Source organism: Balaenoptera physalus (assembly GCF_965194825.1).
Source record: "Balaenoptera physalus genome assembly, chromosome: 5".
Classification (NCBI taxonomy): domain Eukaryota; kingdom Metazoa; phylum Chordata; class Mammalia; order Artiodactyla; family Balaenopteridae; genus Balaenoptera; species Balaenoptera physalus.
Genome location: NC_138884.1, coordinates 31,308,023 through 31,380,111, shown reverse-complemented (window position 1 = coordinate 31,380,111; position 72,089 = coordinate 31,308,023). Strand labels below are relative to the sequence as shown.

Here is a 72,089-nt window from a genome sequence, read left to right as displayed (position 1 = left end):
CTTAACCACTGCGCCACCAGGGAAGTCCCAATGGACACATTTCTACAGAGAGACAGTCAACAGACCAATGTCCACTAGTGGTGAGCAAATTTATCCAGTGGGCTTGTACTGACAATCTGATCCTTGGCTTCGCGTTTTAATTCCCTTCATTAGAAGTTTCTAGCACAAAGTTGATCATCCAAAAATTAGACATGGACATTGAAAAGAAGCACAAAGGGAAGTTATCCTCTGGCCAAATTAAATAATTCTACTCTGACATACTGTCACCTCTTAATGAAGAGTGTAGTCATCAGTTAAATTAAAATGACCGTTTGAGGAAAGTGAAAAAGGCAACATGGGCGAGGTCCATTAGTAAGTCATCATTAGGAATACAACATTTATGTCCTTTCTACCTTTCTTCTACCAATACTTTACCATAAAGACAGGAGAGGAGATATAGGAAAACAAAGCAATAATTATGGTACAGTGGTAAGTAATTTAATTTCCCCTACCCTAGCTCAGACTTGTCTCCGAGCTATGTAGTGTGTTTCAGTTTCATGTTTATTACTGCAAACGGGGAAAGAAAGTCTTTCCTGACTTTAACAATAGCACAGATGGTTAGCTGTCCTGCCTCTTGCCTCAACAAACCATAGAGGGACACGTAAAACCCATTTCAAATGCACTATTCCCATAAAGTTCAATTTTATTAGGAAAGCCAACAGAATAGTGATGGTCCATTATTTAGGAGAACGCCATGAGGCTGCAGGATGGTCCTGACACCATCCACCCTCCTCCCACAACACATGGGTACATATTGAACAACAAATACAACAAAAAGTATTAACAGAATATTTTATAAGGTGCTTTAAAAATCCTAATTTGAGATAATCTTTAGTCTTATTAAACCTTCAAAGATTGAACCCTGAGAGGTGGAAATTATATGAGAAAAACCTATTGTGTTTCTTCCCCCAAAATCAAAGTGTGTGGCAGGAGGGCCAGCTGTCCCCTTCCACAGGGTGCAGTTGTTACTGGGAAGAGTCTACCCAGCCCAGGAATCTAAACTCTCTGGCATGTAGGTGGGGCCTTGTGACCGCTTCTCCCACTGGAATGTGAGCATATGAGATGCGAGTCATGTCCAGGCTGAAATGGTGAAAAAGCAGGGGTGCCTTCCCTACCCTTTATCCCCTCCCGCCAGATGGAGAGAAAGGACTCTGGGGCCCCAGGGGATGTGGAACCCCAAGATGAAGGAAGTCTGTGTCCTTAGATCATCCTGTGGAATGTCTGTCTGCAAAACACCCTCCTGGGCCTTTAGATGAAGAAAAAAACTGTGTTTTAATGTGTTAAGCAACTGGAATGTGGAGGTTTATCTATTATAGCAGCTAGTGTTATCCTGATTTAACTAAAACGGGGTGGAGGTGGGTTTGGATTAGTAAATGGAGTTTCCTAGCTGGTGGTTTATAATGGTTTGGTTTTTCTTCCCAGTTCTTTGATGTACCCAGTAAAGCTCAGATTCCGTTACCTAGAGCTCCAAGCTCTGGCAAAAGGTACATTCTGGACTAACATGGAGGAGGAAGTTTTTTTGCCCTGGAATAACTGTTATTTTTAAGAGCGACAGATCCAGAGTGGAACATGCTCATTTGCTTGCTAGAGACGCCTTGCCTTTAGTAGGCAAATGAAAACCATCTGGATGACAATCAAGAACATAAAAGTTATCAAGACAGCAAACTTGGCCAAAGGGCTGTGCTCAGAACTGATCACGTTGCACTTAGTTTTAACATCTGTGGTCTCTTGGAGACCAGCCCTGCGGGCAAAGCAGTTTGGCAATGACATCCTAAAGAGAGCAAGTACAAGTTATAAGCTTATGGGTTTATAAGTCACAGACTATGGACTTAACAGGGCTTTTCACTCACCCTTTCATTTGATTTCTTAAACTTCGATGCTTCTTCTCTTCCTCTCTTTCCATTCTCCCAACCGTAAAATCTCATTAAATCAACCCAAGTTGGACTTTCTCATTGTCTTTAGTAATTTGTTTGGTCCCTGATTTGTCATAAAAGGGTAAAATGTTCAACTTTTGTACATGAAAATCTCAAACATTAAGTTCAAAATTGTTTTCACAGGATTTCTGAGACCTTCGCTAGAGAGTTGTTTTCAAAATAAGATAAGTGCTATGAATGGAATAGGAAATATTACGGTAATTATGTTGGTTTCCCAGGAAAACTTAGTAGCAATGGGGTAACTTGGGGATTCACAGATGCTGTGTCTATCTTTCAAAACATATCTGTAGTTCAGTTTCCCTGAATCCAGATGTGACACTCGTTTTAGTCAAGCAGTTGGCTTGGCGGGAAGCACAGTCATCAATTTCTAGAGGGCAACACATGGTGGCCATTGTTTTAGGGCCTCTGATTGGGGGGAGGAGGGTCTCCGAGCTCCGGGGACCTGGAATGTGTGTGTGAGGTAAGGATAGAGGGGAATTATCTCAGCCTAAAGAGTCCTAAAATGCTCCTGGACATGTATTCAGCCCACAGACTAGCCCTAATAACTCCTGAGATGACAGCTGGTGGCCCACCCTGTATCCTTCTTCTCATAACCTACAGCAGCAATTGAATCACTAGAGGGTATTAATTTTTAAATGTACATTTCTAAGCCCAACCCCAGTAATTATTTTTCCAATAGGTTTGGGGCAGAAGGTCTGAGGCAGGTAATCAGTGGGCCAGTTTCCTGACTTCTATGGGAATCATTTCTTTGCTTCTCCTTATATTTTTTTATTACCCAGGCAGATATACCCAACACTATAGTTTGGCTTAGACTGTTTTTTTTTTTTAATTTTACGTAAATGGAATAATACAATATGTATTGCCTCTGGCTCAAAATGCTCAATATAATGTTTGTGTCATTACAAGGTGTAACCATAGTTTGTTCATTTACACTGGCATTGTATGATCACAGCACTGTCTGTGCATTCTGATGCATTCTATGCATTCTGATGAATAGTACATATTGTACATTTGGATTGTTGTCAGTTTTTTGGCTATTATGAAAAATGCTGCTATGAACATACTTGTACATGTCTCTTGGTGCACGTGTGACAATGCATTTCAGCTGGGTATATACTTAGAACTGCTAAGTACTAGGAAATTTATAGCATCAACTTTAGAAAACAAGACCAAACTGTTTTTCTAAAGAAAACAATTCAATGCACATTCCCACCAGATGTACATGAGAGACCTCATTGTTCTACACCCTCACCAGCACTTAGTATTAATGGTGTTTTTAATTTTAACCTTTCTGGAAGATGACATGAGTAAGCTCATTGTGGTTTTAATTTACATTTCCTGATTACTAATGTGGTTAAGGACCTTTTGATAAGTTTATTGGTCACTTGGATATCTTGGTTTATGAACTTCATTTCAAAGTCTCTGTTCCATTTTTCTAGTGGATTGTCTTTTTCCTACTAATTTGTAGGAGTTTTTTATATGTATCATAGTTATGAGCCTTTGGTCAGTCGCTGAATTGAAAATCTTTTCTTCCTCTCTGTAGCTCGCCTTTTCATACTTGTAAGGGTGTGTTTTGTTAAAGAGAACTACTTAATTTTAAGATAGTCCCATTTACTTCACTTTTTCTTTGTGGTTAGTGCTTTTTGTGTCCGTTTAAGAAATCTTTGCCAACCTCAAGATCAACAAGCTATTCTCTATGTCGTCATCTAATGGATTTGCTGTTTTGCCTTTCACACTTAGGCCTCTAATTCATCTGGAATTAATCTACCTGGGATTGCAAACACGACTTTTCTCTACTGTTCTGCTACCTTTCTCATAAATAAGTGCCCATATATGCATGGTTCTGTTTCTGGGCTCTTTATTCTGTTCCATTGGTCTATTTGTTATCTTTGTGCCACAATGCCATCCTGCCTTAATTACTGAGGCTTTATAGTAAATTTTGTTGTCTGTAGAACAAACCCTCTTACTTTGTTCTTTTTTGAGAGTCTCCTGTCTATTCCCTGGCCTTGAATCATCTTGTCAAGTTCCACAAAAACACCTATTGGGATTGCATAAATTAATTTGGGGAGAAATAATATTTTTATAATATTTAGTCTTCTAATCCATGAACATGGTTTATCTCTCCATTGACTTAGATCTTTATTTTCTCTCACTAATGTCTTATAGTTTTCTGTGTGGAGATCTTACACATCTTTGATTATCTTTATTCTTAAAAACTTGACATATTTTAGCAAAGTGGCATTTTTTTAAAATTTCATTTTAAAAATTGCATCTGGCTCAAATTAATTAATCTACCTGGGATTGCAAACACGACCTTTCTCCACTGTTCTGAGTGTTTTCACTGGTAAGTGAAAATTTGGTCTGGTAAGTACTAATTTTCTTTTATATTTCCTGTTTTTAAACATTCATGAAAATTTTGTATCATGCTCCTTCCTTTATTATAAAAATTTTTACTTTCCTTTATTATAAAAATGTTTCTGCTCTCTATTCTAACTGTGTTATAGGCATACCTACTTTTATTGGACGTGGCTTTATTGTGCTTTGCAGGTACTGTGTGTTTTACAAATTGAAGGTTTGTGGCAACCCTGTGTTCTCAGATGATGGTTAGCATTGTTTTTGGCAACCAAATATTTTTAAATTAAGGCATGAACATTGTTTTTTAGACATAATGCTATTGCCCACTTAACAATATAGTGTATACATAACTTTTATATGTACTGGGAAACCAAAAAATTTGTGTGACTTGCTTTATTGGGTTATTCACTTTATTAGACCAAACTGCTATATCTCCGAGATCCGCCTGTACTTTTCTATTGCTGCTGTAACAAACTAATGCTCCCTATTTGTCCCGTGGCCTTTTAGTAAGCCCTGGCACAGCGCCTCTTCATTTCAGAAGCATGATCCAACATGCTGCTGCTTTTTCATTCAGGGATTTGTTCTATAAGTACCAATGCAGAAGGGAAAATCATTGCTTTTCAAAGAATTTGGGACTCTTCTGAAAGGCCCAGTCAGAACTCTACCAGTTTTCATATTTTCTGGGTTTGTATACCTCAGAGAGTCCAAGGTTGAGATAGGGAAGCAAGCATTGCCTTTAAGATTCCCCTGCTGGCCTAGAGGTGCCTCAAAATTCACAGAATTAGCAAAGGGACTTCCAAAGTTAACTGAGGTGTCAACATACTCGAGAGCTATTAAAAATGCAGCGACTGTGTAGTTCACTGGAATACACCAGACGAGGCATCCAATTGCAAAGTACTTCTGAGACATTTTGGCTTTAAGCATTGTTGTGATAATTTGGAAAGCCCTGGAAGGCAAAATAACTAGTATTTGTTAGGGTATTATTTGAATTATTCCTCACATCTCAAGTTGGAGCCAATAATCCAATTGATTTTCAAATAGATTTCCAGAATTTGGACAAGATATTTGACAACCTACAGAGGGAAATATTGCATTACGAATCCTCATCTTTTCCACATCCTCACTTAATGCTTTCTGTCTCAAACTCACTTAGTTGCTCACAGCTCTCAGATAACACCTGGGATTAAGTGCTCGCTGCCTTTGTGCACTCTCTCCTCCAGGCAGCCCTCCCTTCTCTCCCCACCTCCTAAACCAGCTCAGAGGAAAGCTGCTTTACAGAGCTCTTTCCAGAAACACAATACCCCTCCCCCCCACCACAGACACTGATAAAATCTCCTTCCCCTGTGCTGGTTACTTATTTCTGTGGTTTCAGTTACCATATGAAACTGAAAGTAATGTTTTCTGTGGGCCTGCCATAGGGCTTGGTTTATAGTAAACACTCAGAATATGTCTTTCGGGCCCCCAACACTTGAATTCATCCAGAGACAATTCATGGTGGAGGGCAGAGGAGGATTTAGTCAACGTTCCTCCTGCTCCGAGGGAATTTTTCAATTCCCCAAAGTGGAAAAACTAGACAAGAAACAAAGTGAAGTTCTCAGAAGCACCTCTTTGCTGAGCAGAGAAGACAAAATATCTACATCTTAACCGAATACTCATATTTTAACTTTTCGAGAGTAAAGGTAGTTGCGCATAATTTTAGGAGTACTAAATAGAGAATACAAACATAATTTCAGCTGGTGACTGACATTTAGCTCTTCCTCCCCCTGACATTTACCCAGGAAAATATACAGCGCGGAAGTCTACAAAGTGTCTCAGGGTTGACAATACCCTCCTCCTTCTAACAGCATTCTCATCCAGTTACAGTGACATCGCTGTAACTTGTGAATCACAAAGGAATCTTACTGGTTACACTCAGGCCAGTGCTGTCCTGCTTTAAGTCGGCGGCACGTGGAATCATCCAGCTGCTTTTTCCGGTAACTGCCCGCATATGTTGTTACAGACGAATCTGACCACCTTGTTTCATTCTGCCAAGATGCTCCAGCCTTCAGTCGGATCAGATCAAACTCTTGAGAAGTAAGAGGGCTAAAGGGCAGAAGAATTTGTGGAGTCAAGTAGAAGAAGTGTGACATGGCCTGCTCGGAAGGACGACTTTTCAAGCCCTCTACGTAAGGAAGAATTAATTTCCTTTTTGTAGCAAGAACTAATTGACTCGCCTCACCAAACTCTTGTGACTCTGACAGTTCACAGAATGCAGAAGCTGAACTCTCTTAAAGTTGCCAAGCAACAGGTCACACAATTCCACAAATACCACCTTCCATCCCCCCAAATTTCAACTAGCAAATTTAGAAGTTATATAACTTTCTGGCTTTTGCTCTAAGCGATATACTGCTACAAATTATGGCAAGAAAGCAGGTGGCCACTGCTTTTATAAATAAAAGAGTGAGTCCTAATCACGGTGGTTTAAGACGTGGAACAAGAGGACAGTGCCAAGCATTCGTTTCCTCTAAAGACTGGCCTCCAAGGGTCTGGAGGCAAACGTGCCCCTCTTGTGATGTCAACGATAGCAGGTGACTCAAACGGCTTCTTGCGTGTCATACAGCAATGATGCTGAAACTGGCAGCATGCAGAAGTCGCCCCAAGAGCTGGGAAAATCAGCACCCCAGCCCGTAGATTCTGATTTACTTGGCCTGGAGTAGGGCCCAGGCTTTGGTAATTTTCAAAAGCTTATTTCTGGAAGGTTCTAAAGAGCAGCCAGGGTTAAGAATTAAGGTCACTGAAACACCACTGTGAACCTTTTTTAGGATCTTCTGTTCACCTGATTTCCTCTATCCTTCACTAATAATTACTCTAAACCTGGTTAATACGCTTGCCTCTCCTCCACACAATTGTTATTCATTGGCAAATCGAAACAGATCTTTCTATTTTTGTCCTTTCTCTGATCAATTCTTTTTTATTTTAATTAATTTTTATTGGGGTATAGTTGCTTTACAATGTTGGGCAGAAGTTCTCAACCCTCTGTGTTCATTCATGTAACCTGTGGGATTCTTTATAGAAACACATGTCCTGCCGCACCTTGATCGGCAACTCCGTGAGTGGATCCATCATCAGCATTAAAAAAAGAGTCTCCAGGACTTCCCTGCCGGTCCAGTGGTTAAGACTCCGCGCTTCCAATGCAGGGGGCGTGGGTTTGATCCCTGGTTGGGGAACTAAGATCCCACATGCCGCGTGGTGTGGCCAAAAAATTTAAAAAAAAAAGATTCTCCATAGGTGGCTGTATCAGCACCCATGGGGCACCTTAAACATGCAGAGGACTTGTCCTCCCTTCACAGACTACAGGCCTGAGGAAAAGCCCCAGAATCAACATATTTCTATGGTTACATGAGGCAGTCTATCTTCCAATGCTGGGAATACAAGCTGAATTTAAACAGTCTTTTATTTTATTTTATTTTTGAGATTATATTCTTTTTTTTAATTAATTAATTTATTCTTGGCCGCATTGGGTCTTCATTGCTGTGCGTGGGCTTTCACCAGTTGCGGCGAGTGGGGCTACTCTTCATTGCGGTGCGTGGGCTTCTCACTGCGGTGGCTTCTCTTGTTGCAGAGCACAGGCTCTAGGCGCAAGGCCTTCAGTAGTTACGGCATGTGGGCTTCAGTAGTTGTGGCTCACGGGCTCTAGAGCACAGACTAAGTAGTTGTGGTGCACAGGCTTAGTTGCTCCGCGGCATGTGGGATCTTCCCGGACCAGGGCTCGAACCCGTGTCCCCTGCATTGGCAGGCGGATTCTCAACCACTGCGCCACCAGGGAAGTCCCTAAACAGTCCTTTAAAGTGAGGCTGACACACTACAGGGTACGCTTCTTTGAGAGTAAAATTACTTGCTAATACTTGTTAGTATTTAGAAGTAGAAGTATCTTTCCTTAAAAGTTTGAAATTTGGGACATAAGCACATTTGCCCTAGAAGGATTAGGCCGATGTTAGCAGAGCTGGCTGCTTTTTCTCAGGGAGTTGGAGGTTCCTTCGAGAAACCCAGATGAGAGAAGAAGATGGAGATAAAGAGTGAAGGAGGGGAACGGAAACAAGGCTGCCCAACTCTTTTCAACGCACCCAGTGTCAGGTGGCAACTGCTTCGATGCTTAAACCTTTAGCCATTCCAGCAAAAATGGTGGTTTAAAAATCTCTGCTGGCAATAAATATGGTTTCGAGGCAAGAAAATAAATAGAACAGATTGTGAAAGATTATTTGTAGAAAACATTTTAAAATTTTCTTCTTAGATTGTGTGGCTGTCTATAGGCAATTGTGTAATGAAATAAACTCTAAAAAATAAATTAGGGTGTAAATATACCTTATTATCGCATTCCTGTCCTTTAGTTTTATTTATTTCTTTTCTTCTCCCAAAATCAAGTACGATATCATTTTAACAATTATAACCTCAAGAACCAAGAGTAGTGAAACTTAACAATTTGAGTGAAAATGTCTAATATGGGTTTAGATGAGATTATAGCTTAGTTCATCAGTCTATTAGATGTTGAACAAGTCTGTTAAGAATAAGTTGGACTTCAAATTAGAAAATAAGTAGAACAGACTAACTGAATTTATTATCCTAAGTATTTAGTCTAAAAAAAGTTATTATAAAATAGTTATAGTTATTATAAAATATTGGCTATATTCCCCATGTTGTACAATATATCCTTGTAGCTTATTTTATAGCTAATAGTTTGTACCTTTTAATCCCCACCCCTATCTTGCCCATCCCCCTTCCGTCTCCCCACTGGTAACCACTAGTTTGTTTTCTGTAGCTGTGAGTCTGTTTCTGTTTTGCTATATTCACTAGTTTGTTGTATTTTTTAGATATAAGTGATATCTTATTCCACATATAAGTGATAACTCAGTATTTGTCTTTCTCTGTCTGACTTATTTCACTTAGCATAATAATATACTCCAAGTCCCTACATGTTGTTGCAAATGGCAAAATTTCATTCTTTTTTCTGGCTGAGTAGTATTCCATTCTAGATATATACCACATCTTCTTTATCCATTCATCTGTTGATGGACACTTAGGTCTGACAACCCAGTTTTAAATATATGAGTGAAGGACTTGAAAAAGCACTTTTAGAAAAGTTACCTAAATGGCCAATAAACAGGAAAAGGGGCTCAGCACCGTCAGTCACCAGGGACAGGCCAGAGTGAGATGGCACCAGGCCCCCCCCACCCCCCCCACACCCCGCCGAATGGCTAAAAATTACAGGCTGTGGCGAGATGGCACTCCTGCTGATGAGTAAAATCTACAATCACTTTGGAAAATTGTTTGCCGGTGTCTATTGAAGCTAAACATGCAAACATCCTATGACCCAGGGTGCCCCTCCTGGTATACACCCAACAGAAACGAGGGGCTATGCACACCAAAAAGTTGTACGAGAATATTCATAATGATCTAAACGGAAACCTACCATTGTCTGTCCATAGTGGGATGGACAAACTGCATGTCATACAACAGAGTACTGCACAGCGGTGCAAAATGGCAAGCTACTGACCGCTCAATACGGGTCAGTCTCTCAGGATACAATGTGGAGCGCAAGAGGCCAGACCCTGAAGCACGCACCCCAGGCTTCCATTTATGTATTCGGGTAATACTGGTGATGAGGCAGAACTAGTCTGTGTCATAGAGATCAGGGCAGTAATTACCTTCAGGGCTTGGCATGAAGTGGAAGGGGCCCAAGGAGCCACCAGGTCACCGGAACTATTTCACACCTTGATCTGGGGGGTGGCTCCACAGATGTGGCGGGTTGTATTGTACAAAGACGGCCGCGTCAATTTCTCCCTTCCCACAAGGTTTTCACAACGTGGACTTGAGGCTCCTATTGAGGTGCGAGGGGGATAATCCCTCCCTTTGAACGAGAGCAGACATTTGTGATCCCTCGATCAATAGAGAGAGGACCACGGAAAGACTCTGTGCGCGCTTCCGCCTGGACCCTCCAGCGGGGAACCCAGCCGCCGTGCCCTGACGAAGCCCAAGCCACCCCAAGGAGGGACCACGTGGAGAGGCCACGTGGAGGGATTCCGGCCGCGCTCAGCGGAGGCCCAGCCAGCATCAGCCGAGAGACCTGAGGACGGCTGCTCCAGGGGAGCGCATCCAAGCCTTCGGTGCATCGCAGCCCCCGCCCACCCGCCCGGTTCCTGACCCGCAGAGCCCTCACACCGCGAAGGGGCTTCGTCCACTGCTTCTGGCGGCTGGTGAGGCAGCGCTGGTGACGGGACCGAGTGCACACACAGAGAGTAAGTGAAATGTGCACTCGGGGTCTGTGCACTTAGCTCTGTGTAGGCTACAGCTCAACTTTTTAAAAAGAACCATCCAAACCCTCCTGAAGAAGAAAAAGAAGGCAGTGGGGCTTACCCACCAGTTGAAAGGCTATTTGTAAAACTACAATCAAGGGTGAAGTGTGGTGACTTCCCTGGCAGTCCAGTGGTTAGGACTCGGCACTTGCACTGCAAGGGGCATGGCTTCCATCCCTGGGCGGAGAACTAAGATCCCGCATGCTGCGCAGTGCAGCCAAAAAGAAAGGGAGGGGGTGGGATGAAGTGTGGTGTCAGCCCAGGAGGTGACGAACTGGACAATTGAACAGGATACAGAACCCAGAAGGATACACACCCATAGATGGGCTTTTTTTTTTTTTTTTAATTTATTTTTGGCTGTTGGGTCTTCGTTTCGTGCGAGGGCTTTCTTTAGTTGCGGCAAGCGGCCACTCTTCATCGCGGTGCGCGGGCCTTTCACTATCGCGGCCTCTCTTGTTGCGGAGCACAGGCTCCAGACGCGCAGGCTCAGTAGTTGTGGCTCACGGGTCTAGTTGCTCCGTGGCATGTGGGATCCTCCTAGACCAGGGCTCGAACCCGTGTGCCCTGCATTGGCAGGCGGGTTCTTAACCACTGCACCACCAGGGAAGCCCCATAGATGGGCTTTGATAAATAAGAAAAGTGGCGTGATGGGTCCTTGGAGAAAGACATGCAATAAAGGAGGCAGGAAAACCCCAGGACAAAAAAATTAGATCCTTTATTACACTCAAAAAGCATCTCCAAATGGATTAAGAAACAAAATGTCAAAAGCAAAAGTTTAAAACTTTAGAAGAAGATACACGTGAATATCTATGTGACCTCGGGATAGAAAAGAATTTCTTAATCAACACACTCACAAACCTTAACCATATAAAAGAAAAGATTGATACATTTGACTACATTACAATTAAGGACTTTCACACAATAAAATATAACTTAATGAAGGTGAAAGGACACGCTGCAAACTGGGAGATAATTCTCACTGCACCCAAAACCAACCAAAGACAAGTGTCAGAATTTACTAAGAATTCCTAGGGGTCAGGAAGCAAAAGCGAACAACCCAACAGCAAAATGGGCAAAAGGCAGGAGCAGGTGCTTCCAGGAGAGTAGAGGGGCCAACAGATGTGGAGAGAGGCCCTCTGTTCTCACTGTCATCAAGGGACATGTTTCACGGTGAGATGGAATTTTGCACACATTTGATTGACCAAAAAAAAAAATGTGTTGATAATTGCAAATGTCAGAGAAGACGTGCATCCCCAGAACTCTTACACTTTGCCGGTGGAGCACAGATTGATGCAACCGCTTTGCAGAACAGTTAGGCATTACCTTGCCAAGTTAAAATTTTGCGTTCCCGTGATCCAGATTCCATTCTCAGCTCTCCTCCCGGGAGGGTCCCCTGAGTGTGCGCACAGGAGGCCTGTTCGTCAGAGCGAACGTGGGAACAGCCCAAAGGCCCTACATACAACAAGAGAAGAGAACGGATAACGTATGATGTAATCACACAATGAAAAATTCTACCATGGAGACATTCAATATCTACAGCTGCTCGCAGAATATAAACAAAGCTCAGGAATGTAATGTTGAATAGGGAAAATCAAGTCCCAGAAATAAAAACAGAATGAACACCAAGTGCAGAATCATGTTTACCTCGGATGGAGGAGGAAGCGGTTGAGGTACTGACTCTTCCAGTGCTCGGACTGGCTGGTGGTGCGGAGTGTTCCTTGTATTTTCACTATAATCTGAAAGGAGAAGAGCATCCAGCAGGGACCAACGCAGAGAGTGTGTGGCGAAGCACAGATTTCAATAAATGCAGCCTGTGCACGTGAGGTCTGGAAGCTACTAAAATATTTGTTACAAAGAGAGGGGGAAGGCTGCGGAGGCAGAGTACAGAGGGTTTTTAGGGCCATGAAACCACTCTGTATGATACACATCATCACACATTTGCCCAAACCCCAAAGTGTGCAACACCAAGAGTGACCCTAATATAAACTATGGACTTCGGGGTTCAATGATGCATCAATGCAGGTTCATCACTTGTGACAAATGCACCGCTCTGGCGGGGATGTTGATGGTGGGGGAGATTTGCATGTGTGAGGACAGGGGGTGTATGGGAAATCTCTGTACTTCTGCTCCATCTCGTTGTGAACCTAAAACTTGCTCTAAAAAATAGTCTAATAAAAAAATTTTTAAGAGAGAGGGCTGGGACAATTTAGAGTAGCCAGGTCATGGAAGCAACCTAAATGCCCATTGACAGATGAATGGATAAAGAAGATGTGGTACATGTATACAATGGAATATTAACTCAGCCATAAAAAGAAACGAAATTGGGTCATTTGTAGAGAAGTGGATGGACCTAGAGACTGTCATACAGAGTGAAGTAAGTCAGAAAGAGAAAAACAAATATCGCATATTAATGCATATATGTGGAATCTAGGAAAATGGTACAGATGAACTGGTTTGCAAGGCAGAAATAGAGACACAGATGTAGAGAACAAACATATGGACACCAAGGGGGGAAAGTGGGTGGAGGTGGTGGTGTGATGAATTGGGAGATTGCGATTGACATGTATACATGATGGGTATAAAATGGATGACTAATAAGGACCTACTGTATAAAAAATAATTAAATAAAATAAATGTTTTTAAAAAAAGAGAGAGAGAGAGGGCTGGGGAGAGAATTGAGGAGGAAGAAGAGTTGCTATTAAATATTTTACATTGTTTTTGGCTTGACCAGCCAGCGTATCCTCCTCTCTAAATCACAAGTGCTGTCTGTGTCAGAGGACCCAGCCATGTCAGGACCCAGCCCACCCACTCCAGGGAAGGGCACCTGTGAGACACGCCCAGCTGGTCCTCAGCACCAGGTGAGGTAGAACGTGGACCTGAGTGCCCTGAAGAGCCAGCCCAGAGCACATCCCATGTCACACTGGTCCTCACGGCACCCACACAGCAGCTGTCACCATCCTATGCCTCAGCTGAACAGGAGAGCTGCCTCTGCGCCTGCCCTCACACCAGAGGGAGGCACTTCAAGCTTGGTCACTTCACTCTCAATGAGCCAGAGTCCTGGAGGGACAACTAGCACCTTGGTTTAACTCCCAGAGCATCCACCCTCCAGCTTTGCAATCAGGGCTTCCCTGGAAGTGGGAATGCAGGAGAGAAGGCCTCTGCTCAGCCCACCTCCCCTCCCCATATGGGCCACTGTCACTGGGACATAAGGCCTTGCTGGAATTCCCTGGGATGGTCTGGCTGCGGCTGAAAGATTCTGCCCTGGCTGGAGGCTGCAGGCGACAGGGGCCAAGACAGCCCAGTGTCCAGAGCTGCCCCCTGCACCTGGCTGCACTTCAGCTGCCCCTGACAAGGGGCGAGGTCCAGGGGGTGGGTATTAATGGGCAGGTCTTGACCAGGCTTTTGTCTAAACACGGGCTGATTATTCTAATGAGGTATTAATAGGTATTAATTAAAAGAATTTTATGGTTAAGTAAGTTTAGGACAAGTTGGGATAAACATGTTTCTTTGCTGTAGGACTTTAGGGCCTTTAACATTTCAATGTGCATCGTGAATCTTTCCAAGGGGGCAGCATTTCCTAAACTTAGTTGACCACAGAACTCCTTTTATGGGGTGGGGAGCATCTCTGGGTGTTGCTGTTTTGTGGAACAGTCCAGGAAGTAAAAAGGCTAGATGTCTCTATAGCTAAGACAATGGCTGGTCTATAAGTCTCTGGAATTTACTAGATCTTGACTAGATCTCCAGCCTAAACCAATGACAGCCTGGCAAGAGGGTGACTCAAGCAGTATTTTTTTTTTAGTTGAGACGTAACATCAAACAGTAAAGTACACAAATATACTCGACATATGTGTACATCTATGTAACTACCACCCAGATGCACCACTCTGTCTCTTTCCAGTTAAAACAGCACATACACACACACACACACACACACACACACACACACACACGTAACTACTATTTCGATTTTTATCACCAGAGACTAGATATGTCAGTCAGAAACTTACTGATGCCATTCCAAGACAAAACCCAGGGAGAAACCAAGTAATAGAAAGGCCAAAAACAAGCAGAATTCTCTTGAGAAAAAAGATCCCGTTTGAAGCTTAAGCTTCCATCTCAACAAGAATCTGTCTCCTGCCCACAAGGTGCCAAATTCCGGTATTTGGATAAGTGTGGCCAGCAGCTGACGTACGTAATGTGTTATAGTTAATAACTCTTTGTCAGTTATAATAATATTAATTCTCAGTCCTTGATCTTGCAATAATTTCTTCATGCTTATCAAGTGTAGCATTTGGAAATTTTAGTAACTTGTCAAAAACTGTGGTCTACAGTCTACATGGTCTACAAGACACAGAAAACAAGGAGTCAGCTGCAACCAGAACTGGATGGAAATAAATGAAGGGTAAAGTGCAAAGGAACAGGAAAAAGAAATTGATAAAATTAGGGAAGAGGAGCCTAAAGGGAAGGATCATTTTTCTCTCCTTTCCTGAAATTCATTTTTGGTTGTGTTTACTATATGAAAACTGAAACTGATTATAAAGCGCAAACACTGTGACCCAAATTTTGTTGAATAAAAAGTATATGTATGTGTATGTATTTATAAGAAAAGGCCCAGTGGGCTCTATACAGAGATGTTAATACTTATAGCTGAGTAGGAGGATTGCATGTGATTTTTATATTTTACATTCCTTTCTTTATTTTCCAAATGTTTTACAATAAATATATGTAACTCATAATCAGAGCCAAGACGCTATGTTACAAAAATGAAAACAAATGGAATGCAGCCATATATAATCAATCTCCCTAATCTTACAAAGAGTCTCTTTTGAGTTTACATTTATTTTTCTCTTCCAGTTCTCTCTGGAGTCTAGGCTGTAAAAACAAAAGCAAACAAAAAACAAAAACAAGAAACTCTATGGCAAAAAGACTGGAGTCAGTTCAATCAAATATGATGCGTCTTAGATTTTCTCTCTCTCTAGTTCTGGGTCCATAATCAAGGGGAAGGAGAAAATAAAGCACAAGGTCTTCAGGGGTGTGTGTGTGTGTGTGTGTGTGTGTGTGTGTGTGTGTGTGTGTTGGTGGGGAACAGAGAATAGGGAAAGAGAAATAGATCAGGTATATTGTGGACCCCAAAGTGAGGAAACTTGAGTTAATGGATGCTGTTTTCCAAGGAAGCCCTGTCTGAATTGATAAAGGAGGTAATCCACAAATTGTATCTCACACTCTCAAAGAAACAAACAAAAAGATTCACAATAATTCTAACTAAAAAAATGAGCCATAATAATGGTTGAGGCTTTTGGGATCTCTTGGCGGGTACCTCCTGGGATAAACAGCATACAGCAAGCGATAGCTGATTTCTTCGATTCACTCAAGGTGAGTGTTGGGGGAAGTAGACCCACAAGCTGAACAGGCCTATCTTTCCTCTATTATAAAATTAAGCCATTACTGTACCATTCTGCTTGGACAACACTCTTAGTCTCAGATAGAACACATTATTAGGATAATCAAAAGTCATTTAGAAGAAAATCCTAAAAGGTATTTCAAAGTTCTGTTCTTGCTCAAGTAACTTGAATCTTGGGAGAGTCTCATGTATAGGATAATAATAATTGGTGACAACAGAAGCAAATATTTATATGTTCTAGGTAGTCTTCTAAGCCCTTTATATACCATAACTCATTTAATCCTCACAACAACAACCCTATGAGGAAGATACTGTTTTTATCCCCATATTACAGAGGAGGAAAGGGATCCACCAAACGTCGGCCCAACATCACACTGCCAGGAAGAGGGAAAACTGGAGTTGAAACTCAGGCAGTGTGACTGCAGAGGCTGGACTCTTTAGACTATTAAAACTACTGCATCTTTAACTTGCTTTACTCTCCTTATCTGTCATCTTCCCCCATCTCTCCCCAATGCCCGCCCCGCACCCTTTGTCTGATCCCGCACCTGCTGACTACTGCCTTCCTCGTCAACCCAGTCCAAAAGCATCCCCAACAACTTACATAGTAATAATTTTCATATTCAGAGAAGCTTCTAATCGATGATCTAATAAATGTGCCCTGCAGAAAAGACCAATGAGTTTTAGTTTTTATTTTTTTAAATGAACAACTACTTTGTGTTCCCAAGCTGAGGTCCATAGACTTGTTTATGAGGAAAGAGGTATACGGGCCTCCTGTTACACACATCATTTAATACTTTGAAGATTCTGAGATCAAGTTTAAGAATGATACATCAAATATTGTCAATTAAATATTAATATGCAAAACGCTTGCAACCCCCGAAATTTTCCAAGATGAGAAGAGAGATTCTAGGAAGCCTATTACCCATGCATAGTTCCTAACTGGGATTCTAAAAAGAATTCTCTGTTAAAAAGAGATCAATCTCTTTTTTTTTGTTTTCTCATTTATTTATTTTTGGCTGTGTTGGGTCTTCGTTGCTGCGCGCAGGCCTTCTCTAGTTGCAGCGAGCGGGGGCCACTCTTCATTGCGGTGCACGGGCTTCTCATTGCGGTGGTTTCTCTTGTTGCGGAGCACGGGCTCTAGGTGCGTGGGCTTCAGTAGTTGTGGCACGTGGGCTAAGTAGTTGTGGCGCACGGGCTTAGTTGCTCCGTGGCATGTGGGATCTTCCCGGACCAGGGCTCGAACTCGTGTTCCCTGTATTGGCAGGCGGATTCTTAACCACTGCACCACCAGGGAAGTTCTCTTTTTTTTGTATTTTATTTTATTTTTGGCGGTGCTGCGCAGCTTATGGGATCTTAGTTCCCTGACCAGGGATTGAACCTGCGCCCTCAGCAGTGAAAGTGCAGTTTCCTAACCACTGGACCACCAGGGAATTCCCCAAAAAGAGATTATTAATCTTAGTGGATTAGAGTTTCTAAATGCTTGAAGACAAATAATAGGTAGATGAACTCCTCACAGCTTTAAACAAGTTGAATCCTACCTGGAGGTCATGGCGGGAGTGTGTGGAAAGCATGAAATAAAGTTGCTAAAATGATCAGTTAATGCATGTTTGTTGGTGAGCAAAGACCAGAAGAGAAATCCTTTTAGGATTTAACTGACAGACCCTTCATTCTCTCTCTGGTCTCCAAGGGGGGTTTATTTGCCTATGTTGCTGGCTTAGTCAAATAGGAATCTAAGTTCTACTTCCTTTTTTCTGTTACTGAATCACACCACATGCTGATTTGGGGTCCACAGGTTTAGGGATGCACAGGAATGAATGTGCACAAGACCTGGGAAAAGGCTACCCTAGCCCTAGAATGATCAAGGTTAATACTCCACCCCGCCTCCTTTGGACACTTAATCTGAATGGCGGCAGATTTATAACGTGCACAGGCATTTATGGGCCTGTTTCTGCATTTCCAGGGTTATGCCTTGAGCTAAGAGACACTCAACCACATTTTGTCCTACAAAATTGTAGGTATCCCAATAAATGCAATTTCAGGGTGCTCTGGAGAATTGGATTAATTCAATGTCTTCATGCCCTTTCATGTGCCATTCTTTGTAAGGACTGTTCAATATGTAGCTATGTCTCTTTGTCTCTGTGGCTATGTATGAGCTTTGCTCAGAATCTGTTCACTCATCCATTCATTCAATAAATATTTATTGTGCATCTACTCTGGGCCACTGAACAACACCACTTGTTATTTTGCACCATATTAGCCTACTTCTTACAAATACAATGATGTATGATATACCGATGGCATTTTTCCTGCCCCCCTGATTAGGATTCGCTCACTAATCAAGAGCTATTTAAGTAGAGAACTGTGTAAAAAGGCAGCATAAACAGCATACAAGTTTAATTGGGTACACTTTATAAATATTGGGAAGTACGCAAACCACATACAAGTGAACTAACTTTTGTTGTTGTTCTGAGATGCAAATACCCAGTACAGTTTTTCAGCAGATTATTCAGGTGAAATTATTTTGAGCTAAAAATTCATATTGCAAATACCATATGATAGGGCATGATGCTAGAAGCTTAATGCACATGATAAAAATTTGAATAGAACCAGAGTGAGTTTATAAGGGCACAACACTTTTATATACTCCAGCCCTCCCACACTTTCTGGGGGGTTTCACACATTCTCTCCTCCAGGCAGAATAGCCTGGAGCAGACAGACATTTCACGATCGCTTTACCGTTGCTCATGGCTAAGTGTTTTAGGATGCCTCTGTAACATCCCTGCTCCCTCTTACAGGAAGCCCGCCTCACAGACTTGTACACTCTAGGTCCTTTGGGATAGTCAAAGCTGGATACTGAGTTCAATGCCAAGATATGGTAGAAACCGTGGACCGTAAACCGAAGCAAGGTATCTTGACAAGAGAAACACCAGGAATCTTTTGTGTTCATTTTAGGCATTTTCATTGTACTGAGGGAAGGCAGAATTGGAAGGTCAAGACTATATTCTTATCTGAGGTGGAGGGGGAGTGCAGTAAAAGCTTTGCAGAACTTTCCCTCTTTGTGTTAGGCTCAGACAGCAGTTGGCGATTGGATTAGTTTGCTGGGGCTGCCTTAATAAAGTACCACAAACTCAGTGGCTTAAAACAACAGAAATGTAATGTCTCAGGTCTGGAGGCTGAGTCTGAAATCAAGGTATCAGCAGGACTCAGGCTCCTTCCGCTTCTGGAACACACAGGAGGATCCTTCCTTGCCTCTTCTAGCTTCTGGTGGCTTCCCGGGGATCTTTGGCATCCTTTGGCTCCCAGCTGCGTCACTCCAGTCTCTGCCTTTCTTGTCACATGGCATTCGCCCTGTGTGTCTTTGCTTCCACGTGACTGTCTTCCTATGAGGACACCAGTCACATTGGATTGGGGCCCATCCACCTCCAACATGACCTCCTCTTGGCTAATCACGCCTGCAACAATCTTATTTCCAAATCAGATCACATTCTGAGATGCTGGGGTTTAGGACTTCCAAATACCTTTTTAGGAGGACACGATTCAAATCATAACAACAATGAGGGTGTATGATAGATACCACAGGGGCAATAAAATGTTCTGAGAGTCACTGAGTAAAATGCTGTCTGTGTCCTCTGTGATGCCAAGGGCCCCAAGTGACTGGACCTAGTGAGAAGAAAATTTCTGGAACCGGCAACAGCACTGGTCTTAAAAAGAGGTGGTGTGACTTCTTAGATTTTTATCCTAAATAAAGATGTAGTATTGCAGCAGATCGTTAGTAAATAATGACATTTCTAGAATTAAAAAGCCTGATAACATTCTAAGGAAGAGCAGGAATAACTTAAAAGATTATGGTCAATAGGCAATATATTTTTCTTAATCGCTTGTTTCTAATCCATGTAATAGATCACTGAGGAAAGAGTTAGTAAGAGGTAGGTTTGAGTCTTGAGTCATACTGGCTGATTCAGCAAATCACCTCACCCCTCTGAAACTCCTTTATCCACCTAGTAATTTGTTCTATAGTGGAAGTATCCATCATTGCCTACCCCACCCACAAGCACCAAGAAACAGTGCCTTACAAACTGTCCTTGCTGAGTAAGAAGGAACCATATTTATACTTTATTCCACCCTCTGAAACACAGATTGAGGTGGGCAACTGATTCTGGGAAACCCACCCAGAGACTTCCTTCAGTGACTTCTACTGCCTCCAAAAGATGAACAGGCCAATCATAATTCTGTCAAGAATTTGAAATTGGGAAACAAGAAACTAGGAAGTGCTAAAGGAAGAACTAGAGCTGTAAAATAATGAGATAAAACTGGAGCTAGAAAGGCCCTTGATGGTCTTCATGGAAAACAATCATAAAGTCTAGAATGGTGCAGAGAAAAGAGAAAAGCAGAACTGTCATGACTGAAATTTCCTGGTTCATATGTGAGAGTTGCCTCCATTCTTTTTCTCTTTGGTTTTCTGCAGTTTGAATATGATAGGGCAACGTGTGGGTTTTTCTTTTTGTTTTTGGTATTTCTCCTCTTTGGTGTTGTCTAAGCTTCCCAGATCTGTGGTTTGGCTTTTGTCGTTAATCTTGGATAGTCCTCAGGCATTATTACTTGAAATAATTCTTCTCTCTCTTCTTCCAGTATTCCGATGACTTGTATATTTCATCTTTTGAAATTCTTCCACAGACCTTGGATGTTCTGTTTTATTTCTTCATTCTTATTTTATCTTGAATTTCCGTTTGTGAAGTGTCTAATGGCCTATTTCCAAGCTCACTGATCCTTTTTCTTGGCTGTGTCAAATCTACAGATGAGCCCACTGAATGCACTCTTCGTGTCTGTTACAGTGTTTTGATTTCTAGCAAAATTCTTTGCTAGATTCTTTCAGAGTTTCCATCTCTTCACTTACATTACCCACCTGTTCTTGCCTGTCATCTATTTTTTCCTTTAGGGCCTTTAATACATTAATCATAGTTATTTTAAATTCCTTGTTTGATCATTCCAACATCTGTGCATCTCTGACTCTGGTTCTGATGATTAAGACTATGTTTTTTTGGGACTTCCCTGGTGGTCCAGAGGGTAAGACTCTGCACTCCCAATGCAGGGGGACTGGGTTCGATCCCTGGTCGGGGAACTAAGATCCCACATGTGCACATGGCACAGCCAAAAATTAAACAAATAAATGAAAATTTAAAAAATAAAATAGACATCATTAAAAACAAAAAAGACAACTTTGGTCTTGCCTTTTGGCCTCCCTTGTAATTTTTTGTTGAAATCCAGACATGACGTATTGAGTAGCAGGAACTGAGGCAAATAGGCCTTTAGTGTGAGGATGTATGCTAATCTAAGGGTTGGGGTACATGTAATGGTTGCTGGAAGTGCCAGAGGCTTCAAATCCCTCTAGCATCCCTGCTTTTGTCTCCCACCCCCTTGACTCTGGGCTTCCCTGAGTAGTCCTCCTCAGAGAGTCTGTGTCTTGCGACTCTTTCAACTGTAATCTCGTTATTATATTGGAGCCCTGTTAGTGTGACGGTCACATGTTGGGGAAGGATAATTTTATAATCTTCTGATTAAATGTCAGTCTGTTAAGTGGTCCTGCATCCCTGGCTTTGATCTTTACAAGCCTTTCTCCAGCAGTGTAGCTTCTCCCACCCCTACTTCTTATTCCATTCACTGGCTACAGAGTTTCCAATCTGTTCAATATTTCCTTAAAAACCTGACCCCTGTTGACCATGTCCCCCTCCCCACTTTAGGTGAGAAAAAAAGCACTAGGCGGGATGCAGTGGGAGGGGGGATCCCCAGCTGGGATAAGGCGCTGGTAAAGTCCCTTTCCCTGCAGAGTAGGTCTTACGGAGAAGGCTCTGGAGTTTTACACATGATTACTCTTCACCGGCTCCTGCTGGGGTCGTGAGGGGTTTTTCTTGCGTCTTCGCTTCGTGACAACACGGTTTCTGGAGGTAAAAGCCCACGCAAGCGGGAGAGGCTCCCGTAAGACCGCGGCCCTCAGGAGTTTCTCACTCTCATATTAGTTCACACTCAGACTTCAGTAGTTCTACAAAATAACCACTTTAGTGTCCCTACCAGTTTATGGCCCCACAGGTCTCTGCTCCAGGCAGGCAGATCTCAACTGTGACTCTCTGGATGCAAGTGTCTGTCTAGATTTTGGGGTGGTGGTTTCTCTATGGGTCCAGGAAAAGTCATTGACTCTCAATTTGACTGGCTTTTTCTAAGTTGGAAGGATGGGAGTAGAGATTCCCAAGTTCTTTACATGTCAGAGTTTAAAATCAGAGTCCTTATTGTCTCCATTCTTGAAGGCTGAAGTTTGACTCCTGCCTTTGGATTTTCAGGAGACCTCCACATTTAAAATAATTCTATCTTCCCTTGAGTTTGTCTTGAGTAGGTCAACCATGCAATCAAAAGACCTCTGTCACAGCCCCTCCTCCTCCTCTTCCCCCCTCTCTCTCCCCCTCCTCCCCCTCCTCCTCCTCTTCTTTTTCTGTATAAAGGGGGTGGTTAGGTTAAAATAACTCTAAAATATCCTATTAATCAGCTAGACATAAAAGGGAAATAATACCTAAACGATACCACACTTTAACCATTCCTGTTTAGGCTATTGATCTTTTCCTGTTTTCAGATGCATCTTCACCATAAGGAAGGGTAAAAATAACCTAGGGGAAATATTTGGAAAACTGGATTAGGGAAAGATATTTTCAATAAATAAGAGTGTTAGAGTACTCACATAAGTTTGAAGATAAGTGACAGCTGGCTATATGAACTTCACTTGTGTGTTCTGGTGGTATATTAATAATTAAGTAATTAAACCTTTTCATGAAGATCACACTTGACAATAATACATCAATAACACTCAGTTATTTATATCTCGCTTTATTCCAAAACAGATTAAACCATGTTTAGTAGACTTTTGTTTTGTCTGCCTGGCATTCTACTTTATTCTGCGACTAACAACTCACTTAATCTTGGAGAACGGGTCTTCCCCGAACTCCAGATGTTTCCAATCAGTCATAACACCATAACACCCCACACCACTGGCCACAGAGACAGACCTATGACTTGTCAGGCAGGCCAGTCTGAGTGTTTCCCCAAGACTCTCAGAACTGGGTCTCTGGAGACAGGGGAAGTCCTTCCCCTGGACCTGAGTGCTGCTGGTTGCTAGTTCTCCAGCTACGTGGAGAATGACGTCAATATACAGAGAGGAAGAGATGGAAAATCCTAGCTTCATTTGCAGCCCTGAAGCTTGCTGCACCCCTATGCTTCTCCCTGAATGATTAGATGAGCCAATAAATTCCTCTTTTTGCCCAAGCTAGTAGGTTTCTGTCATTTCTGGACAAGAGTCCTGGCTAATACAGAGCTGACGTTAAGTTTTGTTTTGTAATGTCTAAAATATTATCTTCAACCATAAGCAGAAAAGTCTACTGGAAAAGAAATACCTTGAGGCACCATTCTCCAAAAGAGCAAAATCTAAGATATATTAGGTTACAGAGAAGAAAGGCCTTAAAGATAACATACTGAGAAGGATCTTACCATCTGAATTATGTACAAATCCCTTACCCATTCTATACCACAGAGGCATCCATAAATAAGGATAATACCTGAACTATCTTATGGAAAGTATGAAATAAGGTTCATAAAGTACTCTGAGCAACTGGAAAATAGTATTTTTTAAAATCTAATGTATATAATGTATCACATTTAGGGTCGGTGAATTTAGACAAATTTCTTAATATTCCTATTGCTCAATTCCTTTTTCTGTAAAATGGGAGTCATAATACCTTTAAGGAGTTGTTGATAGAATATTAGCCATCATATATATGTGAAGCTGGGAGATCACGACTCAACTGAAGATGGTACTGCCAGCCAAGGAGAGACCGCCAACTACCCAGGCATCTTTGCAGGGGTTGCTAGATACTTTGAAAAGGGGGCTTGTGTGGGGGAAGTTTTCTGCAGAGATTGTGGGCTTGTGTGCTGGGGGAAGAGACAGGAGAGCCGAGCTCAATGAGAGATGCTGTGGTAGTTGGTCCCGACCCCAGCCCTATGGACCAGCCCCTGTGAGAGGAGAGGCAGGGATCCTGTGCTCTGGGAACACAGCACTATTTCGGCAACTTAGGAGTTTCACAGTTTGGGACCATCTAAGCAGGGCAGCGTTCTGCTACAGGAACAGCGGCAGCTAAAACAGTGGAGCCCAACAGAAGCCTGTGGGGAGTAAGCTGCACCCAAGAGTTGAGCTTGTTGGTCAATCAGTGAGGAATCCCTAGAACTTCCAAAATTACTTGAGGGGTCTGTGGTCCTGCCTGATGTGACGGAATCCCGAGTCAGCAAAATTTGGGTGTAAAAGTGACTTTATTCATAAGAAGAGGGTGTTGATCCTTGAATAGTTAGGTTCTATATGTAACAAGATTTGGCACCAAAATATGGGCCCAATAAATGGCTTTAAGATATCATCCTAAGATATTCCTTTGTAGAATTCTAACCACACCTCAAATTGGCCAGGTGGACGGTACAGAGCTTTGAGGACGAGGTTGCATGATTGCCTCTGTGTTGGTTAAAAGCAACATTAACTGATTAAGCATTTAGACTTGCTGAGAGTAGAACAGTTTACCGACTTAGATGTGCCCTCACCTCGTTCTGTCAAGAAGCTGAGGGGGCTCAGCAAAATTATCTGCCCCCAGGGTACCTCTGCATCAATTTTCAGGTAAATATTAATGTACTTTGACTCACAATAGCGTCATCTACATTTTACATGACCAAGTTGAATTTTTTCTGGAATCAAAAAAAAGCATCCAATATTGTATCACAGCTTTTGTGCCATTCTAATATTCTGTTATCAAACATACCACTAACGACCAAAAAGTGTACTTACATAAACCTCATGGGGCAGGAATTACAAATTCATGTTGTGTGGGTTTTAAAAGTTCATAAATTTAGTAACCGAGTAACCAAAATACTACAATGAAGGAAAGAAAACCAAATAGTCTAGAGTCTCATTCTGAAGTTTCTTTTTCAAGGAAAATTTCGACTTACTCGTCATTTTCCAAGTCTTCCCTGAATAACGATGCTGACATTTAGCGAGCTTTCTAACACACTACATGAGTCACAGTGGCACCCCAAGATGTACCCCTTAGGTGAGGAGAACTGGACTTTATGAGGAGTGTCCTAAAGTTTGCCTCCGGAAGCATTTGTGCTTGTGGAGCCCCACGTGGATTGCTCCAGGAGCAGCTGAGCTCCACCATCTGCATGGATGTGTAGACCACAGGAGGTGCTTCTCTCCTCGAAGCCCTTGCGGTTTACCAGTTCTTGGCAGTAGCGTCGTAACTTCTATGATGGCCATCCACTGGATGAGTGCAATGTTAGAATTGTTGTCACTGATTCTTCCTGTTGTTTTGGTTTTTTCCTGCATTAAAGACTGAATTACATAAACGTTGAGGATCACATGTATGTTGTTCATGAGCTTTTTTTAAAAAATAAATTTATTTATTTATTTATTTATGGCTGTGTTGGGTCTTCGTTTCTGTGTGAGGGCTTTCTCCAGTTGCGGCGAGTGGGGGCCACTCTTCATCGCGGTGCGCGGGCCTCTCACTGTCACGGCCTCTCCCATTGCGCAGCACAGGCTCCAGATGCGCAGGCTCAGTAGTTGTGGCTCACGGGCTTAGTTGCTCCGCGGCATGTGGGATCTTCCCAGGGCTCGAAGCCGTGTCCCCTGCATTGGCAGGCAGATTCCTAACCACTGCGCCACCAGGGAAGCCCTGTTCATGAGCTTTTGTCTTCAGTGTATACTGGGTAATAGCCACAAGAGCTTAGGGAAAGAGGTAAACAGCCATCCTGGTGATTATGAAGAGACAATTCCCTGCTAGGTTGCACTGTGATAGCTACTGTTAACTGCGGCTGTACCTGTACAAGAAAGTGCAGTCATTTTATTGAAATTTGGTATTGTTTTAGCAAAATGTCTGTCAATTTTGGAGCTCAGTTTGGAACACAGCACGTTTTTACCCACCTACGGAAATTAATGGTAATTATGCTTTTGACAAAAGCAAAGTCAGGTTTATCTTCAGAAAAGAATTATCCTTTTAAGATAGAGGAAGATGAACTCATTTAATCCTTACAACAACTCTAAGAGGTAGCAACTCTCCATTGTTAAATATTTATTTAGCACTTACTATGTCCAGGTACTCTATGTGTATTAACTAACCTAGTCATTTCAAGAACTCTGGGTGAACACCATTGTCGACCCCTTTAATAATAAGGAAACTGAGGCACAGGGAGATTAAGTAGTCTGGCCAAACTAAAATTAAATGACGAGAACCTGTTTTGTAAAACAAAGAGTGCCTACTGTAACATTTCTAACAACACCTACCAATTACTGAGTGCCAAGCAATTTAAATACAGTATCTCATTTAATTACTTCAACAACTCTGTAAAGCAGCTATCCTTACCCTAATTTTACAGATGAGGAAACTGGTGCATACAGAGGAGAAACGACCTGCCCCCCAATCATATGGCTGGTTGGTGACAGAGCTGAGATGTGACTCTGCGGACATCTACACCTGTGCTTTTGACCAGGTCAGGGGTCCAGCACGGTAGAATTACAGGTGGGAAGGAGCGATGGCATTTTTGAGCTTAATAAAAGGGAGCATTACTTTTTTTTTTAAGGCCACAAATATTTTACTATATTATACAGCTTCCAGTGTAGCAAATAACAGAAATAAAGGTAAATAATACCTTGGAAATTGGTCTCTATATCATAGCCAATGGTACAACAACAACATAAGAAACACAAGGGAGGTTTTCTAATGCTTTTTATGACTATATTTATAACACTTAAAAGCAGTTCAAACTGAGATGAAATGCATAGAAAAATTTAGGGCTAACAAATGCCACCCTTTCTCTGCCTTGTTTGTAATACAGTGTGCGTGTGCCCCACTGCGGCTTCCTTTGTACCACAAATGACAGGTTTGTCATTCCCTGTAATGGCTTACTAAGGGAAATTATGGAATTCCTTCTCTGATTCTAAAAACAGTTTTTCATCTGATAGGGTGGCTTAATAGTGGTCCTTTTTGAAATTAGATGAATTGACTGGATGACCTTTCCAAGTCTCTCCTAATCCTCAAGTATGAGGTAGGTATGCCAATAACACAAACCTTTAAAAAAAGACGCAAAGGAATGTTTGCTAAAATAATAATCAAGAAATTCGATTCTAGATAGGAGGGTAAGTCACAATGAAAGCTGACATACTGTGTCAAATATTCTCAGAATAGAATATGTTTGAAAGTTCTAGAATGACATTTTGTGCAATGGAGAAATTTTATGGTTAGAAATAATTTTATTCAAATGTACACAGTTATAACTACCATCAAATAGTGTAAAATATATTCAAAGAATTAACTAGAATGGGTGCTTTAAAGACTATCATAAAATATCACAAGAGCATGATGGTAGTAATAAGATCATGGGAGAAAACTGAACCTTTTATAAGGTCTGTACAGCTTCACATACTCATAACTTTAACATAATAATAATCATGGCAAGAGGAATCTGAGTATTTCCCATGTACCATCATGGCAGCAAAACAATTCTCCTGAGTTATCTCATTTATCCTCACCAACCCTATAAAGTTAGTATGTCAATTCCATTTTACCAGGGAGGAAACTCAAACTAAGAAAGGTAGGTTATTTGTCCAAACTCAGCCAATAAGTAATCGACCTGGGTTTAAAGTTTAAACCCACCAGTCCCAACGCCAGAATCCAAGCCCTTAATCGCTGTGCCATGCTTCCTCCAGAGGACAAAACTTGTTCCTCACCATCAAGAATAAAGTAGGGGATTCCTTGTTGGCGCAGTGGTTGGGGATCTGCCTGCCAATGCAGGGGACAAGGGTTCGAGCCCTGGTCTGGGAGGATCCCACATGCCGTGGAGCAACTAGGCCCGTGAGCCACAACTACTGAGCCTGCGCGTCTGGAGCCTGTGCTCCGCAACAAGAGAGGCCGCGATAGTGAAGAGGCCCGTGCACCGCGATGAAAAATGGCCCCCACTTGCTGCAACTAGAGAAAGCCCTTGCACAGAAACGAAGACCCAACACAGCCAAAAATAAATAACTATTAAATAAATAAATAAATAAATAAAGTAGATTTTTAAGATGCTAATATGAAGTCAAATGGCCAAGAAGGAAGAGAAGCAAACACCTTTGATTACAACCCACATTATTTGTGGCTGATTTCCCCAGTTTCCTTTGGGCTCTCCTACCTACCATGGGGAGTCCGCAAGTCTAGAGGACAGACTGTAAAACTGTGTTCACATTCCTACACACTCTAACTGTTTTGTTACTCGTGTACATGGCCATTTCAGGAATTCCTAGGTAGTCTGGCATACTAAATGTCGATCACGATTTTCAGCTCTTAGAAACCCACTGTGTATTATTTTAGCCTCAAGTAAGACTTCAAAAATGTGGTCACTCTTGCTTACATTTTCTCTGGAAACTCAGAGAATAGAGAATCAAAGAAAGCGTTTTAAGGTACATGGTCGTTTTCTGTCCTCCTCAGCTTTCTCTGCTCGTGACTGATGAGAAGACACCATCCTACAGGCCACCACGTATAAGAACAGAAAGCAATGGAGCTGAGTAATGTACAGCAGTTACCTTACAAATGCTGCTGACTGCCTGACCTCTGCCATCCGTATCTAATGCTCTTCCACTTTCCAAGCGCAGTTCACAAGATAAGGAGGCCGAGGGCACCACAAGAGAACTACTGAAAATATAAGCACGCAAGTGACTTTTAATATTAAAATACTTTATTAAAATGAAGTGCATCCTACCCAATAACTTTATGTATATGAAAAGATATATAAAGTTATTGGATAGGATGCACTTCATTAGTCTCTGCTTTTAAAAGCTTTCAACAACAGGTCTGCTGCTAGGCCTGGGGACAGGGCCCCACTGAGAACGCTTTCTTCCAGGAGAGGAATCCGTTTCCGGACTGTGGGGTGGGTCCTGAAATGTTCTACCACATTTTCCTGAATGAGGTTCCACATCCAAACTCTCTGCTGCTTCTGTCGCTTGGCAGTCAGCTCCCCACTGGCAAGCATCACATCCTGGAATTCTTTCATTGTATCCCACATTTCAGTGATCCCCTCTCCACTTCTGGCAGAAATACGAATTACCTGTTGAAAAGGGAAGAACCAGAACTATATTACTTAAAACGATAGAAAACATTGTCATGCGGACTCTGGCATTTGCCAATTAAGTCTTACAGTCTATGGCATGGCAATAGGGAGGCGACAAAAATGAGGCATTTTATCATCGTGTCAAAGTAGACATACTGAGAAATATACTAAGGTAACTTACTAAGGTTACTAAGTGCGAAGCAGAAATAAGACACTGATTCAAGGTCATATTTTTTAGCTCAGAGGTTTATTTTGACTGGGGATTGCTCGAATGGTCTTCAGAGACCAAAGGGATGAACTGGGAAATGGTCACTCGGATGAGAAGGGCAACGCTACGTAGGTTTCCCTGAGGCCTGAGAGCCAGAAAATGAAACCGAGCTGAGAGAATAGCCCTGTTCCCTCCATCAAATTGCCTGGTTCAGCAGGTGCTACGAGCACGGGTATCTGCATGGACAAGACAGCTCCAGACGCAGCACAGACAACGTGCCGGGAGCCGACAGCAAGACGTGTCATTGTTGTTCTCGTTATAGTGATTATAGGTTACTCTTTAATAACACAGGGCCCTGCTACAGATAAAGTGTCCGCATCGGTATTACTGCATCACTTACTACGGGTTTTTTTTTTCCTTATGGAAAACATCACCCGACAAGCATAATGGGAAGGAAAGTTACCACATCAAAAGCCTGTTCTCTCCTACTCAAACTCTAACCTAGATAATCAAGTCGTTAATTGCGCCATAATCTTCAGGATGGTTCCTTGCAGAATGGATTTGTCATCACATCCAAATGGCTTGAGCCAAGCATTAAGCAATCTAATTTATCGCCTCACATCTAGTTTTTGGCATCTAGTGGTTGAAGGATTATACTTAAAATCATAACTACACACTCGGTGGCTTTGTCATAATTTTAAAAATTATAATCTCATCTACAAGCAAAGACTGATTATATGTCTAGCTTGGGACTCACATCCTCTCTTCTAACGGGCACAGTCTACTCAGGGTGAAAACTGCAGAACAGAATGCAAGCTGACCTTTGGTCTCCAGACTCCTGAACGCCTGCGGAGTAATTTCAGCGCGCTCACATACTCTGCTTGTATCCTCCGAGCTGGCACGACCAAGTCTCCATCAGATTTGGTTATAGCGACCAGATCTGCCATCTCAATTATACCTCTTTTAATACCCTCGTGAGAAAGAGAAAAGAAAGTGATTTATCTGAAACATTTCATGCCATCAAAAATGGGACACCAGTTACTGCTAAGGTTTTGAAACTCATACACTCCAACTTTTTCTCTGCACCCTCCCAAGCCCTGGGTCCTAGGAATCACAATTATTGACAGAAATTACTCAAAAGCACTGACTCTTGGGATTATGGAAGTCATGTGTAATATCTCTTTCAAATTTGGAGACGAACACGCTGAAATACATTCAGAATTAGAGTAAATATATCATCCAGACACACTATGATTGAGTGGCAGGAGAGAGTTCACACTGCCTCATGATGGATTCCACTTCTCGGCAGCTAACCCTGCAGGACGCAAAACCATCCATCATTCAGGTGCTTGAAAAGGAAAACACCCACGTCACTAACATGTTCATTTCCAGAAACAGAGTCTTTGAAGTTTTCCTTAAATGTATGTAGCTTTTTTTTTTGATTTGCATTTGAGGAAAAAATAACCTGATGGCTAAAAAGACCTCAATCTCTTGATTTAAATTATGTTGCGTGAAAACACTAGAAAAATCCTAAGGCCAAACCTTATTTGGAAAATGAAGATTTTGCTATCTAAGATTAAAATTCCTTTTCAAATATTTCAAAACGTAACTTTCAATGGTTAAACTCTAAGAGTTAATGTTTCTAAACTGCAGCATCCAGAGTCTGATGTCACTAGTTTTTCAGAATTTTTCAACTGAAGGGGAGGTGCTGTATAATATAGAATTTGGGGACTTCCCTGGTGGCGCAGTGGTTAAGAATCCTCCTGCCAATGCAGGGGACACAGGTTCAAGCCCTGGTCCGGGAAGCTCCCACATGCCGTGGAACAACTAAGCCCATGCACCACAACTACTGAGCCTGCACTCTAGAGCCCGAGTACCGCAACTACTGAGCCCACACGCCGCATCTACTGAAGCCCGCGCGCTCTAGAGCCCGTGCTCCACAACAAGAGAAGCCACCGCAATGAGAAGCCTGCGCACAGCAAGGAAGAGTAGCCCCCGCTCGCCGCAACTAGAGAAAGCCCGCATACAGCAACAAAGACCCAACGCAGCCAAAAATAAAATAAATAAATAAATACATACATACATACATAAAAATTTTTTAAAAACAAAAGAATTTGTCTGGTCTTTGTTCAAGGTTCCTGGGAGGTAACTGCTAAATCCTCGGAGTTTCCTGAGTGATAGGAGTGACTTTGTTATTCGCCATGGGTGCCTGGGACCATACCTGGGTTTACGCAAGATCACTCACAATGGGGGCTGACCACACCAGAAGAACCAACCACGTGATTAGAGGGTTGGGCCTTTGAGCCATGCGCTAGCAGCCTGACCTCCTCTGGGGAGGGCGGGGGCTGGAGACCGAGTTCAATCATGTGGACAGGGATTCGGTCAATCACGCCTACATAATAAAACCCCAAAAGAAACCGCAGACACTGAAGCTCAGGAGAGCTCCTTGGCTGGTGATGCACATGCACGTGCCAAGAGGGAAATGTGTCCTGAGGACACAGAAGTTTCGAGTTTGGGACCCTTCCAGACCTCTCTCTCTGTGTCTCTTCATTTGGCTGGTCCTGATTTGCATCCTTCATAATAAAACTCTAACTGGTACTGCAGTGCTTTCCTGAGTTCTGTGAGTCATACTAGTGAATTACCGAACCTGAGGGGTAAGTGGGAACCCCCATGTTTGCAGCCAGTCAGAGGCATGGGTGGCTTGGGAACCCCCGGGCCTGCTGCTTGTGTCCGGAGTGAAAGCAGTCTTGGGAGGATGGTGCCCTCACCCTGTGAAGGCTGTGCTAACTCCAGGGAGTTAATGCCAGACTGCACTGCAGGAGGAAAGGAAGAACCCTTTCTACAATATATAAACTACGACAGTGGGATCCCAGTTAAAAGCAAAGGAATATCTCATGAGGACCTTTTCAACCAGCTGTAGCACAAACACCCACGTAACAGTGGTCTCTTGGCTGGAGCTATCCCCCATGTTACAGGTGGAAAGACTAAGTTGTGTCATTAGCTCAAGGTCATAAGTTCTACTACTATAAGTTGGGGAAAAAAAATAGAGAGTTTGCCTTTGACCCGGGTATTTTAGCCAACGTGAATGATGTTTCTTTCCCTACACTAATATCAACTTAATTTACAAAAAACCCACAACATTGGGAATTTGTACTTTCAGAGATGTACACTTTGTGTTTTGGGGGGTGAAAAAGTCAAAATAATTACCTGCAATTCATCTCCTCCTGCTGGTGGCAGTAGTAAAACAAACATGTCAACCATGTCAGCTACGGCAAACTCCGACTGCCCCACACCTGAAATTTTAAATCACGAGTGTATACAAAACATTCACAGGAGTCTGACCTTCTCGACTCCCCTGACCACCACTTCCACTCCAGTTCATCTGCTCATACTCACCGTCACACGCTCGACCTGATCCCACTTTAACCACCACCTCTGAACAATGTGTTAAATGCCACTGCCTCACCCGACGGCAAAGCCGTGATCCTCCCCACCTCTCTCCCGCCCTCGTTCCCACCAGCTCAGTCTCTGACCACATGGAGAATGTGAAGACCTGCGCTCTCTCCTCACTCTCGCTGCTCTTTCTCGGCTTCCCTTTCGCGGGTGAGCAGCTTGAGCGCCTGATTCTAACCTTAGACCAGTCTGGCAGCTTCCTTGCCTTCTCATCCTTCTATCACCCTGCAAAGCCCACCCATGGATCAGTCCTATGTCCGTGTCTCTCCTGCATTAAGTGTCCTGGAGAAATCCCTCAGCTGTGTGGACAGGCGCCACCAGAGGGTCATGGGCTCCAACATCGGCTACATCTTCCTCTTGGTACAGAAAAAGCGATGCCCCTGAACGCCCTCGGGCAGCTTCCTTCCTGTTTCTCACAGTGGCTACTACAGACGCTCACTGTCCCATCATCTCCCCACATGACGATGACTGATGACCGCGGCACCTGCTTCACAGCCAAACAGATGCAAGGACGCCCTCAGCCTCCCCCCGCCACCCCACAGAGAAGCAGAAACAACACACACTCCGCCCGGCTGCCTCCTCGCCGGGCCCAGGGTCAGAAGCATCGGCTGAAGACTGGCCTCTCCTTCCTTCCCACCTCCCCTGGGCTCTGGCTCTGCTTTATCTCCAACCTCCCCTTGTCTACAGGCTCCCGTCCCTCAAACATCCCATGAGTTGGGCTCAAGTCTTTCTCATCTGAAAACCAAACACAACCAGAAAATAAGAAGACAAAAACGCCCAACCTCCTGCCATCATCACCGCGTTTCTCTCTTTCTCTTGATAGCTAAACGTCTGCGAAAAGGCAATTTATGCCCACTGTCCTCACGCGACTACGTCACATTAGCCTCAATCTGCGTAAATCTGACTCCCACACCCCCCACTCCACTACACCTCCTCTCCAACTCTCTCCTTCCTTGGTGGGGCAGAGACTTCTGGTCGCCCACGCAATGTTCATTCTTCCCGATTTCCTTCCCCCAGGGTCGCTAGGGCCATCAGTGTCCCAGGTGAAAGACCACATGCACCAGACCCCCCGCCAGCCAGAGATGTTAATGTGTGAAAGCAAAAGTCACTGGATGGCGTTTCCAGGAGAGTTCCTTCAAGAGGGCAAAGCCAGCCAGGAGGTGTATCGCTTCCGACCCCTTCCCCCTTCCTTATTCCCCCTTCTTCCTTCCTTCTACCTGGAACAGGGAGGTGAGTTAGAGCTTCATCAGCTGTCTTGTATCCATGGGCAACCTTGAGGCTGGAAACGAAGTGCTAAGAATGGAGAGCAGGGAGAACCGCCCCCCCTCCCCGGGGCGCTGTAGAACCACCCAGCCCTGTGGGCCTGCCTGCCTCCAGGCTTCTTTTATTTACAAAAAAAACAAATACACAAACAAAACCCACCCTCTTCCTTGTCTGAGTCAGAGATAGTTTGAGTCTCTGAAACATGCAGCCAAACACAACTTTCAGTTAATATATGTGATTTTATGGTCCTCTTCCCCCTTGATTCTCCTACCACTACTCAGGCAACTTTTCCTCCACCTGCCCTGAGACGATGGACTCCTGGACTCCGGCCCATGTCTTCATTCCCTGCCTTCATGCCCCATGCTCTAAGGGTCCTGCGCAAAATGCAGTGCCCTGACTGGGCCACGTTCGCTCACTCCTGTGTGTTTCGGTCAAGGCCCTTTAGCCCATACTTTACTTAACTCCAACCCTCCCTTCAAAACTGAGTTCAGGGGTTTCCCTGGTGGCACAGTGGTTAAGAATCCTACTGCCAATGCAGGGGACACAGGTTCAAGCCCTGGTCCGGGAACATCCCACATGCTGCGGAGCAACTAAGCCCGTGCGCCACAACTACTGAAGCTTGTGCACCTAGAGACCGTGCTCCTCAACAAGAGAAGCCACCGCGATGAGAAGCCTGCGCACCGCAACGAAGGGTAGCCCCCGCTTGCTGAAACTAGAGAAAGCCCGTGTGCAGCAACAAAGACCCAATGCAGCAAAAATAAAATTAAAAAAAAAAACAAAAAAAACTGAGTTCAACTGTCACCTCCTCCCTGAAGTCTTCCCTGATCCCCCAAATCTGAGTCAGGTTGTGTCACAAACATTGATCACACGGTAATATAACAAATTGTCTCTCCACGGGAATGTGAAGTTCTCGGGGTTTCCTTTTCAGTATTTTCGTTGTGCGTAACCACGTGCTAGGGATATAAAGGTGAAATAAAACATGAGGTGCCCAACTACACTAATCTTCTTAGTGAATACTGCAGACATATGACTCTGCTTAAATAAAATGGGTGTTATGTTAAAGTAGTGTTTCCATAGGTCAGCCTAATGCTGACAGCTCTCCTCCAGCACTGAGAACATACCGCCCTGGATAACAGTTATCCAGACACAGGGCTCACCTTTCTTTTCTTTAAGGGTAAGGATTATAGCCTATATACTCATATCTCCTACAGAGTCTGAGATAGCTTATATTTAATTACCTCTTTAGTAAGCATCTGCTGAATGAACAAAATGAAATTAGCCGTCATTCATCTTTATACAGCATTCATTTTAATAGTATTTTATTGTTATAGAATAGAAAATCACACTCACCCACGGTTTCAATAAGAATTATGTCATATCCGGCTCCTTCGCACAACAGAATAGCTTCGTTTGTGGTCCTTGTCACACCTCCCAAAGTACCTCTAGTAGGAGATGGCCTGATGTACGCATTCATATCTCTTGATAACTCAGTCATTCGGGTTTTATCACCTAAGAGTGATCCTAAAACACACAGTTACATTTTATAATCATGGAACACCTATAAGGGCCAATTATCAATCAGCCAATTCCTAGGGGAAGTGCTTTAGGACATTTCTCCCCAAACCGCAAATTGTATTTCATATTATTAAGCTTTTTTCCAACACCATGTATGTAATGATGCCAAATTCATCTATTTAACGTTTTAAGCCCCTCAAAACCTATAATGGCTCCCACTGACTAGAGGTTCAAATCTAGATTCTTCAGTCTTGCATTGGAGGCCCTCAGAATGCTAGCCTACCTTACCTGTCCGATTTCCGCTTCACTAATCCCCAAATCAACCTGCCATTCCAGTTGGGGTGGTTTCTTTACTGTCCTCTTAACGTTGCTGTGTTTATCGTTCTCAGCTGGGAGTGATTTTTCCCCCCAGAGGATACTTAGCAATGTGTAGAGATATTTGTACTTGTCACAACTGGAGGGAAGGGTGTTCCTGGCATCTCGTAGGTAGAGATCAAGGATACTGTTAAACATCCTTCCATGTGCAGGACAGCTGCCCACAACAAAGAATGTCATTAGCGCCAAGGTTGAGAAACTCTGCTTTAACTGAGTTGCTTGTCTATAGGACCATGTCTTACATATTTTGTGCACTGAATGCTTGTTCACAGTAGGCAATTAACGTAATGCTTGTGGAATAGAACCGTTGCTGTTTCCGTGTGTACTGCGGTATTTTGGCAAACATCAGTACCTGCAAATTCTAGAAGACTGAAAGCCCTGGAATTAGTGAAATTACCTTTACCTTCTTTCCTTTAGCCACGTAGTAACATTTGAAGGTGTAGTGCTGTTCTAACCTGAATTTTAATTTCTGCTCAAGAGCTAACCTTTCCAAAGCTGCTGCTAAACATTGAGGAGTCCCTTAAAGATATGATCTTTTCCCTGATGATTCCAGTTTCGACTTCTCATAGGTTCTAACGCCCCAGCATACACCTACCACACAGCTCAACTACCTTATTTACTGTACATAAAACTTTGTTCTAAAGTAATTTTCTGGGTGAAATCATCTCTGTGTAAGTCAACAATCTGCCAAAGCTACACTTTAAATTATTATCCTATAGATCCCAACACACCGAACTAAACACTTATGAAATTACTCTCCCATATAATTGTCTTTGCCAGTGAATCTAAAACTGGTGACTGCAGAGCCTTAGGGAGGTCTCCAAGCTCCCACCGCAGGGGGCCTGTGAGTCCAAAGCACAGCAAGGATTGACTACAGGCTTCTCAAACTTCAATGGAATGTTATTTTCACATGTATCTACTGTTACAATGAAAAGGTAAAATTGAATACTTACAGTGTCCTGTTTATCCTTGCATAGTTTTTTCTTTCAAAGTCTTTGTATTTTTACCTGAGAAAATGACCTTCATTTTTGGTTTGAGAAAGGTTAGGAACCACATAGCTACGTAACTTTAATCAGGTTATCTTATGTCACCATTTCCGCTACTCTTATCTCAAACTATTGTTTTCTTTTGCTATTGCAAGTATTCTAGAGTATTATGACGGTGGGGGGAAAATCTTTGCACCTGTGTGAAAATGAAGGCCACTATAAATAAATTCTTTGTTCAAGTGCTTACCTTTCACAAAGTTCTTAGACTATAAAAAAAGCTAATACACTGACATGGATTTAATCTTGAACTTTGCGAGTATAAATTTTACTTTACGGTTAACCCTTTCATTACAGTGAATCAAAAACTGTGAATGTTCTCAGCTAAATTTCTCAATGGATGGTAATAGGAATTGTTGTCCACCTCTCTATTGACCTAAAGTCCCTGAAATATATCGTATTTATTTTTTAGCATTAAACCCACAGGATAGAAACCAAACCCTTCCACAAAGCACTCTGTATTTCCCCCTTCGCAACACACATTACATTGTAATGGCCTGTGTGCACCTGTCTGTTTCCCTCATGAGAGATAAAGCTCCATAAGGCCAAGAGAACTGCATCTTATTCAACATTAAACAACACAGTACCTTTTTTGTACAGGGCCTCGCCTACGATAGGCGCTGAAATACCTGTTAAATGAATAACTGTCATGTGAGATGCTTCAATCATAAAGAGGGGTAAGGGAAGAAAAAGCTTTCCTGAGTATTTATGTAGTATGATTTATGTTTCCCTTAAATGATCCTTTGGGGAACTTAGCTTATTCATTTTATCTCTGATGAGCTGCAAATTAAACTTTGAGTGACTGCACGACCTCAGGGCAGTAAGTAATTTCTGAGCACTGTGTGCTGCCAGGAACAGAGCATATCACATGGTCCCTCTAAGAGCTTTCTGTTTAACTGAACACGTAATATAAACAGGTGACAAGTTAAATAGAGCAGGAAGATTTATTTTAAGCTTGAGATGTTACAATAATATGAGGAAATTAATGAGTAAGAAGCCATTTTCTGAACTGAGTAGGGGCTGATGGAGCCAGGAAAAACAGTAAAAGGAAAAGGGGCTGAGCCTCAGGTGTGATAGACAAAGGGGTGAAATTGGCTTTTGATCATCTGCAACTTCTGGCGCCTGTTCTCCTAGTTCTCTACGTACGCAGGCTACTCCTAGGTTACCTGTAAGCTAACCTCCCCTGGAGAACCCGATGCCCCAAACACCTCCCTCAGCCTCCACCTCACACCCACCACCTCCCTTCCTTCACTGAGACCAAACTCAGCGAAAGGTTAGAAGACACCCGTCTGTGCAGATTCCCCCTAAACTGTAACGGAGAGCCGGGTCCACTCCACGAGCCCCTGCTCTGCAATTTACGAAGCAGCAGCAATACTCACCACCACTAGTACAAGAAGAAGGGTCCACAGCCAGCACAGATAATTTGTGCCCTCTCTCAGTAAGCATTTTTCCAAAATATTCTATAAAGGTTGATTTCCCAGCACCAGGAGGCCCAGACAATCCTATGGTGGAGACAGACTTTGCAATTTAATGAAATAAATGAAATCAGCACCATGATGAGTTCTATTGAAATACTAGACTACCTTCTACTTCTCCTAATTTATTAAAACCATCGTTAATGTAGTTTAACATTTCCTAAAGCGGTAAACGAAAATCTACCTATTTATCTCGTCCCTGAGTAATAGGGATACAGGAGGGAGAGAAGTCGGAGTTCCATATGTTCACCAGATTCACTTTTAAAAATTACAAAATGTGATTTGCCTTTTTAGTAGAACGTAGAGCTTTTGGGGCAGACTTCATTGCCTATGTTGTTAATGTGCTGACTTTCTCCAACAACTGCCCACCTCTCATCATGATCAGTAATTATTCCACCCACCCCGATTCTGTCCATGCTATGTTCCCACTGGAAAAACAACCCATTACTCCAGAAATTCCCAGTGATTGAGAAAATAGTTTTCTACTTATGGAATACAATTTTTTCATCTCACTCATAACTCAAAGAAAATAATATAAACTGAATCCTGAAAAATAAACTTTTTTTTTTATCTTAAGAAAGGCAGAAAATTCCCCTACTTGGAGAGTCAGCAGACAGTGGCAGGCAAGAACACAAACTCTGGAGCCAGTCGGCCAGTTCTGTTTCTAGCTCTACCTCTTATGAGCTGTGTAATCTTGGGCAAGTCACTTAATCATTCTGTACCTGAGTATATTCTGCCATAAAATGGACATAAGAGCACCTATTTCTTCAGGTTACTGTGAGGAGTAGATGAGTTAATTTTGCAATATGTTTAGAATAGCACATGGCCTCAAGAGATATATAACTATATGTTCAATAAAATCTATAAAACATAAGCACTTAATTGTAACTACGTTCAAAAGTATGTATGGCGTATGGTATGCTTGGCCCCACACCACAGTTTTCAGGGCAGGTCTCTGTCTTAATGGGTGCTGAATAAACATTTGTTGCTTTTATTTACCATGGTGATAAAACAACCGCAACAAAGACTCAGGTTTATCTGGCCTCATCAGGTCCAGATGGAAGAACCAGAATAGTGCTGCAAATTTATGAGTTGCTAGTTATGTATGAGTTGCTGGTTAACTCTAGGTATTTCTAGACATTTTCTCTTCAAAGATTCTCTACAGCCTAATAAGTAAACACTTCGTCATAACTGGAATTTCTCTTTGGGAATTTGCTATTTTGTCCACAATACATAAAGAGTATTAACACCCAGCGCAGTACTCTCAAAAAGAGAGTCCCCGCAGTGAGGGCAGAAGAATAAGGGGTGGGGAAAATGCGGACTCGTACACACAGCAGTTGGTGAGCTCTTTTTGAAATTATCTTTAAAGCATTAGGTCCCATTACCCTAAAATCTAGGAGGTTTTAGGCCCCATACTGAAAATAAACTGAGACGTAAGTAATGCCAATCCACTTTTAAGTCTATTTACTCATTCCTCACACAATTTCTGCACTTTGTCCACCATTTTAAGTTGTTTATAGTGGGAGGGTTGGTTGGAATCACCTAGTTTGCCATCACGAAAAGCGCTCGTTCCACCCAAAACCTGCTTAATTCCTTCTGGTCAAAAACATCTAGATTGTTCTATAATGCACAGCTTCGAAAATATAACAAGCTTATTTGCAATTACAGAAACAGGTCAATTGTTCAAGAAGTGAACACCTAATATTTTTAGACAGCAAATGAACATGGTGTCTCCTTTAAAATGCATTTTGGTATTGAGCTGGCTGTGCTTAGAGCCAAGCCATTTCCAGAAACTCTAATAAACAAGTATCTGAGGAACCTCCCTGGCGGTGCAGTGGTTAAGAATCCACCTGCCAATGCAAGGGACATGGGTTCAAGCCCTGGTCCGGGAAGATCCCACATGCCGTGGAGCAACTAAGCCCATGCGCCACAACTACTGAGCCCGTGAGCCACAACTACTGAAGCCCACATGCCTAGAGCCCGTGCTCCACAACAAGAGAAGCCACCGTGATGAGAAGCCCGTGCACCACAACGAAAAGTAGCCCCTGCTCGCCACAACTAGAGAAAGCCCGCACGCAGCAACGAAGACCCCACGCAGCCAAAACTAAATAAATAAATAAATTGATTTTAAAAAAAAAGTATCTGAAAGAAGTGACACTTGCTTAGAGAAAAAACCAACGAAACACCTAAGAAGTAGAATTCTGAAATGTGATAAGGATAATTATGGTTGATATAACCACAACAGCAGGGAAGTCACTTTAGACTATTAAGCAGAAGTTCTGCTGAGAGAAAGGAGTAAACTGGTGAACAGTTCTTCCTGCGCATGTTTCTGTTCTGGGAGCCACAGCGAGATCCCTGCCAAAAGAGAAATCTCACCTTATTCTCTTAAAATACAGAGCCTTCATTCAAATGGCCACTGCATTTCCCACCACATAACAAGACTAATATTTACAAAGAAAAGGCATTCAAAATTCATTCCAAAATTCTGCAAGTACAAAAAAATCCCCATTAGATCATAAGCTATTTAGACTTATTTTAAAAGAAGAGAGAATTTAGAAAAATATTTACTGGACAGACAAAAAACAAAACAAAAAAACCAAAAAAAACAAAGACTGACCCACTCGAAATGCTAGTGGTTTTCCTTTTAATTTTTCTTGTTCTCTGTGGTGGACCAACACTTTCTGAAGAAGCACCTGGGCTAACTCTTTCTTCCTGTTGTGAGTTGATTCTATAAGAGTTATGGCCTCTGCCAAGCAGGCCCTTTGCCCTTGGATTAAACCAGTATAAAGCTCAGCCACAAGCTTTTGTTCTTTATCAGAAAGTCCTTCTGTTTGTTCCTTTAAGGTTGTTTGTAGACATAATGTTCTCGTTAAACCATTTGACGGCAGCATCCACTTTGCATGATGGAGTCCGAGAGCACTGACTGGCTGAGCACATGGGATTCCTGACCTGAGGTGAGTACTTGAGGGTACGATGAAGTGGTAACGTCGGAAAAGTGTTCTTAAAAGGACTTTAAGGAAGTCCCGGTGAGGATGTTGGAGCAGCATGGGAATATTCATTTTGCCTGTAACTGAAGAAAATGCTGGACGTTTTTTGGTTCAGTGCGATTCGTGACTCCCTAAGAGAAAGAAAAACATATTTTGCCAGTTCAACACGCAACTAAGATACTGAAGTAGTACAACTGCAAGCTTAGTGTTCTCCCTAGATTCTAAAACACACATACATAATCAGGGGTTTTGGTTGTACAGAGGCATGAAAGTTTCTTCCCAAACTTAAGAGCAAAGACTCCCTCCTTGTCCACAGTTAATATTCAGAGTAACCCAAATCATGAAACTACTGCTCCGCTGTGAAGTCCAGTGCACATTAAAATTTTCTTTTTTAAACAAAAAACAAACATACCCAAAAAAAAAAAAAAAACCCCAATAGAGTAGAAATTCTATGTCATGATTATTTTCTTCCGTCTACAAACCTTACATCCATCATAACAATGTCCTCAGATCGAATATACCCTACTCGGAAGCTCATTCAAAAGGTTAAAAAAAAATCCCTCTGATGCTGGCCTTTTATTCATCTCCACAGAAGAAAGGTGATTAGTAAGGCAGGCATTCAGGCAAAAGTTTAGATCCATGTATGTATTCAACAGACTGACCTGGCACACAGATATACACAACGAACGGCCTAACATAAGCACACAAACCACCACCACAAGCCTTCGTGTGGAATGAACTGTGAGGACGGTCTACAACCTGATCCAGGGCATCTCAAGGTACGGTCAGAACCACCTTGGTGCTTATTAAGAACGCTTATCCCCAGCCCCAGGAATCAGAATCTCCGTGGGTAAGCACACTAAAGTTTGAGCCACTATGCAATTGGACGAGGACCCTTCACTTAGATGTACTGATATTCTCCGCTTCAGCCTGTATTAGACAATGAAGGCTGACAGGGTCCACTGAGAGTCAGGAGAGTGTGGAGGTTATGAGCCAGGGCCACTCTGCGTCTCTGCCACTTAAGCTATGATGTCCTTGGGCAAGTTACTTAACCACTCTGCCTCAGCTTCCTCTTGAGTTAAGAGAACAGAGAAGAGACTAGGAAAGCTAGAACAAAATGAGTTAATTCATATAAAAGGCTGGGAACAGTGCCTAGCACATAGTAAGACCTCAATAAACATTAGCTTTTATTACTACGACACCAATTTATAAAACTTTAGTAGAAATTAGGTCATAGACCTAGCTGCCAGTGGCAAACTAAAATTTACAGACAAACGATACATAACACCTACCAAGTCTGCATTTATGATTATTTGAAATTTTTGGTTTTCAAGTACCTTGTAGCACATGAAATAAATTACCTTGTGGCTCCCAAGTCCCTCTCTAAATTGTGTTCCAACGCCAGCACAAAATTAATTTTAGTTAAATAATGTTTTATTAGGAAAAAGAAGAAACATTTTAAGATTTTTTTATTGTTATAAATATAACTGCTCATTTTACTATTAGTCTTCTAAAAGGACAATTTATTTTAAAATGTGTAAAAATGTTTCTAAAAAACAATTTTAAAACATCCACTACCACCCTTCACACAAACACACAAAACACACAAAAAGACATTTAAAACAAACAAACAAAAAATTAAGAGGTGCTCTATTCTGGAAGCTCTCTTTCGATACCACCTTTAAACACACTTCTTTCTCATCCATACCACCACCACTACCACCAGACTAGAAAGCGCACAGGCAAGGCTATTTTCTGAGCAGGTACTACCTTCCAGGTCCCAGGCTAGGTTGGTTACAAACATAATAGTGATAATAGTGTCTTTGAGGGTGGTGACAGTGATATTTTATTATGTTCCAGTTACTGTACTATAAACTTCTGTATTAGTATTCTAAGGCTGCTGTAACAAATTACCACAAACTTGGTGGATTAAAACAACAGAAATTTATCCTCTCATGGTTCTGGAGGCTGGAAGTCAGAAATCAATGTGTTAGCAGGATGTCACTCCCTCCAAAGGTTCTAGAAGGGGACTCTTCCCTGCAGCGGCTCCTCAGCTCATGGCTGCAACACTCCAATCTCTGCCTCCGTCTTTACACGGCCTACTCTTTGTGTCTCTCCTCTGTGCAGACATCTGTTGTTGAATTGGGACCATTCAGATAATCCAAGATGATCTCACCTCAAGATCCTTAACTTAATTACATCTGCAAAGACCCTTTTTCCAAATGAAGTCACATTCTCAAGTTCCAGGGATTAGGACGTGGACATATCTTTTTGGAGGCCACCATTCAATCCACTACACCTCCTTAGGTGGGCAGCCTCCTTATCTTACCCTAAATGACGTAATCCCAGCACTTCAACAGCTCACAGAATAATAAACACTGTGTCCAAAGAAAGAACAATGTGCTGTGGGAACAGACAAGGTTACGGAAACTAACTCTCCTGTGGGAGGAAAGGGTTCAAGTCATGGAGGAGTCTATGTCAGGGCTGGGTCTGAAAGGTTAAGCAAAGCTGAAGAAGGATGAGGCAGGCCTTCTAGGCTGAGGACATACTTGTACAGAGGCCGAGCTGGGACTTGGTCTCTTCCCTGCCATATCACAGAAGACTGAGTAATTCAGTGAAGCAGAAACATGGCACATATACATATGGAACTAGTGATAAAAAATGAAGCCCGATCAGGATGTAAATTGAGGCCAAGGAAGTAGATTTTGTCTCGGTGCAGGAGAAACAACAGAGATCTTCAGGGAGGGCAGTGACCTAATCAACTTTGGTTCTTAGGAAATAACACTAGGAGCAGCGGCAAGAAGTTAAGAGTGACCAGATCCTGGTAACATACAGCCCAGCCTAGCAAAGACCCAAAAGAGATGATGGGGACCTGGACCAAGGCAAGGCATTAAGGGACGGAGAAGAGAAGCCAGATTCAAGACCCTCTTGTCCACATTAGGATCCCCAAAGCTTGCCATGGAGCCTGGCACATGGCAATTGTTCAAAAAAAACGCTAATCTGAACTTATTTCATTTCCCACTTGCTCGTCACTCAAGAGTTTATGAACCATTTTGAAATACTTTATTTCACTTTATTCTCCCAGACAATTCCATGAGGACAGTTGGATAGTTATTACTCTTCTCACTTAATAAGGGGAAACCAAGAGTGAGTTAGGTGACTACAGTCATAGCCAGTGGCAGGGCCAGGACTCATATCCAGGTCTTTTGACGCTCTGTGGCATTTTGTCTTAATAAACTGTTTTAGAATAAAGGAGAGCTCCTTTGGCTAAGAGGGAAAAAGATATTAGTAACTCTGCCCCTCCCAAAGTGGAGCAAAGAATGGATTAGATTTAAAATATGCCCTTTTATTAATTCCAGATCTTGGTGTCAACTCTAGATTCTCGTATAAAAAGAGGAGTGGTGTCATGCCACATTAAGGGAACACCAAATAACCCTCCACATCTGAGTATGGAATGATTATGGCAGGCTGTTTATCTTCATTTTGTTTCTTTTTCTTTCTCTCTCTTTTTTCCCCCCTTAGGCCAAGATGAAAAATGAGTTTACATTTTCTGTGCAAACCTTATCAGCAGGAGATCCCAATAATGTATTAGGTGACACAACAGACCAAATTTCTAAAACTTTTCAATGTTTTCTTGCTCCACAGAATAATTCACACCTGACAACGAAGTGCACAACATACTTAAACTCACTTTAACCACATCAACCAGATTTTAAAGGAGTTCGTAAATTTTTTAAAAGCCAATATAACTCTGCCTTGTATGAACACCTTTCTGCCCTTATTTACATGTCACAGGCAGAACAGACTAAGTCTACTAGAGTGGCAAAGTCATGCAGGTAGGGAGAAGGACTTCCCACCTGCTCGTGTAACTAAGCAGCTTTTCCTGCTTTCTTATGGAAAGAAATCTAATAACTTGGCCAATAATCAAATCAAACTGTTTCAATGAATTTTCACGACTCTTAAGAGTATGGTTTCATCCTACAATTTTACACTGAGCACTACCAAAATCAGAGAAATTTTGCAGCCTTTACAACACACAGTAAGATACCTCAAGGCACCGCCATTCCTAAGAAACCAGAATGTCAACTTATTAATATATAATGAAAAACATCAAGTAAGCAAAAATACTGAAATAGGTTGGGTAAGTGCACCCCCTTCCCTGCAAGAGGGTTCATATGGACAGCATTTTAAGGTGCTAGTTTTCCACATTTGTTTTCCTCCAAAATATCTTTTATATCCATTCCATTCTCTCCACCATCATGCCCACATTACTATAACGACTTTCAAACTCTGATCAAAGTCCATAGGAAGAAATACACTTACATCAGTCAACACACAGGCATATATATAACTAAAAGTTTCATAAAACATTATTTAACCCTATTACATGTGATATCCTCTAATACTCTTTTCTATTTTTTCTTAAAATGCAGGTTGCAATCTACCAATAGGCACAAACTACTATAGCCATTTCTATGGTCATTATTAACCATCTTCCATACTACCACTTATCCTCATAAAATGTAAATCTGACGTTATTAATCCACTGCTTAAAACACTTTAAAAGTTCCCTCTATCTTATCTGTTAAAAAAATTTTTTTTCTGTGATTTACCTGTTCATTCATTCAGCAACTATGTATTGAGAATCTACCACATGCTAGGCACTCTGCTAAGGCCTTGGAATACACTCGTCTACAGGTCCAACATGGCTCCCAACATCATGAAGTTTACAATCCAGCCAAGACAGTCATCACATAAATCTTTCATACTCTTTATGAGTGCTCTTATCCACTTCTCCAACTTAACTCATCCCCCTCCTCCACTTTTACCATATTGCTGTAACTATTCTGATCTGCACAAAGGTTCCAGAAAAACCCACACTCTTTCATACATCTTGGGCATTGTCCATGATGTTCCTTCTGATTGGAATGCCTTAATCATCTCACAAATTCCTCCTCAGCTGTCAAGACCAACTCAAGAGTCTCCTCCTCTATAGACAGTTCCCTGGCCTCCTTTCTATACCCCTTCAGTCATCATTTCTATCTCCTGTCATCATGTACTGGTCACATCCCTCTATTACAGTGCTAATCACATCGTGGTGTGACCATTTTTTAAGATGTCAGTCTTGCCTAGACCGAGTTATCGCTGTATCCACAGCATAAGTTTATGGCTCACAGAATAGATGAATGAATGTATGCTATAGTTTTGTATGGGTCAATAACTCCATTATGCTGATTACTCAGTTGATCAGTGTTTGAAAACTTATATTTTTCTAGATTTCACAGCATAAATATATTTTTAGGACTTCCTTCTTAAAGTCCGATTTCAGTATATGGATGTTTTCCTTCATTAAAAATTTGCTCAGCAGCAGCCAGTCTGACTTGGAATATTTGTCTTGAAATTGATCCAATGAATATTCTCCATTTCAATAACTACTCTGGCAAGAAAAAGCATCCAGGATTTCCAAAATCAATACATTAGGTCAGTGTCTGCGGCACAGCACAGTTCATACAGGCGAAGCAGTGTTACACCATGTGTTTCTATTCCTCAATGCTAATCACTTTGGATGTGAAGATAAGCTGTCAGATGCCATTAATCTGGTTACCATCTCCCATCACCCCCCACAGGAGGCTTTACTTTCTCCTTTTCAAATAATTTCAGGAAATTTTGGTAGAACAGAATGACTTTTTAAACAAGCAACTTTTAAATAGGTCGCTGGTATACAAGAGTAATACAGAACACATACTGAATTCATGCAGGGAATATTCTAAAGTTCTCTGTCCACTTTACCTTTTATCACTCTCTGTTAAGACTCCTATTTCCCAATTTCTACTTTTAGGTTTCAATCTTCTGGGGAAGTCTTGATTTTTCTAAATTCCATCACCAGTCAATGTTCTGATTCATTTCCACTGCTACTACCCTAGTTCAAATCTGAACTAGTCTTAAGGGGCTCTGAGACTAGCTATGGGACCTGGGCAGTCTCTACTATTCTCCATATGAAAATATTAAGACTTACACATCAGGGCCAAAGTGAGTATGACATGAAATTGCGTGCATGAGAGGGCCTGGTATCGACAGGTGTTAATCAACTCTAAGGAACCTTCTTTCTCTCTTCCCCAGACCTCCATCTTGGACGTCACAGCAAGACTCATACTGAACCATGAATGTGATCTCCTTACTAATCCACCTCAAATTCCTCCAACAGTTTCCCACACCCTAGGACAGTAGTTCTTAAAGTGTGCTCCCAAGATCAGTAGCCTCTCCATCAACTGAGAACTGGTAAGAAGGGGAAATTCTCAAGCCCCACCCCAGACCTTCGGAATCAGGAACTCTGAAGGTGGAGGTCAAGCCTGCCGCCGTCTCACAAGCCTGCCAGGTGATTCTGATGTAAGCTCAAATCTGAGAACCAGTGCCGGAGGATAAAGTCCAGTCTGGTACTGAAGGGTCTCCCAAACCAGTTTTCCTCCATTTACTGCACTTGCCTTCTCAGACCTCTCCTAAGGAGAGTTTACGCATTAACTTCCAAACCTGCTGTTCACGTTCCCCACTGAGATTTTACTCACTCGTGACATCCTTCACCTCCACAACACCTCTCCGTTTCAACCTAGCTTAAACCCCAGTTTTCTTAAATCCCTTCCCATCACAGTTTCCAGGAATTTCTTCCTCATTTGACTCCAATTATTTCTGAGTACTCAGGTGATAATCTGCAGATGTCACAAACTGCCTGTTGCTGGCCCCCAGAGGGTGTGTGAGTGCATAACTGCATGGGTTGCCAATAATATTAAAAATCAAGAAAAAGCACGAAGAGATAGATTTTTGGCCTGTGTCGGAGAAAATCATATCTGTGTATGAGGGACCCACATTCCCACATGGCAACAATCAGCTGAGGGGTACTCGTTTCAAGCATTCACCAGCACTTTCCATGCCAAATAAAGGATTTTCGATATCTTCAAATATCTCCAACTGTAACTTACATTTCTTACCATTATATAACTTTTCACGTTTCTTTTGTCTCTCCTAATAGAATACAGCCCTTAAAAGAACTGAACTGTCTGGTTCTTATTACCTTGCACACAAAACAATATGAAGTTTTTACTACATAAAAGAACATTCTGGACATTGTAGACCCCAAAATGATTAGCAATCTGCACAGCCTTTCGGGAAACTTTTGGTTTTCTACCAACTTGGTTGGAAAAGCTACAGTAGTGTTTGTTTCCCGAAGTATATGTATTAAGGCACAACTCTCAAGATAATTAAATTTTTTCAGGCCATTTTGGCTTAGATTGTCTTTCATTTTCTAATGATAAAAACAAATTATCTGAATACAGTATGTCTGCTGGAAGAGACCTAGTCCGCGCCCGGCACAGTATTTGACAGAACCTAGATGCTGTCTGTGACTTTCAGTTTGAACCCTATTTTTATATCCTAGATTTTATTCCATAAAAGATGAGTTTTAATTTCCCTCTTTGGTAGTAGCTAACCTGGACTATTGTGCCTTTTTCCGACCCATCCCCTGGTTAACAATTCGCCAGGTTTGGCAGCGAGCGGCAAGGGACCAGCCACCTTACCAAAACTGCCTTACTGTGGCACAACGGTAAACTCACAAGCCTGTCCAAAATGATGAAAATTTTAAAACGCTGTTTAAAGAGAATTTCCTTTCTAAGGAGAAAACCAACCTCTGAACCCATTTTGCCGACGCCTGCTTGTCCACACACTTCCCGCACCCCCGACATCATCCAACTCAATAATAGTCTCTTCTTCCTTCCCCCTCCCCAAATCCTCCAGGGGGCGCCCCCGACGCCGACGTGGGCTCCCCGGCGGCCCGAGGCGGGAACCCCGCCGGACTCCGGACGCCGCGCGCAACCCCCAACCCCTACTCACCCACCCGCGACCACGGAAGTACAGCCCCGCCCCACCACGCCCCTTCCGCCGGGCCGGTTCGCCCCGCCCCGCGCTCGGGCGCGCAGGCGCAGTGCCCACTGCCGGCGCGTGGGGCAAGAGGAGCGGCCGGGGACCGGGCGGCGGCGTGGGGTGTGGCCTGGGTCCCGGCGGATTTGGCCGCGAGTTATGGGGCGGGAGGCCAGTGAGCCTTGAAGGCCTGCGAGCCCGCGAAGCGTAAGGAGGTCCGCGGGGCGCTGGGCAGCCGTCAAGGAAGTGCAGCGGGGGAGGGCGCTTGACGGTGTTCACGGGTAGCTTTTGCTCTCCTGTAGCTCCAGATCGCCTCCGAAGGTCGAGGGTAATGTCCATCCTCTCCCGGGCTTGGCGCTTCGCGAAGCCCTGGAGATGAAGCCCGAGTCCAGCCCGGCCCCCGCATCCTGCGGCGGTCCAGAGACGAAGACCTTTTCCTAACTCTCCCTGGAAGCTAAGAAGTTATGGGGTGAAGGGCGGGACATGGGGACGTTTGACAGCCTGGTGAAATTAAGGGAACTCAAACTCCGCAAAGCAATTTCCAACCTGTGGGAGTAAATGCTCAACGTTCTGTACAACTCAAGCTTTTAAAGCATGGCGTGGTTTTTAACGGCGGAAGGACTCGCAGTTTTTTCTCTTAAAAGTTACCCATTTGTATTGATTAATATTTCGTAAGTTGTACCAAAAGCAAGGACTCACGCTCACCGCCCTTGGAAAGTCGTCAGAGGGGGAGAGGCTCTCGCCTTAAATGGAGGTGAAAACGAACATGCTTAATATTTGCTACCTCACTGCGGCTAAGAATGGTAACTCATTTTTTTGAAAAGCTGTTGAATCCTGTAAAAGTAGAAAAACCTGAGTTTGAGTTCCAGGACTTTTAGGAAAAACTGATGTCTCCCAAATGTTTGCTGTAGTGTAATAAAGACAGCATCATAAGGCAATAGCAAAGGATCAAATTACGGCGAATAGAAATAGTCATAAATGGGGTCTATAGTATAATTAGTGTCTGGAGCCAAGCCCCCAGTCCCCACATATGATTTGCATAATTGCATGCATTTGGGAGGGGTTGGGCATTCCTCAGTTACTTGACATGAGTTGGTTCTTACTGAGTATGGAACAATAAAAAATGAATTAGTCTTCCTTAGCATCTTTATTATTATTATTTAGACTAAAAGACCACCCACCACTTATATCCCAGAGTAATTGTAGACCCAAGAATAGTCAATTACAGAAAGTAGAACAGGCTAAGTGAAGCAGGGTGTCTGGTGGAAAGAACACGTAAGCACTCAGACCTGGTTTTAGATCTCAGCTCCTGAACACAGTAAATAGGATAAGGATAGAATTTGGGAGAAGTTACTTCCTTTCTTTAAGCTTGGAGCTGCTCACCTGTACAATATTTTGTGCGGTTTTTTTGGTATGTGTTAAACTTGATGAAAGCTGAGTTTGCATTACCTAAGGAAATGAAGTTTGTAATTTAAAAATGATTTACAATCCTTAACCTGCATTTTAACTTCAAACTCTTAAACATTTTAGTGCATTTCACTTTTTTTTTTTTTTTTTTAAGATTTTTAGAAATTTCATGTAATGTCTGAAACATTTATATTAACATATTTCCATACAAATACAAATATAAGATTTTTAGGAATTTCATGTAATGTCTGAAACATTTATATTAACATATTTCCATACAAATAACCCAATGAAAGTTTAGTATTAGTTGTTTTGTTTGTTTTTTTATACTGCAGGTTCTTATTAGGCATCAATTTTATACATATCAGTGTATACATGTCAATCCCAATCGCCCAATTCAGCACACCACCATCCCCACCTCACCGCAGTTTTCCCCCCTTGGTGTCCATATGTCCATTCTCTACATCTGTGTCTCAACTTCTGCCCTGCAAACTGGCTCATCTGTACCATTTTTCTAGGTTCCACATACATGCATTAATATATGATATTTGTTTTTCTCTTTCTGACTTACTTCACTCTGTATGACAGTCTCTAGATCCATCCATGTCTCAACAAATGACTCAATTTCGTTCCTTTTTATGGCTGAGTAATATTCCATTGTATATATGTACCACATCTTCTTTATCCATTCGTCTGTTGATGGGCATTTAGGTTGCTTCCATGACCTGGCTATTGTAAATAGTGCTGCAATGAACATTCGGGTGCATGTGTCTTTTTGAATTACGGTTTTCTCTGGGTATATGCCCAGTAGTGGGATTGCTGGGTCATATGGTAATTGTATTTTTAGTTTTTTAAGGAACCTCCATATTGTTCTCCAGAGTGGCTGTATCAATTTACATTCCCACCAACAGTGCAAGAGGGTTCCCTTTTCTCCACACCCTCTCCAGCATTTGTTGTTTGTAGATTTTCTGATGATCCTCATTCTAACAGGAGTGAGGTGATACCTCATTGTAGTTTTGATTTGCATTTCTCTAATAATTAGTGATGTTGAGCAGCTTTTCATGTGCTTTGTGGCCGTCTGTATGTCTTCTTTGGAGAAATGTCTATTTAGGTCTTCTGCCCATTTTTGGATTGGGGTGTTTGTTTCTTTAATACTGAGCTGCACGAGCTGTTTATATATTTTGGAGATTAAACCTTTGTCCGTTGATTCATTTGCAAATATTTTCTCCCATTCTGAGGGTTGTCTTTTCGTCTTGTTTATGGTTTCCTTTGCTGTGCAAAAGCTTTGAAGTTTCATTAGGTCCCACTTGTTTATTTTTGTTTTTATTTCCATTACTCTAGGAGGTGGATCAAAAAAGATCTTGCTGTGATTTATGTCAAAGAGTGTTCTTCCTATGTTTTCCTCTAAGAGTTTTATAGTGTCCAGTCTTATATTTAGGTCTCTAATCCATTTTGAGTTTATTTTTGTGTATGGTGTTAGGGAGTATTCTAATTTCATTCTTTTACATGTAGCTGTCCAGTTTTCCCAGCACCACTTATTGAAGAGACTGTCTTTTCTCCATTGTATATCTTTGCCTCCTTTGTCATAGATTAGTTGACCATAGGTGCGTGGGTTAATCTCTGGGCTTTCTATCTTGTTCCATTGATCTATGTTTCTGTTTTTGTGCCAGTACCATATTGTCTTGATTACTGTAGCTTTGTAGTATAGTCTGAAGTCAGGGAGTCTGATTCCTCCAGCTCCATTTTTTTGCCTCAAGACTGCTTTGGCTATTCGGGGTCTTTTGTGTCTCCATACAAATTTTAAGATGATTTGTTCTAGCTCTGTAAAAAATGCCATTGGTAATTTGATAGGGATTGCATTGAATCTGTAGATTGCTTTGGGTAGTATACTCATTTTCACAATGTTGATTCTTCCAATCCAAGAACATGGTATATCTCTCCATCTGTTGGTATCATCTTTAATTTCTTTCATCAGTGTCTTATAGTTTTCTGCATACAGGTCTTTTGTCTCCCTAGGTAGGTTTATTCCTAGGTATTTTATTCTTTTTGTTGCAATGGTAAATGGGAGTGTTTCCATAATTTCTCTTTCAGATTTGTCATCATTAGTGTATAGGAATGCAAGAGATTTCTGTGCATTAATTTTGTATCCTGCAACTTTACCATATTCATTAATTAGCTCTAGCAGTTTTCTGGTGGCAGTTTTAGGATTCTCTATGTATAGTATCATGTCATCCGCAAACAGTGACAGTTTTACTTCCTCTTTTCCAATTTGTATTCCTTTTATTTCTTTTTCTTCTCTGATTGCCGTGGCTAGGACTTCCAGAACTATGTTGAATAATAGTGGTGAGAGTGGACATCCTTGTCTCGTTCCTGATCTTAGAGGAAATGCTTTCAGTTTTTCACCATTGAGAATGATGTTTGCTGTGGGTTTGTCATATATGGCCTTTATTATGTTGAGGTAGGTTCCCTCTATGCCCACTTTCTGGAGAGTTTTTATCATAAATGGGTGTTGAATTTTGTCAAAAGCTTTTTCTGCATCTATTGAGATGATCATATGGTTTTTATTCTTCAGTTTGTTAATATGGTGTATCACATTGATTGATTTGCGTATATTGAAGAATCCTTGCATCCCTGGGATAAATCCCACTTGATCGTGGTGTATGATCCTTTTAATGTGTTGTTGGATTCTGTTTGCTAGTATTTTGTTGAGGATTTTTGCATCTATATTCATCAGTGATATTGGTCTGTAATTTTCTTTTTTTGTAGTGTCTTTGTCTGGTTTTGGTATCAGGGTGATGGTGGCCTCATAGAATGAGTTTGGGAGTGTTCCTTCCTCTGCAATTTTTTGGAAGAGTTTGAGAAGGATGGGTGTTAGCTCTTCTCTAAATGTTTGATAGAATTCACCTGTGAAGCCATCTGGTCCTGGACTTCTGTTTGTTGGAAGATTTTTAATCACAGTTTCAATTTCATTACTTGTGATTGGTCTGTTCATATTTTCTGTTTCTTCCTGATTCAGTCTTGGAAGGTTATACCTTTCTAAGAATTTGTCCATTTCTTCCAGGTTGTCCATTTTATTGGCATAAAGTTGTTTATAGTAGTCTCTTAGGATGTTTTGTATTTCTGCGGTGTCTGTTGTAACTTCTCCTTTTTCATTTCTGATTTTATTGATTTGAGTCCTCTCCCTCTTTTTCTTGATGAGTCTGGCTAATGGCTTATCAATTTTGTTTATCTTCTCAAAGAACCAACTTTTAGTTTTATTGATCTTTGCTATTGTTTTCTTTGTTTCTATCTCATTTATTTCTGCTCTGATCTTTATGATTTCTTTCCTTCTGCTAACTTTGGGTTTTGTTTGTTCTTCTTTCTCTAGTTTCTTTAGGTGTAAGGTTAGATTGTTTACTTGAGATTTTTCTTGTTTCTTTAGGTAGGCTTGTATAGCTATAAACTTCCCTCTTAGAACTGCTTTTGCTGCATCCCATAGGTTTTGGGTCGTCGTGTTTTCATTGTCATTTGTCTCTAGGTATTTTTTTATTTCCTCTTTGATTTCTTCAGTGATCTTTTGGTTATTTAGTAACGTATTGTTTAGCCTCCATGTGTTTGTCTTTTTTACGTTTTTTTCCCTGTAATTCATTTCTAATCTCATAGCGTTGTGGTCAGAAAAGATGCTTGGTATGATTTCAATTTTCTTAAATTTACTGAGGCTTGATTTGTGACCCAAGATGTGATCTATCCTGGAGAATGTTCCGTGCGCACTTGAGAAGAATGTGTAATCTGCTGTTTTGGGATGGAATGTCCTATATATATCAATTAAATCTATCTGGTCTATTGTGTCATTTAAAGCTTGTGTTTCCTTATTTATTTTCATTTTGGATGATCTGTCCATTGGTGTAAGTGAAGTGTTAAAGTCCCCCACTATTATTGTGTTACTGTCGATTTCCTCTTTTATAGCTGTTAGCAGTTGCCTTATGTATTGAGGTGCTCCTATGTTGGGTGCATATATATTTATAATTGTTATATCTTCTTCTTGGATTGATCCCTGGATCATTATGTAGTGTCCTTCCTTGTCTCTTGTAACATTCTTTATTTTAAAGTCTATTTTATCTGATATGAGTATAGCTACTCCAGCTTTCTTTTGATTTCCATTTGCATGGAATATCTTTTTCCATCCCCTAACTTTCAGTCTGTATGTGTCCCTAGGTCTAAAGTGGGTCTCTTGTAGACAGCATATATATGGGTCCTGTTTTTGTATCCATTCAGCCAGTCTATGTCTTTTGGTTGGGGCGTTTAATCCATTCACGTTTAAGGTAATTATCGATATGTATGTTCCTATGACCATTTTCTTAATTGTTTTGGGTTTGTTTTTGTAGGTCCTTTTCTTCTCTTGTGTTTCCCACTTAGAGAAGTTCCTTTAGCATTTGTTGTAGAGCTGGTTTGGTGGTGCTGAATTCTCTTAGCTTTTGCTTGTCTGTAAAGCTTTTGATTTCTCCATCAAATCTAAATGAGATCCTTGCCGGGTAGAGTAATCTTGGTTGTAGGTTCTTCCCTTTCATCACTTTAAGTATATCATGCCACTCCCTTCTGGCTTGCAGAGTTTCTGCTGAGAAATCAGCTGTTAACCTTATGGGAGTTCCCTTGTATGTTATTTGTCGTTTTTCCCTTGCTGCTTTCAATAATTTTTCTTTGTCTTTAATTTTTGCCACTTTGATTACTATGTGTCTTGGCGTGTTTCTCCTTGGGTTTATTCTGTATGGGACTCTCTGCGCTTCCTGGACTTGGGTGGCTATCTCCTTTCCCATGTTAGGGAAGTTTTCGACTATAATCTCTTCAAATATTTTCTCTGGTCCTTTCTCTCTCTCTTCTCCTTCTGGGACCCCTATAATGCGAATGTTGTTGCGTTTAATGTTGTCCCAGAGGTCTCTTAGGCTGTTTTCATTTCTTTTCATTCTTTTTTCTTTAGTCTGTTCCGCAGCAGTGAATTCCACCATTCTGTCTTCCAGGTCACTTATCCGTTCTTCTGCCTCACTTATTCTGCTATTGATTCCTTCTAGTGTAGTTTTCATTTCAGTTATTGTATTGGTCATCTCTGTTTGTTTGTTCTTTAATTCTTCTAGGTCTTTGTTAATCATTTCTTGCATCTTCTCAATCTTTGCCTCCATTCTTATTCCGAGGTCCTGGATCATCTTCACTATCATTATTCTGAATTCTTTCTCTGGAAGGTTGCCTATCTCCACTTCATTTAGTTGTTTTTCTGGGGTTTTTTCTTGTTCCTTCATCTGGTATATAGCCCTCTGCCTTTTTATCTTCTCTATCTTTCTGTAACTGTGGTTTTTGGTCCGCAGGCTGCAGGATTGTAGTTTTTCTTGCTTCTGCTCTCTGCCCTCTGGTGGTTGAGGCTATCTAAGAGGCTTGATGGGAGGCTCTGGTGGTGGGTAGAGCTGACTGTTGCTGTGGCGGTCAGAGCTCAGTAAAACCTTAATCCACTTGACTGTTGATGGTTGGGGCTGGGTTCCCTCCCTGTTGCTGTGGCGGTCAGAGCTCAGTAAAACCTTAATCCACTTGACTGTTGATGGGTGGGGCTGGGTTCCCTCCCTGTTGGTTGTTTTGCCTGAGGCAACCCAACACTGGAGCCTACCCGTGCTCTTTGGTGGGGTTAATGGCAGACTCTGGGAGGGCTCACGGCAAGGAGAACTTCCCAGAACCTTGGCTGCCAGTGTCCTTATCCCCCCGGTGAAACAGAGCCACCACTCGCCTCTGCAGGAGACCCCCCAACACCAGCAGGTAGGTCTGGTTCAGTCTCCCCCAGGGTCACTGCTCCTTCCCCTGCGTCCCGATGCACACATTACTTTGTGTGTGCCCTCCAAGAGTGGGGTCTCTGTTTCCCCCAGTCCTGTCAAAGTCCTGCAATCAATTCCCACTAGGCTTCAAAGTCTGATTCTCTAGGAATTCCTTCTCCCGTAGCCGGACCCCCAGGTTGGGAAGCCTGACGTGGGGCTCAGAACCTTCACTCCAGTGGGTGGACTTCTGTGGTATAAATGTTCGCCAGTCTGTGAGTCACCCACCCAGCAGTTATGGGATTTGATTTTACTCTGATTGCGCCCCTCCTACCGTCTCACTGTGGCTTCTCCTCTGTCCTTGGATGTGGGGTATCCTCCTTGGTGAAGTCCAGGTTCTTCCTGTCAATGATTGTCCAGCAGCCAGTTTTGATTCTGGTGCCCTCGCAAGAGGGAGTGAGAGCACGTCCTTCTACTCCGCCATCTTGGTTAATCCCCTCACTTTTTTTTTTCCTTATCCAAGTGTTCTCTAAAGCATGTTCCTTGGAACATTAGTACTTTGCAAAAAGTTAATAGTTGCTTCAAGGAAAAAATTTCTAGCATCAGTACTCAGGAAAACACAAATTATTGGAAGTACACTGATGTAGCATTCTTGCCAAAACGTTTAGCCTGAATCTGTGAGGAAACACTCAGTTAAGAATGTGATTTGTTTGGACTTTTCGATAACGTCAATATCATGAAAGACAAACAACAAAAGACAGAAGGACTGATCTCCATTAATGGGCAACCATGATTTGGATAGGAATATGGATTTTTAAAAAGTTATATAGGACATTTTGTGGACAGTTGGGGAAATTTGAACATGGAAGCATAATAGATATGTTGTTAACTTAGATTTCTCAGGCATAATAATATTGTGATTATTAGAAAACGGCTTTTGTTCTTAGGAGATGCATGCTGAAGTATTTAGGGATGAGGTCATGATATCTGCAAACTGCTTTCACATAGTCTAGGCCAAAAAACAAAAAGTGTGTATGCAGAGAGAAAATATGGCGCTATGTTAATTGTGGTTCTTACTTCCGATTTTCTATAGGTTTGAAATTTTACAAGATTAAAAAGTTGGGAAAAATGTAGCTAGCAATTATCTTTTAAAAATGTATTGGTTATGCTTATTAATAGGAAAATGCAAAATTCATTTATATACTAGTTTTCTTACAATCTGACCTTGAGAAATGGTGTACCATGTTTAAGAACTGTAGGAAGTCATTTGAGAAATGATCTCATTCTTCAAGGCATGATATTGAATCTGTACACTGAGGTCCATTTGCCAACCAAAGTAATGTTAACATGTATCTGCCCTGCTCCATGCTGTGTATTCTGCATTAGAATTTTAGCATAAATGAATTCTTGTAATCTGTCAATATTTTTGAAAATGTTCCTTTATTCCTACAAATATTTATTGAGTGACTACTATGTGCCAGGCACTATATTAGGTTCTGGAGATACAACTGTCGTCAATACAGCTAAAGCCCCTGGCCACATAGAGCTTACATTTAGGGAGCAAGAAAAAACCGAGTAAACAAGTAAATACATATCAAATGATTAAAAGTGCTATTTAGAATAATAAACTAGGGTTTAGGGGTTAGGGAGTGCCAGGTAAGGATGAGCATATATTTTATAGAGGGTGGACAAAGAAGAAGGCCTCACTGAGAAGATGACGTTTGAGCAGAGACCTGAAGAAAGTGAGGAGTGAGTTGTGGATATCTAAGGAAAGCACATACTAAAAAGAGGGGACAGCTTGCTTGGCATGCTTAAAAGATAGTAAGGAGACTAGAGTGAATGGGTGATTGATAGAAGCAAGAGGGAGAGCAATAGGAGATGAGGTCAGAGAGGTAACCAAGGCCAGATTATGTAATATGATTTCAGGGTGCTTTATCTTCCTTTCGTAAGAGAGTTATCATCTGAGATAGATGTAGTGCTGAGTGCTAGAACATAGTAACTGTTAGCTGTTATTACCAGATTCATTTTCTATTACTGTTGTAAAAAAATTACCATAAACTTAGTGGTTTAAAAGATTACAAATATATTATCTTAAAGTTATGCAGGTCTGAAGTCCCACACATGTCTCACTGGGGTAAAATCAAGATGTCAGCTGACTGCTTCCTTTCCAGAGGCTCTGGGAGAGAATCTGTTGCTTTGCTTTTTCCCGATTCTAGAGGCCGCTTACATTCCTTGGCTTGTGGCCCCTTTCTTCCATCTTCAAAGCCAGTAACATTGGTCAAAGAATTTTAAGGATGTGGGTGATTAAATTAGGCCCACCCGGCTCATCTCTCCATCTCAAGGTTCTTAGCCTTAACCACATCTGCAAAGTCCCTTTTTCCTCATAAGGTAATTTATTCACAGATTCTGATGATTAGGGTGAGGACACCTTTGGGAGGGGCCGTTCTGCCTGCCCCAGTCTGCCCTCTGGCTCCCAAAGATTCAGGTCTGTTCACATGCAAAATCTATTCACCCCCTCTCTAAGTCCCTCAAATTTTCAGCCCGTGAGGGCATCTCATCTAAATCTCAAAAGTCCTAAGTATCATCTAAGTCTAAATTAGGTATAGGTGAGTATAATCCATGCTGGGGCAGATATCCCTTTCCATTGTAGACCCGTGAGACTAGGAAACGAGTTCTCTGCTCTCAGAATACAGTGGTGGAGGAGGAGACACAGGAGAGCAGAAAGGGAGAGAGTGGAAGGAAAAAAGGAGTCCCAAGCCCATACTATTTCAAATCCAATCTGGCAGTCTCCATTGAGTTTCATGGCCTAGGAATAATCCTCTGTGGCTCTTGGTTCTGGTCTCTGGGCGCAAGGCTTCATCCTCTGGGCACTGAGAATTAGGGCATGGATGTCTTTGAGGGGCTACTATTCTGCCTATGACAATCAATGTTATCATTAGATTTAGCTTTATTTTTTTACTAATCTTCATTTAGCAGTGATTCTTCAGATCTTAAGCTCCTCCACTAGCCCCAGTCAAGTGATGAATTACCTTTACAGAAATACACAATCAGTACCTGAAGGAGCTCACCATTTTAAGGAACTTTACTGTATATCATTTCATGGTAAATGCAAATATGCCATCTGATTTCTCTTGGATGGAAAAGAATACACTCCCATTTTTATACATAGATCATATTTTTATATGCAGTTAATTTATTCTAGAATTATTGATTTCTTACAGGCCCAAAGGTACCTATATTTTTCATTTTATGCGATAGGCAAAGTTTTACAGCTTCTAAGGTCATCATTCTCGCCCTTTGAGGATGCTGGAAACCCGTTTCTGCCTCCCAGCAGGTGGCACCAAATCAGTACTTGATAAGGTGCTGTAAAATCACTGTAATTTTCTCATCCTGGTAAACATTCTTCGATGTTGCAGACTGGCTTTTCCTAGCTAGAGGAGCAAAAAGAATATTGCCAGATTATAAGAATTTATATCAATTTATCAACTAGTTGGGACAGTATATTTATGTGACTAAATTTTCTTAGATTGTTAATATTGTCCCTTGTCTCTCACAGAACCAAAAATCCATTTGTAAGCCATTTTGTTGGAACAATACTCAGGAATGCCCATATGTTATCTCCATAGATAGACAATACTAATTGTTTACAGCCATTAATTGGCTGATATCCATCAACACAGCATAGTATTTTAAAATTTATGGGATACAGATAAAATATTCTTAGAAGAAAAATTTATAGCATTTTCATTCCTTTATGTGAAAAGCAGAGTTAGTGATCTAAGTTCAGGTCAGCAAAATGATCCATGGGCCAAATCTGGGGCAGAGCCTGCTTTTGTACACCCTACCTCTTAACAAAATTAATCAAAAAATAAAGAGACAAATTACCAGTACATGGAATGAAAGATCACTAAAGATCCTATAGACATTAAAACTCTGATTCTCTATCAGAGCTGTTTTGTCCCCAAGGAACATTTGGCAGTGTCTAGAGACATTTTTGGTTGTCACACTATCAGCATTCAGTGGGTAGAGGCCAGGGGTGCTGCTCAACATTCTACAACGCACGGAACAGTCTCCCACAGCAATTTTCTTGCCCCAAATATCAATAGTACCGAGGCTGAAAAAGTCTAATTAAAATCATGAAAGGGGGACTTCCCTGGTGGCGCAGTGGTTGAGAGTCTGCCTGCTAATGCAGGGGACACGGGTTCGGGCCCTGGTCTGGGAGGATCCCACAATCCGCGGAGCGACTGGGCCCGTGAGCCACAACTACTGAGCCTGCGCGTCTGGAGCCTGTGCTCCGCAACAAGAGAGGCCGCGATAGTGAAGGGGCCCGCGCACCGCGATGAGGAGTGGCCCCCGCTTGCCGCAACTGGAGGAAGCCCTCGCACAGAAACAAAGACCCAACACAGCCAAAAATAAGTAAATAAATAAAAGATTACTATTTAAAAAAAAAAAATTAAAAAAAAATTTTTTTTTTAATTTAAAAAAAATCATGAAAGGGGAATATTATAAACAAATTTAGGTCAGTATAATATGATAAGTTAGAATAAATGAACAAATTCCTTGAAGAACAAAATTTACCAAAACTGGCTAAGAATAAATAGAAAAGCTGAGTAGTTGTACATTTACTACAGAATCTGAATTCATAATTAAAAACCACTTAACAAAGAAAACTCCAGGCCCAGATGACTTCACTGGTGAATTCTTTCCATGTTTAAAGAACACATAATGTCAATCTTTTATAAACTCTTTGAGAAAATAGAGGAGAGAATACTATCCAACAAATGTTATAATGACTGCATAACCCTGATAGAAATATCTGACCAAGACATTAGAAGAAAAAAATCACAGACCACTATCACATCTATGAATATAAATGCAAAAATCCTATACAAAACACTAGTAAATTGGATGCAGCAATATAGAAAAAGGATAAAATACAATGGCTGGGTTTTTCCCAGTATGCAAGGTTTACCAAATCAAACAATGTAATTTAATGACATTAATAAAGGAGAAAAAAAATGTGATCATCTCAGTGAATTCAGGAAAAGCAATTTGACACAATTTATTTCCAGTTAATGACAGAAACAGTCATAAAATTAGAAATTAGAACTGAGTTCATATTATGAAGATATCTACAGCTACTATAAGACCAATAGCTACTATCATTCTTGGTGGTGAATTAGTCAATCCTAGGATTAGGAAGGTGAGAATGTCTGCTCTCACCACTTCTATTCGACTGTGTATCAGAGGTCCTAGATGGTACAATAGGCAAAAATTAACAAAAATAATAGAAGGTATAAAGATTAGAAAAGAGTAAAACTTTCTATTTACAGTGGTCTACATAGAAAGTCTAATTTTTAAACTATTAATTGCCTTTAGATTAATAGATTTATCTAGATTAATTGTCTTTATTGTTTAATATTATTTTTTACATTTATTTATTCTATTTTATTTTTTGGCTGCGTCGGGTCTTAGTTGTGGCACGTGGGCTTCTCTCTAGTTGCAGCGCGTGGGCTCCAGAGCGCGTGGGCTCTGTAGTTATGGCGCGCAGGCTTAGTTGCCCTACAGCATGTGGGATCTTAGTTCCCCCACCAGGGATCGAACCCGAGTCCCCTGCGTTGGAAGGCGGGTTCTTAACCACTGGCCTACCAGGGAAGTCCCTAATTAATTGTCTTTAGATTAATAAGTTGTCCATGTAGAAAATCTTTTAAATCTACTAGAATTAATAATTGATATTAGTGAGCTCATAGGATAAAAGATCAGTATATGAAAATCAATATTTCTATATATTAGCAAGCAGCAATTAAAAAATGAAATTTTAAAATGTACCGTTTATAATAGTATTATAAATACCTAGGAATAAATTCAGTGAAAGGTATGCAAGAGCTATGCTCTGAAACTACAAAACATTGCTGAAATGAAAGAAGATCTAAGTAAATGGGGATATATACCATATTAGTGCACACAAAACATATACCACATTCTGGGCAAAAACACGTCTCAGTTCATTCATAAGGATTCAAATCATGCAAAATTTGCTCTCTGTCCACAATGAAATAAAAACAGAAGTCAATAATAGATTTCTGGAAAATTCCCAAATCTCAATAATCAAAGGCATAAATTTTCGACACTGCTTGCCTCAGAAGTTCAGGTTGACACTGAAGACATTTTTCTGCTTTGCACAGCCAGTTGAATGACATAGGAATTGATTACGAACATATTAATACCACATTCTAACCAACTGCGCTAACCTGGCACCTCCCTGAGACTGAGTATGCTGGGAGCAGCGGCAGACGGCTGTTATACACTGGAATACTGCACTGAAACAGAGTTACAGCATATTTAAAATTCATAAAAGTGTTCCATTTCTTGTTTCCTTTCCCTCACAGTCTGAAAATGCTGATGAAAAATCTGGGAACAAGACTGTGGGTGTAGTTGACAAAACAGAAAATCTGTTCCTGGACAGCTTTTTTTTTTTTTAATTTTTATTTATTTATTTATTCTTGGTTGTGTTGGCTCTTCGTTTCTGTGCTAGGGCTTTCTCTAGTTGCGGCAAGCGGGGGCCACTCTTCATCGCGGTGCGCGGGCCTCTCACTATCGTGGCCTCTCGTTGCGGAGCACAGGCTCCAGACGCACAGGCTTAGTAGTTGTGGCTCACGGGCCTAGTTGCTCCGCGGCATGTGGGATCTTCCCAGAGCAGGGCTCGAACCCGTGTCCCCTGCATTGGCAGGCAGATTCTCAACCACTGCGCCACCAGGGAAGCCCCCTGGACAGCTTTTGATGAATTTAATAAGTAGAAAGATAATGAACATAGACTACATTTGCATAGTGGCATAACAAAAACTTATTGAATGAGGCTAACTGTCTGAGAAAACTACAGTTTGAAAACTGAATGTAAGATTATGGTTCTGGGGACTTCCTGGGGCGCAGTGGTTAAGAGTCCGCCTGCCAGTGCAGGGGACGTGGGTTCAAGCCCTGGTCTGGGAATATCCCGCATGCCGTGGAGCAACTAAGCCCGTGCGCCACAGCTACTGAGCCCACGTGCCACAACTACGGAGCCCATGAGCCCACAACTACTGAAGCCCATGCGCCTAGAGGATGCTCCGCAACAAGAGAAGCCACTGCAATGAGAAGCCGGTGCTCCGCAATGAAGAGTCGCCCCTGCTGGCCGCAACTAGAGAAAGCCCGTGCGAAACGGCAGCAACGAAGACCCAACGCAGCCAAAAATAAATAAATAAATAAGATTTATCAAAAAAAAAAAAAAAAAAGATTCTGGTTCTGGCAAGATTTCCCATTCTATTCAATCATGATGCATTGTTTTAAGGTGGGGGGTGGAATACCCCACATGCTTTATTCTCACTGGTCTTCAGTATCTTTTCATCCTATTTTTCTAATCAAATAATTAAAATTCATTTTTAATAGAAAAATGTCCAACATCCAGGTTTGTCCTAAGTGTATCTTTTCCAAGGATTTATAAAAGTAAACATTTCTCTTTAATAGAACTTTGAAAGGATTTGGGGCTATAAATCATTTTTAATATTTAGAAGTTTTTTTCCACCCTTAAAAAGGATTTTAAGTTACTCCCCCCGCCAATTGTTTATTTTGACTGTAAATTATGGTTAATTTAGACAGATAATTTTCAAATTTCACTTTGTAGGTAGAGTTTAGAAGACTTTTTTTCACAAGTTCCCTTCCTTTTTTCTATAAAAGCATTTTTATTTAAATGTTTTTTTCAACATCAACATTTTGTGGCTTTTACCTTCATGCTACTTCTGATCATTCTAAAAATAATTATGCCATTTTGGTATAACTTTCTAAAAATCTCAGGGGAATTATTCTTTCCTGATACTCTTTCTATCCTGGGTTTGAATGTAAAAGGAAAACCAAATGTGATGGTTTGTTAACAGCTAATGATAGCTGATATTATTGAACTGTTTGATGGCCATTGTGCTATTATCATAATAATATCTGCTTCTCTCAACATCCCTGTGAGATAGATGCTCCTGGTATCCCCATACTCAGGAGTAAACTGAGGTTCAAGGAGATTAACCTGGCACACAAGGTCATATCATTATAAGTGGTTTGAGCCAGGGTTTGAGCTCATGTCCTTGACTCCAGTATCCGCATGCTTAATCGTTGGTGTTTATTAGCTCCCATTTTGCTGTGTATTTCCTAAACTAACAGAATTATTCCAGATCCCCCAACTTATCATGACCTCTCTAATTTCAGTGTTATCTCTATGTAAGATGTGATATGGCATCCTGTCTCACTGTATGTGGCAGATTTTCCAATGTGATACACAATTTCACCACATGATGGTGCCAATGAAGTGAGAAGCCATGTGATCCTAGTATTTGACATTAGGCTCAGACCAAAATATAAATGTCAACAGAATGTAAAGGTGTTAAAAAAAATAAGAATTTTTTTAAAAAAGCAGCCATAAAGAATTAGTCTAAAGTGTCTTTTTTAAAACATAAGGAATGAAAAGATCACAACTATAAAAAGGGTAGGAGTAAATGACTCATAAAAGTTAAAAATAAAAAGATAAAAGATGAGCCTTTGTATTTATAAAGAAGTATGTGGGACAGATGTCAGAGACTTCCCACAGGAAGGAAAACACCAAAGGAAATGAATTAAATGAGAGCAGGTGACTTACCAAAAAAAATAATAAAGAAAGAAAGAGACCAGCTGTATAGTGATGGAGCTCCAGGGTCAAATGGATGCCTGTTCCAGTAAGATTCCACAGTAAGCGCAAATGGGTTAGCAAAAGCCAGTGACTAAAAGATTTTAGAGAACCTTTAAATAGACATCACTACTTCCTTTTCCAACCGGGATAAGCATTACTATTTTTTCCCTGCAATATCAAAGATATAACCTACTGTGGAAGGAAGAAGCATTGCTTCTCAGAAATTTATTGAAGCAAATCCTTACACATTCTATTAATTACAGTGATTCTAGTGACTCTGAAAATGTGGTCCAGGCACCATCAGCATCACCTGTAGTTATTAGAAATGTGAATTCTTTGCCCCGCCCCAGACTTACTCAATCAGTAACTCTGGGCAAGGGGCTCTCCAGGTGCTTCTGATGCACCTGAAAGTTCAAGGTCCACTGTATTACTGGAAAAAAAGAAAAGAAGAAAAGAAATTCATCAAAGCATTATTAACAATACAAAGATATTGAAAATTATATTCTGTCATTAATGGAATATTTAGTAAACAGTAGAATGTTATCAAGGCCTTTAAACATGAGCTTGATGGATAGTTTTTAAGAATGGAAAATGCCTATGATATAATACTGGAAAAATCAGAATACAAAATTGATCTCAATTGTGTAAAAACAATTCTTGAAAAAAATAGAAGGAAACAGGCAAAACTACTTAATAGTGGTTGCGTTGGAGTGATGGGATTATATGTACCTTTTTTCTTTTTCCTGCTTCTTAATATTGCAGATGCTGTTTTCAAATTTTCTATGAGAAACCATTTTCTTCCTATTAAATTCCTATTTTATTCCTATATTTTATCAATATAATGATTAAGGAAGAAATAGAGAGAGGGACTTTCCAAAGTCAAAATACTAGTTAGAGATACCATTCTTGCCCATTTTTTCCCCTAAACATATGGTTACTAGGAAAAGATGGACACAGTGACCATCCAAGGCATAAAGAAAAAACACAGTCGTCATGTTACCTACTGGAGAGACAAGACACAGAAAGACCGTAGTTGACGTGTATTCAACTGTGGCAAAGTTGATATGTATTTAGTTTGAAAGAGGTACAGGGAATAAAAATTTGACAGAGAAAATAATCTTGTTACAGACACTAACCATGTGCTTTACTCTTTCCAGTATCATTAGTTAGTGAAAATATTAAGTATTCTAAAGTAATGTAAAGGAAAATGTCTTCAAATTTAGAAAAGCATAGGCTTAAACATGTTATCCCTAAGAAGATTCATATTCTATACCTGTGTCATTTGAATTAATGACCTGACAAATCAAGTAGGAAAAAAACCCCTCAGATGACTATAATTTTAAAGATTGGTATCTATCTATCTACCTGTCAACTATCTGTTTATGTATCACTACTTCTTTTTGACAAGGATCTATAAAATATATGTTAAAATTGATATACATTAAGCCACAAAAAACTCAGTAAATTTTTTAAAAATCTGAAACTGAACAGGTCACATTCTCTAAAAATAATAAAATACAATCAAAATTAATAATAAATGGAAAAAATGATAATAATAAATGGTCAGGGACTTTCCTGGTGGCGTAGTGGTTAAGAATCTGCCTGCCAGTGCAGGGGACATGGGTTCGAGCCCTGGTCCGGGAAGATTCCACATGCCGTGGAGCAACTAAGCCCGTGAGCCACAACTACTGAGCCCGCATGACACAACTACTGAAGCCTGTGCGCCTAACGCCCGTGCTCCACAACAAGAGAAGCCACCACAGTGAGAAGCCTGTGCACCTCAATGAAGAGCAGCCCCTGCTCGCCACAACTAGAGAAAGCTGGCATGCAGCAACAAAGACCCAACGCAGCCAAAGAAGAAAAAAAAAATAGATGGATTCAGAGAGCACATGTTTAAAAATAATAATAATAATAATAAATGGTCAAACACAAAGGTAAGAAGCAATCTTTTGGAAACTGAGGAAGGAAATTATTCCAAGTAAGTCTTAGAACAAAAATGAAGTCAAAATTACATAGATCCTTTACAAAAGAAAGATATGAAATAATAAAATTAATGGGATGCCTACAAAGATGAACTCAAAAACAAATTCATTATTAAATATTTTCAATATTAAAAAAAAAAAGCCTAAAAGTAAATGAACTAAGCATTCAAATCAATAAGTTAGAAAGAATTTTTTAAAAATGAGAAAGGAAATAAAGGTAAAACCAGAAATTAAAGAATTATGAAATAAAAACTATTAGAATTATAAATAGACCAAGAGTTATATATTTGGAGGAAAAATAATACAAAAATACCCTGGGAATTTCTAATTAAGGAACACACACATGCAAGCACACAATATATTAGGAATGAGAAAGGGAATAGAAAAACAGGTTGAATATAATCTTTTTTTTAATTATAAAAGACCTCTATTTCCCATAATATGGAAGGCTACATTACTTACTCCCAGCTGGAGGGAAGAACAACCTAAAATGATGGATAGGACATAAAAGCAAGTTCTTTAAAGCAACAGGCATTTGATGGGATCATAAGAAATTTCCAGGCCAAAATCTAAATAGAGAAGGAACCCAGGAAATATAAGTAGAGCACTTGAACTGCTTTTGCCTTAGGAACATTTGCTAAACCAGGGAAATTTTGGCTTTAGTAGCTTTGTAGAGCATGGAAAAAGAAATGAAAGCCAAGGGTTTACCCAAGGTTAAGATCTAAAAGGAGATCCTTACCCCATAAAGCCAAGATACCAAAGGGAAGGACGAGCCAGCAGTGAACATGCCCACTTCTGCAAGGAAAGTTGCCTTGGCTCTGACCAGAGCAGGGATGGGAAATAAAAACCATTTCTGAAAAGTTGTAACAATATGAATGCTTCAGATCAACACTGAAGGATCACAAAAACATAATATTTAGTGAAAGAATCTAGATATAAAATACTTTATGCTATATGATTTCATCTATATAAAGTTCAAAAATAAGCAAATTAAACTATAATTTATGGATATTACTTGGGTGGGAAAACTATTTAAGAAAAAAAGTAGAAAGGTGATTTTTTAAAAGTCAGTACAGTCTGCCCTCCATATCCATGGATTTCCAATACTTGGATTCAACCAATCTCAGATCAAAAATACTTGGAAAAAAAATTCCAGAAAGTTTCAAAAAGTAAAACTTGAATTAGCATACAACTATTTACCTAGCATTTACATTGTATTAGGTATTATAAGTAGTCTAGAGGTGATTTAAAGCATACAGGAGGATGCATGTAGGTTAATGTGCAAGTACTACACCATTTTATATAAAGGACTTGAGCATCTGAGTATTTTGGTATGTGTAGGGGTCCTAGAACCAATCCCCTGTGAATACTTAGGGACAACTTTATTATGGTTGCCTTTAGGAGTTGGAGGGGTTGTGTTTGCGAAGAGGATTGAGGAAGGCTTCTGGGAATCTGAGAGCATTCTATTTCTTGACCTAAGTAGTGGTTATATGACTAGTTACATCACTTTTTATCATTTATTAATCAGTACACATATATTTCATGTACTTTTCTATGTTTATATTATATTTCACAATAAAAATATTTTTTACTATATGGGTCATGTTTCTCTGACATTTCAATTCAGTTAAGCTGAGAGGGCAATAAGAAAGTAGTAGAGGGAATTCCCTGGTGGTCCAGTGGTTAGGACCCCACACTTACACTGCAGGGGCATAGGTTTGATCCCTGGTCGGGGAACTAAGATCCCACAAGCCACACAGCACAGCCAAAATAAAAAAAAAAAAAAAAAGGAAAGAAAGTAGTAGAAAATTCCCATATGTTTGCAAAAAAATCACTGGAGAAAATGTTATAGTGAAAATTAGAATATACTTTGACGTGAATAATACTCAAAATAGTACATAACAAAAAGTGATGGGATGCAGATAAGCTGTACATAGAAGGAAATTTACTGCCTTAAATTCTCAGTATAAGAAATGAAGAAAGAGTGAAGATTAATGAGTTATATACATCATCTCAAGAAGGCAGAAAAATACTAACAAAATAAATTCACAGAAAGTAGAAGGAAATAGTAAGAAGACAAGCAGAAATAAATGAAATAGAAAACAAACATACAATGAAGAGAAACAACAAAGGCAAAAGTTGGATCTTTGAAAAGATTAATAAAATTCTAAACCTCTGAGGAGAGTGATCAAAAACAAACAGATATGGCACAAATGATCAATACAAATAATATAAAATAGAATATAAGGGAGGTTAAAGACACTATACATAATAATTAGAGGGTATTGTGAACATTTTATCTGTTATGTCAGCAGATTTGAAAATTTAAGTGAAATAGGTGAATACTTTAAAAATATAACCACAACTTACACAAGAAGAAATAGAAAACTTGAATAGTCCTATAACCATTGAGAAAACTGAACCAGAAGTCATATATATTCCCATTTAAAAAAAAAAAAACCTTCAAGCCCAGATGTTTTCATCAGTGAGTTTCAGCAAACAATCAGAAAAAAAATATCCAATTTCACACAAACATTCCCAGAGAATAGAAAAGAGGGAAAACTCCCATACTAATTTTAATAGGCTACCATAACTTGGATATGAAAATCTACCAAAAACTTTTCAAGAAATGTATTTACAGGCCGGTCTGAAACATGAACTTAAATGCATAAATTGTAATTGAAACTAACATCAAATACAGCAATGTATAAAAGTACAGTAATTCAAGACCAAGTTGAGGTTCTCCCAGAACGTAGATTTGGTTTTAATTAGAAAGTCAATTAATGTAATTCACCACATTGACAATTCATAAGAGAGATACTGAAAGCCAACATAAAACTTAAGGCTTATTCCAGAAATACAAAGATATTTTAATGTTGACTATTAAAGCTACATCAGCTTGGTCATGTTAGGGAAGCATCTTATTCCTTGTTTACTATAACTTTAAAAATATAATCAAGAATGAATGATAAGTATTATCAAATGTCTTAATTTTTATCTAAACAGATGGTCATGTGGTTTTTCTCCAATGATCTATTTGATTTAACATCTTACATTATATTTATAAGGTATAAATACTGACAAGGTGTGACCAAACTATTTTTATTTCCTGATGGTATTATTGTCTACCAAGAAAATTAATTTTAAAACTATTAGAACTAGTTAGAGAGTATCACCTGAGACTCTTGATAAACCTTATCATCAGCAGGTTAGTCTTCATTCTTTCTCACAGGAACACATGGGGTTAATAAACTGTGACACATTCTTAATTAAGTCACACTAAGATCCGTGTGTTCCCTCCCAGAAAATAAATTATACATAATGCAACACGAGAAGATCATTTAATGTTTAAAACTTTCTTGTTAAAGATTTTATTTGTCTAGAAATTATGCTTCTTGCTATTTAACACTTATAGTTTAGGTATACAAGTTAGCCCTAATGAGGTTAAAGTTGTTTTTGGAAATCACCACTGAACATGTTTCACTGGTAAAAGTCTTGAGACTGAAGGATACCTTGAGCACACAGGTTCTGACCCAGAGGTCGTAGTAACAGGGGTCGGCACAACCCCTTTTTGTGACGAGTAAGGCAGTGGTTCTAAGAAACCACTTCTTCACAAGAGGACTGCAAGTAAAAAGGGCATTGTCTGAACGTGCTTGATCGTATTTGACGAACAAAAGGGGACCAGAATCCCTTCATTGGTCTCCATTTCTTGGTGTCATAAAATTTCCACCCACTGTGACCAGATTTTAGAGCTGGAATAAGGCCTCACCAAAGAAGGGGTAGCAGTTGGTAAGTTGGACAAGCTTTTCACATAGAAACTTTACTAAGGAAGCCAAAATAAAACAAATGGATAAACATTGATAAATTTCCTTTATAGCAGCAAAACTAGTTATTAGGCACAATAAAAAATGCCTGATTCACAATATCAAAAAAAATTTGTACATCATAAAGATGGCATCACAAATAAATGGGGAAAGGAAGCACTATGTAATCAATGGTCTAGGGAAAATTGGTTAATTAGGAAGGGAAGCAAGAGCAAGGCAGTATGTGAAGCTGGGTTTTCACTGCTCGTCCTCTTTGAGGTGCCTGGTAGAAAGCAGAGAAGACAGCAGATTTTTTTTTTCTAATTTTTATTGGTATATAGTTGATTTACAATGTTGTGTTAGTTTCAGGTGTACAGCAAAGTGAATCAGTTACACATATACATATATCCACTCTTTTTTTAGATTCTTTTCCCATATAGGCCATTACAGAGTATTGAGTAGAGTTCCCTGTGCTATACAGCAGGTTCTTAATTTTGTTATCTATTTTACATATATTAGTGTGTATATGTCAGTCCCAATCTCCCAATTTATCCCTCCCCCCCTTATCCCCTGCTAACCATAAGTTTGTTTTCTATATCCATGACTCTACTTCTCTTTTGTAAATAAATTCATTTGTACCCTTTCTTTTTAGATTCCACATATAAGCGATATTGTATGATATTTGTCTTTCTGTGTCTGAATTACTTCACTCAGTATGACAATCTCTAGGTCCATCCATGTTGCTGCAAATGGCATTATTTTGTTCATTTTTATGGCTAAGTAACATTCCATTGTATATATGTACCACACCTTCTTTATCCATTCCTCTGTTGATGGACATTTAGGTTGATTCCATGTCTTGGCTATTGTAAATGTTGCTGCAATGAACACTGGGGTGTATGTATCTTTTTGAATTATGGTTTTCTCAGGGTATGTGCCCAGGAGTGGGATTGCTGAGTCATATGGTAGTTCTATTTTTAGTTTTTTAAGGAAACTCCATACTGTT

At 40.9% G+C, this 72,089-nt stretch overlaps 2 protein-coding genes across 4 annotated transcripts in view; both read right to left on the bottom strand.

Moving 5' to 3' along the window:
• LOC309661615 (uncharacterized protein C4orf51) overlaps positions 1-7,950 on the bottom strand; it is a 10,734-nt gene extending 2,784 nt beyond the window's left edge. Inside the window, exons 1-2 of the mRNA XM_082463493.1 lie at positions 6,231-7,950; positions 1-1,810 (exon numbers count right to left, since the gene is read on the bottom strand). The exon at positions 1-1,810 is cut by the window's left edge and continues 2,784 nt beyond it. Coding sequence (XP_082319619.1) covers positions 1,624-1,810; positions 6,231-6,457 — 414 coding nt within the window. The 5' untranslated portion in view covers positions 6,458-7,950 and the 3' untranslated portion in view covers positions 1-1,623. The remainder of the gene's footprint in view (positions 1,811-6,230) is intronic.
• A 20,171-nt stretch (positions 7,951-28,121) lies between these two features.
• On the bottom strand, positions 28,122-49,436 carry MMAA (metabolism of cobalamin associated A). 3 transcript variants are annotated; one of them, XM_082463429.1, is made up of 7 exons: positions 49,411-49,436; positions 41,160-41,660; positions 38,447-38,569; positions 35,485-35,655; positions 32,626-32,711; positions 30,240-30,389; positions 28,122-29,207 (listed from the first exon to the last, which is right to left on the bottom strand). In XM_082463429.1, the coding sequence occupies exons 2-7, from the start codon at positions 41,599-41,601 to the stop codon at positions 28,920-28,922; spliced, it is 1,260 nt and encodes a 419-aa protein (XP_082319555.1). In that variant the 5' UTR covers positions 41,602-41,660; positions 49,411-49,436; the 3' UTR covers positions 28,122-28,919. The 3 variants fall into 3 exon arrangements, with proteins under 3 accessions (XP_082319555.1, XP_082319554.1, XP_082319556.1); XM_082463428.1 differs by lacking the exon at positions 49,411-49,436 and adding an exon at positions 49,206-49,397 and having other exon boundaries at positions 28,123-29,207; XM_082463430.1 differs by lacking the exons at positions 41,160-41,660; positions 49,411-49,436 and adding an exon at positions 49,206-49,393 and having other exon boundaries at positions 28,125-29,207.
• Positions 49,437-72,089: the final 22,653 nt, after the last annotated feature.

Bases quoted from the DNA above. Each gene is read 5' to 3' on its own strand.
- MMAA (XM_082463429.1), bottom strand. From the start codon at position 41,601: ATGAATATTCCCATGCTGCTCCAACATCCTCACCGGGACTTCCTTAAA. The intron at 32,712-35,484 runs GTGAGTGTGATT...TTAAAATTTCAG, and splicing joins AATTCTTATTGAAACCGTGG to GTGTGGGGCAGTCGGAGTTT. The intron at 30,390-32,625 runs GTAATTATTTTG...CTTTCTCACGAG, and splicing joins CAGGAGGAGATGAATTGCAG to GGTATTAAAAGAGGTATAAT.